The sequence below is a fragment of the Antechinus flavipes genome, chromosome 3 (genome assembly GCF_016432865.1).
Source record: "Antechinus flavipes isolate AdamAnt ecotype Samford, QLD, Australia chromosome 3, AdamAnt_v2, whole genome shotgun sequence".
Taxonomy (NCBI): Eukaryota; Metazoa; Chordata; class Mammalia; order Dasyuromorphia; family Dasyuridae; genus Antechinus; species Antechinus flavipes.
The window spans coordinates 597,058,514-597,130,602 of record NC_067400.1 but is presented as its reverse complement, the minus strand read 5'-3'; the positions used below and the strand labels follow the sequence as shown (position 1 = coordinate 597,130,602).

At 40.7% G+C, this 72,089-nt stretch overlaps 1 protein-coding gene across 1 annotated transcript; it reads right to left on the bottom strand.

Moving 5' to 3' along the window:
• Positions 1–16,107: 16,107 nt before the first annotated feature.
• GPR157 (G protein-coupled receptor 157) lies at positions 16,108–65,661 on the bottom strand. The gene is made up of 4 exons (XM_051988625.1): positions 65,254–65,661; positions 40,002–40,215; positions 22,367–22,561; positions 16,108–20,749 (listed from the first exon to the last, which is right to left on the bottom strand). The coding sequence occupies exons 1-4, from the start codon at positions 65,646–65,648 to the stop codon at positions 20,558–20,560; spliced, it is 996 nt and encodes a 331-aa protein (XP_051844585.1). The 5' UTR covers positions 65,649–65,661; the 3' UTR covers positions 16,108–20,557.
• Between the last annotated feature and the right edge of the window lie 6,428 nt (positions 65,662–72,089).

Below are 72,089 nucleotides of genomic sequence, written 5' to 3'. Positions count from 1 at the left end.
AAAATGCAATTTTCCTTCTTCAACTATTTTAACACTTTTAAGCATGCTTTTCTCCATAAAACATTCTGTTGTAAATCTCAACAGAAAAGCAGTATTATAAACAAATAATAGATAAAAAAAGACTGAAAATGTTTTGTTTTGTTTTGTTTTGTTTTTCTTTCCTTTGCTTGTATTCTTTTCTCATATTCAAAGATTAGCTTACTCCAAACTTGACACAACCAGGATATAGTTCTTCTGGATTTCTTGGGAGTGTGAGCTAAAGGACCAGAATATAAGTAGAGAAAAGTACATACATTCAACTGTGGCAATGGTAAGAAGCATAAAAGCAGCCTCACACACATTTGGCCAATGTTGCTTTTAATTGTAATCAAAGAGATTTCAGAAATGTGAGAATTGGCAAAATAGGAAGAAAAATATGTTAAGACTTTTGTGCAATTTTTGAAGGTCTGATGACTTTTACTTGTTAGCTTATTTGTTGCGATGATACAAGAGAATTGATAATAACTATATCCAAGTTTACCCATGAAAAGTGAGACTTGTTATGTGACAAAATCAATTTGGGGGAATATAATCAAATAGTCTGAGTTTTGTTTTCAGATTTTTTTTGTGTGTGTCCTTGAACTAATGTTTCATGAGTTCAAGAAAAAAGTCCAGCTTAATGGGAACGAGGCCGGTGGATCTCTGTCCACATGAAAAACATTGGAAGGGAGAACTGGAGAAGGCCAAATTAATACTCCTAACTTAGTTTTCCCCACAAGAATTTTTTCACCTGGTTATATTTGAATTTGGATGAGGGATCCTGTTATATACTTAGCTGCTTTTTCTAACCTTATTTGAAATCATTTGGATCTGAGGTGCTTTATCTAATTATACATATGCTAAATCATTTTGGGTCCTTGGACTTAGGACTGGTGGACTAATATTGATGCTGTTATAATCATGTCTGTTCTTTATATTCATACAAATATCTTTTACTAAGGTAAAGTTGATATGATATGACATACTGTAACTTGTTGATATGATATGAAATACTGTATCTTATCAATGCTATATTTTGTCACATCTACATTGCTTTAAGATAAAGAAAATGAAGATTTTCAAGCCATTCTCCAATTGATAAATGGTCAAAAGATATGAACAGACAATTTTCAGATGATGAAATTGAAACTATTACCACTCATATGAAAGAGTGTTCCAAATCACTATTGATCAGAGAAATGCAAATTAAGACAACTCTGAGATACCACTACACATCTGTCAGATTGACTAAGAAGACAGGAAAAAATAATGATGAATGTTGGAGGGGATGCGGGAAAACTGGGACACTGATGCATTGTTGGTGGAGTTGTGAACGAATCCAACCATTCTGGAGAGCAATCTGGAATTATGCCCAAAAAGTTATCAAACTGTGCATACCTTTTGATCCAGCAGTGCTACTACTGGGCTTATAGAGATCTTAAAGGAGTATAAATCCATTACTTAGTTTAAGTTGAAAACAGAAACTTTTCCAATTTGCTCATAAAGAAAATAATTTGAGGGAAATCGGTTTTCTTAGAGGAATAACTTTTTTTTTTTTTTTTTTTTTTTTTTTTAGGGTTAGAGAAATAACTTATGGAATACCTTGTTATTCAAAAGAAAAGTCAGTTTTACTTAGGTCTGTTATCTAACGTGAATTAATATCTCTTTGTAGATAATGTCCTGAAATATAAACATGTCTTACTAAAAGGCAACTCACTTGATATATACTCAAAACATTGTATACAATTTGGAATTAAATACTTAGTTTGTTTGCTCATCCCATCCCAGGATTTTTTTTTTTTCTTTTTTAAGTTATAGATGAATGAAATTTATACATATTCAGGGGGCCTCAAACTTTTAAAATAGGGGGCCAGTTCACTGTCCCTCATACTGTTGGAGGGCCTGACTATAGTAAAAACAAAAACTTTGTTTCGTGTGAACACGTGTTTCTTTAAATAAAGAAACTTCATAGCTCTGGGTGAGGGGGATAATTGTCCTCAGCTGCTGCATTTGGCCCGTGGGCCGTAGTTTGAGGACCCCTGAAGTAAATGCAATGTGTGTTAGATGTTATCTTCACACAAAAAGTTTGCTGTTTCATATAAGGCTAAGATCCTTAAAAATCTCTACTCTTCCTAAGAAAAAAATTATATCAGAATACATTGTAATTCTAAAAGGAAAAACATTGAATTGAAAAAATCTTTTTCCTCCAAGGCAGTTGGGGTTAAGTGACATGCCCAGGGTCACACAGTTAGGAAGTGTTACCATGTTTCCCCGATAATAAGACACTGTTTTATTAATTTTTTGGACAGAAAAACACCAGAAGGCTTATTTTCAAGGGAGGGCTTATTTTAATGAACATTGACAGCAATTTTAATAAACAGGTAAATGTGAACAAAAAAAAAGTACCTTTATTCAATAATGATCATGTCATAATAATAATAATAATGATCGGTGCATACAGAGAGTACCGTAATGTAGCGTATAGCACAGGGGAATCACCTTCACTATAGCAGCAATCTCAATAGGGCTTATTTTTTGGGGAGGGCTTATTTTAGAGGAATCTTATACAGTAAGGGGAGGGCTTATTTTCGGGATAGGTCTTATTATCTGGGAAACACAGTAAGTGACTGAGACCAGATTTGAACTCAGGTCTTCCTGACTTCAGGGCTGGTGCTCTATCACTGCTCCACCTAGCTGTTCTGAAAAAAAATCATTTTCAAAAATTCTGCTTTTAGCATGATTTTATCTAGCACATTTATATCAATTATAGAGTTTGAAAAAAGCAAAGGTATTTAAAAACTGAAATACTTTGAAAGTTAAAGAAAACTATAGGTTAACTTAATGATTTTCTCATAACTCTATTGTTGATAATTTTAGAACCATAAAGTCTGATCTGAGTTTAAGGGGTTATTAGGGAAGTAAAATTTAAGAGTATGTATTAAAATTGCCTTGAGATACAATTTAGAAAAGGTTATAAAAAGAACTCCTAAGAATCTGTAAAATACATGAAATTAGCCATTTCTACTGAAGAAGATTCCCATTCAGAATTACCTTGAGGATGAGAACAATTCCATAATGTCCAAGAGAACTGCTAACAGAGAACCAATCAAAAGAGTGGGACATTTGGAATTCAAGAAAAAAATCTGCTGATTAAATGTTCCCTGGGTGTGGGATACAAGAAGATAATTAATGTTGATCATCATTCTGTAATTTTGGCCTTTTAGTTCACAGTTATCTATGTTTGCGGAGTTTTCTCAGTTGCCAGAAGACATGCAAATCTCCTTTCAGAATTTATTTTATGATTTCAGATGTTATTATGGCCTGCACTGTGATTAATCAACATTGCAATTAAAAGAAAACTTTGCATTAGTTAATCTTTTCAACTAAGTTTTGCACAAAGGGAGGAATTAAAATAATCATAATTCGATGGCATTTTCCTATAGATACCGTTTAGAAGTGCAATTGTTTTTGTTCTGTAACACCATAAGTCATGATTCTTTGTCAATAAATTGTGTTTAGAATTCAGCTGGCTGGGAATGGGTCACTTTAGAAATCCATCTCATCTTCTCTCTTCTTGCCTCAGGGAATTTAATTGATCATAAGTGATGAGTGTGAACTCACCAGTTCTGATGTCTTTATACCACCAACCTTTCCTTCAAGGATTTCCTGTCGGTTTTATGTAGCTGGACTCTCAGAAGTGAAGGAGGAAGTTGTTGCCGAACACTATTACCCAACTTCCAATCAATCACAAGAAGCCTCAGCTCTGCAACCAGTCATGTTGCTATAAACTATATGAAGTCTCAGTCATGTTCTGTTCTTTCTTTTGAACTCTTCCAAACCAATAAAAGCAAAAATATCTTTTTGTTCTGAAGTTTTGGCATAATTGGAGGCAAGCCACTGACCCGTTTCACAGGCAGCATACGCCTTTTTATAATTAAAATCTTTTATTTTCAAAACACCTGCATAGATAACTTTCATCATTTACTCTTGCAAAACTTTGTGTTCCAAAATTTTCTCCTCCCTTCCCCTAACCCCTTCCCTAGATGGCAAGTAATCCAATATATGTTAAACACATGAATTTCTTCTATACATATTTCCATAATTATCATGCTGCACAAGAAAAATGAGGTCAAAAGGGAACAAAATGAAAAAGAAAACAAAATGAAAGCAGATAACAATAAAAAAGTGAAAATACTATGTTGTGATTCAAACTCAGTCCCCACAGTTCTCTCTCTGGGTACAGATGGCTCTCTTTATCACAAGATCATTGGAACTGGCCTGAATCATGTCACTGTTAAAAAGAGCCACATCCATCAGAATTGATCATCATATCATCTTGCTGTTGCCGGGTACAATGATCTGGTTCTGTTCACTTCACTCAGCATCAGTTCATGTAAGTCTCTCCAGGCCTCTCTGAAAACATCCTACTGATTGCTTCTTATAGAATAATAATATCCCATAACATTCATATACCATAACTTATTCATTCATTCTCCAACTGATGGGCATCAACTCAGTTTCCAGTTTCTTGCCACCACAAAAAGGGCTGCCACAAACATTTTTGCACATGTGATCCTTTTCCCCTCCTTTAGATCTCTTTGGGATATAAGTCCTACAGTAAAGCCACTGCTGAAACAAAGGATATGCATAGTTTGATAGTCATTTGGGTATAGTTCCAAATTGCTCTTCAGAAGGATTGAATCAGTTTACAACTCAACAAGCAATGTATTAGTCACCCAGTTTTTCTATATCCCCGCCAACATTCATCATTATCTTTTCCTGTCATGTTAACCAACCTTAGAGATGTGTAGTGCTGTACCTTAGTTTGCACTTCTCTGATCAATAGTGATTTAGAGCACTTTTTCATATAACTAGAAATGGTTTTAATTATTTCATTTGAAAATTGTCTGTTCTTATCATTTGACCATTTATCAATTGGAGAATGGCTTGAATTTTTATAAATTGGAGTCAATTTTCTATATATTTTAGAAATGAGGCCTTTATCAGAACCCTAAATTGTAAAAAAAAAAAATTTCCCAGTTTATTGCTTCCCCATTAATCTTGTCTACATTGGTTTTGTTTGTAGAAAATTTTTGACTTAATATAATCAAAATTAACCATTTTGCATTCAAGAATGTATTCCAATTCTTCTTTAGTCATAAATTCCTTCCTTCACAAATCTGAGTGTCCTTTGTTCTAATTTGCTTATAGTATCAATCTTTATGACTAAATCTTGAATGCATTTTGACCTTATCTGGTATATGGTAGTAGATGTAGATCAATGCCTAGTTTCTGCCATACTAATTTCCAATTTTCCTAGAAATCTTTGTCAAATGCTGAGTTCTTATTCCAAAAGCTAGAGTCTTTTGGTTTGTCAAGCACTAAATTACTATAGTCATTGAGTATTGTGTATTGTGAACCTTACTTATTCCACTGATGGACCACTTTATTTCTTAGCCAGAATCAAATGGTATTGATAACTGCAGCTTTATAATATAGTTTTAGTACAGCTAGGGCACCTTCATTTGCATTTTTTTCATTAATTCCCTTGAAATTCTTGACCTTTTGTTCTTCCAGATAAACTTTATTATTATTTTCCAGTTCTATAAAATAATTTCTGGCATTGAATAAGTAGATTAATTTAAGTAGTCTTGTCATTTTTATTAATTAGCTCAGCCTACCCATGAATATTTTGCCAACAGTTATTATAAATGAAATTTCTCTTTGTATTGCTTGCAGCTGAACTTTGTTGGTAATATATAAAAATGCTTATGATTTATGTGAACTTTTTTTGCATACTGCAACTTTGCTAAATTAGTATAGTATAATGTCGTACAATATACTATATATTAAAATTATATACTATACAATATTCTATATATACAGTATAATGTAGGATAGTATAATAAAATGTAGTATAACGTGGTATAACATAGTATAATATAATATAGTGTACTATGGTATAGTATAGTATAATATAGTAAATATAGTATGGTAGTATAATATAGCACAGTATAATGTAGTATAACATAATATAGTAAATATAACATAATGTAGTATAGTATAGTACTATAGTATAGTATAGTATATTAAGTAGTATAGTACAATATAATTAGAGAGTACAATATAATGTAGTATAATATAATATAGTTATATATAATATATTTTATATTATTCATATTTCATTATTATATTAATATAATTGATTAATATCATAAAAAAATAGTACAGAATGATGTAGTATAGCACTATATAATATAATGATAATATATGATATGTAGTATAGTATAGTATATAATGTAGTATAACATAGCATAATACAAATGAACTTACAAAGTTCTTAGTGAATATTTCCTCCCTTTCATCAGAAACCTCTCTTCCATTTAGTTCAATAGACACTGAATTTCCCACAAATGGTTGCTGCCCATTTTTACTGAATTTCTGACCTTGGAGGCCGCCTAGATCTCAGAAGGATTCTCTTTCCAACAGTGCCCTCTCGTGGTCGTCTTGCCTTTCCTTACTAAGCTTCCAGCCTGAGGACTTCACTTCTGCAGAGCTTCCACTGTGAGACAGCTTGGACTCCAAGCTCTCTTCTGGTTCTAGCCCTAGAACCCAGACCCCTCTGCTCCTCATGGCTAGGAAGCTTTTCAGGTCTGCATTGGCCAGTCTGTTGCTCCTACCCATTGTTCCTGGGGCCAAGTAATAGATGGCTTATTCTTCTTTCATAGGAAGGGTTTCTTTTTTGGACAAGCTATTTTTTTCCTACTAGTTAATTAAGCTTTAATTTCTTTTTTGAAGTGGGGGAAGGGACAGGGAGAAAAAGGAGAGGGTGAGGAGGAGAAGAGAGAAGAGAAAGAGGAGAGGAGGGAGATGAGACAGAGGGAGAGGAAAGGAAGAGGGAGAAAGGAGAGGGGAGAGAGGGAGAAAAGGGAGGGAGAGAGAGACAGAGAAAAAGAGAAAGACTGAGGGAAAGGGACAGACAGAGAGACAAAACCAGACAGAGACAGAGAGAGAGAGACATACAGGGCAGGGAGGAAGAAAGGAAGGAAAGAGGGGTAAGAGAAGAGAAAAATAGGGGAAAGGGAAAGGGGAAAAGGAAAAGAGGGAGAGAAAGGGAAAGGGATAGAAAGAAATGAAAGGAGAGAGGGAGGGAGGGAGGAAGGATGGATGTACAATAACAACAACAGAAAGCCAAGAATGCAGTGTCTCAGATGGTGACAAAGGACTTAAAAAATATTTATATATACTCCAAGAAGGAATGATTTTGCTGGAGTGGGTCCTCCCTGTGCAGATGTAGAGTTCAAGATTTCCCTCAGCTTCCCCATGCCCTGAGCTCAGACGGCACATCTGTTGGACATCTGCACTGCTGCCCCTCCTACTCTGTCACTGGCCACTGGCCCCAGAACAAAGGCCCTTCTGGGCCTCCTTCAACTTTGGAAAGAGCCCTGGGCCTTGAGGGTGAGTGCTTTAGACATTCCTCAGCCTTCCTATACCCAGCCAAGCTCCAGGATGCCACGTCCCCTTCCCTGACCACTGGGAAGGATCAGAGACTGGACATCATCTTTGCCAAAGCTTTTCTCACTTGCTTGGCCCTGATCACTGAAGCTACATCTTCTGCCAAGTCTGCCACTGAAGCCCTGTGGTTCCACCCAGGAAGCTGCCTAGGCCCGAGGACCCTCCTCCGAGGAACCTTCCACTTTCTGCTTCCTCAAACCCATCAGTGACAGCCCCGACCCCTTTGTGTTCTCCTCCTGCTCTTCCTGACCTCTAGAACCTCCTGTTCTGCATCCAACAACCTGCCCTTCATACTAGACCATACCCCTCAACATACATACTGTGTATAAGCTATCAAAGTTTAACACTGCACTGAGACTTTTGGGTCACCCTGTACCTTGTACTTCCCTGTACGTTTCAGGGATGAGCAATAACATCTGCAAATACACAGAGCAGGAGACTGAGGTCCAAGAAGCTGCAGCATGTACAGTGGCCAGCCATACTCTGGGAAAACTCTGCCAGTATACAGGCTAAACCAGATTGAGGGTCACTGACAGACCTCCAACCTATAGGTGAGTTAGGGGGGTGCCTTCCCTGAGCAGGTGAGGACATCCCCTGGCAGAATGGGCAAATGAGAATGGTTTGTTTGAAGGAGGCTGAAGCGGGCACCTTGGACCTTGCTCAGACATCCAAGATGTCAAGGTCACGCTCTGCATCCTGGGCCATCCTCAGTCGCCCTGATGTTTATTCTGTCCCTGAATTCTGTAATTTTAGAAGAGAGAGTGACGTGGATCACTTAAATCTAATTCATGCATGAGACAATACATCATCCTATGATATCACTGATCCTCTCCAAAAATGAAGGACGAACAACAACACTTGTTGATGTTTTGAAGGCTCCTTGGGGAGAGGAACTATTTTATTCTGTAACCTTAGTGCCTATTTAACGCGGCACATAGTAACTGATTAATCAATGCTGGTTGATTGACCAATGTGTCTGGAATAATAAATTAATAAATATGTTATTAATTAATTAATTAATATTAGTAAATGTTCAGAGAATTGAATAGGATTTATAGCTAGGATGGGGGTTTTAAACATCATTCATTTTATAGAAGAAGAAACTTGGATTCAGAGAAATAAAATGATTTTCCCAAGCTCATTAAATAATAAGTAGCAGCAGGATTTGAACTCAGATCTACCTTGCCAGATCCGGCACTCTTTTCTTTCTTTCTTTTTTTTTAATTATAGCTTTTATACATGGGTAATATATACATGGGTAATTTTCCAGCATTGACAATTGCAAAACATTTTGTTCCAACTTTTCCCCTCCTTCTCCCCACCCGGCACTCTTTTCTATGGGACTCTTTTTGTTCTGGCATCCTCAGCAGAGTATATTGGATAGAGCTGGATCTGGAGTTAGGAAGTTCTGAGTTCAAAACTTGGACAGTTCCTTAGCTAAGTGATCCTGAGCAAAATCTTTCTTGGTGGGGAAAAAGGAGGGATTGGGAAGGAGCAAGATGATGCAGTGGAGAGTAGCAGCATCCCTGAGTCAGGAGGACCCAAATTCAAATTTGACCTCAGATACTCACTAACTGTATGATTATGGACAAGTCATCTAACCCCATTGCTTTAAAAAAAGGGGGGGGATTAGACCTAGACAACTGCTGGCCCTTTTTCTTGCTTCCTTTCTCTCTTCCTTCCTTCCTTCCTTCCTTCCTTCCTTCCCTTATTTTTTCCTTCCTCCCTTCCTTATTTCCAAGGCAATTGGGCTCAAATGACTTGCCTAGGGTCACACAGCTAGTAAGTTTTAAGTGTATGAATCCAGATTTGAACTCGAGTCCTCCTGACTCCAGAGCCTGACTCCTGACTCTATCCTGCTGACCCTTTTTCAAATTTCAACTTATATATCAGTTCTAGCCAGGGAGAAAATTCTCATTAGATTTTAAAGACAAACAACTACTCAATACCCACTCATTTCCTTTAATGTTGTGATCTAGTTCAGATGGATCTGAATCGGTCCCTGTTCGGGCGCCAAAATGTGGTGAGCTTTTTCTTCTCAAAATGCAGCCAGGTGATAAAAGTTCAGATCTTTTATTATCCCAATATAGCCCGGTTAGCTTAGAGGCCTATCTCTCTGCTTGGTTCCAAGAGCTCCCTCCGAATGTCACCAAATCCAAAGGTCTGGTCCTTCAGCCTCTGCCTCTGCTGTCTTCAGCCTCCAGCCAGCTCCAGTCTTCATGTCATTCCGGTGAAATCTCGACTTGTAGCGTCTTCCTCTCTCCAGAACACTTCTGCCACCAGCCAGCCAAGTGGAAAATATTCTGCCTTGCCTCGGAGAGAGGGCTTCTGGCGTAACTCTACTGAAATCTGACCGAGAGCTTCTGTCTGTTTCTTTTATCCAAGAGGGAGGAATTGTGGGATACGAGAGAGAGGGATTATGGGTTTTCTCCCATAGTGCTCTCTGGCCCAACGAGCTTCAAGGGAGGTGTGAACTCATTGAACTTAGTTCTACTTAGTACCTTGTTTCAGGTTCTGCCCAAAACATCTTCTTGTAAGATTAGATCAACTCTAATTAGTTAGCAGTTAGTAAGGATTCCAACATCTCCCCCTTTCTTTTGTTTTAAAACATAGGGGGTTTCTGAGGGGGTACACATAAATCCATCAATATGGGCCAGAACTTTGTAACAGATATACATGGTATACATAAATCCATCAATATGGGAGGCATTATACATAATTTACAAAAGCATACAGCAATATAACACAGGCTAGTGGTAATGTAACAAATAACATGAATCAACATGAAAATTTAACTACTGCAAAAGTCTCATCAACAATCTTTCATCTCAAGAAATCCAATGATTCTTGCAATTGCTTAAAATACATAAGCACATAGTAATATAACACAGGCTAGTAGTAATGTAACAACATAAATCGACCTGAAAATTTACAAATGTCCATAAGTCCTAGAAATAGTCCATAAGGAATCCATTGTCCATTAGTTCATGCGCCAGGAATTTAATAATTCCTGTAAGCTCTGAAGTACTGCAAAAGTCTCCAACAATTTTTCATCTCAGGGAATCCAGTGATTCTTGCTGGTTTTTCAGGAACTAAAAGCTGAAGATTTTAAAGTTCTTTGACAGTCTCCTTATCAGCCATCTGATTCTTTCTCCATCTGTGGAAATATAAGCAGATCCTCTTCCCCAAGCGGTTAACCTAATTCCCTTCTATTTACCAAATTTGGGATTTCTCCTCATCATCTGGTAATTACATTGGAGTTGTTTGCATTGGATATTGTCTTGTTGTCTTAAAAGGCCTGTATTCTTCCCAACTGTAATCCTGATTGCTTTTCTGTTGGTTGATGACATCAGAGTTCTGAATTTCTAAAGTCTCTCTGGGTGTAACCTCAGCTGCTATCATGCCCCACCTGTCCTTTGATTGATACTTTGGAGCTGGGCCCTGCCTCTCATTCTTCTGGGTCAATATACATTTAGAGGCCCAGTGAAAGCCTCGGTTACATTTTGGACATGGGGTTTTAGGTTTTCTCTCACCCTGTCTTCTCACTCTATCTCCATATTTACAATGAGCTCTCAAATGTCCAACTTTTCTGCACTGAAAACATCGACGAATTTCTCTAGAATTCCTCTGCCAAGAAGGACCTTGTCTTTCCATGTTTATCATAGTCTGGGCATAATAAGCATTTGTGCCCACTGTGGCACAGCATCTTATGATTTCTTCTAAAGGAGCATTTTTGTCTAGCCCCCATATAATTCTCTTGCAAATCTCATTGGCATTTTCCTTAGCCAAATGTCTAGTCATTATTTCTGTTGCTGCATTATCTCCAATGGTTCTTATTACAGCTGTTTGTAAACGTCCCACAAAATCTGCAAAAGGTTCATTGGGACCTTGCTCTATTTTTGTGAAAACATTATTTCCATCTTTCTGTCCAGGGAGAGAATTCCAAGCTTTTATTGCAGCCTTAGAAATTTGCTCATACACTGTTATGGGATAATAAATCTGTTCTGAACTCTCTGCATACTGACCTTCTCCAGCTAGTTGGTCAAAAGCAACTTGTACAATAGCTCCTGTTTGCCTATTGCGTTGGGCTTGAATCCTACATAATTCATGAAACTCCGAAAGCCACAATAAATTTTGTCCCGGTTCTAGACAAGTTTTTGTTATGGATTTCCAGTCATTCGGGGTTAGGATTTCATAAGACAAATTATCTAGTAACATCTTCACATAAGATGATGTAGCCCCATAAAGAGTGCAACCCTTTTTCAAATCTTTAATTTTTTCCAAATTAAAAGGAGTGTATTTTCTCTCTTTTTGACCTGAGGAGTTGAGCTCTTCAATCACAGGATATGCATTTATAAAATCAGATATATCTTCTCCTTCATTTTTTGCTTTAATTAATGCTTTTTCTAATCTTGTCAAATTCTGCTTTACAGGAGAAGCTGACTGTGTTTCTGTCTCTCTCCCTCCCCCTTGTTCTACCCATGAAGGGTTAATTGCGGGGGGAGGGTCATGAGATGTGGAATCACCTAATTCCTCCTTCTGTGAAGTATCATACTCAGAATTGTAATTAACTCCATTCTCATCTGATTTGTCCTCCTCTTCACCTAGTAAAGTTGGCACTTCCTCCTGTACTTTCCTTTTCATCATTCTATCACTTAAATAACTTCTTATAGCCAATTGTATTACATTATATGTATTAATTATTGAGTTAGGCCCATTTTTATCATAGAATTGACAAAGATCCTCTCCAACCAATTTCCATTCATTTAGATCTAATTCCTTATCAAGAGAGAAACAAGGACATATGTCCTTTACAGTTTGTAAAAGTTCAGTGATTTGCTGTAAACTTATAATTAAACCTTGGCTTTCCATAATTTTGACAATGCTCTCTAAACATTTTCCTTTAACAGAAACAGACTGTTTTCTAAATATCTGTCCCATCTTAGCTGAAATTCTACTTTAACTCTTCTAACAAAATTTCTTTGTTGCACTCACCCTAATTTCTGGGTTGAAGTTTTTTCCACTGGATCAGGATCAGAGGCTTTTCCACTTGAATCAGGATCGGAGCTTTTCCACTGAAATCCACTGAGGGGTCTGTTTGTCCCACGTTCAGGGTGCCAAAATGTTGTGATCTAGTTCAGATGGATCTGAATCGGTCCCTGTTCGGGCGCCAAAATGTGGTGAGCTTTTTCTTCTCAAAATGCAGCCAGGTGATAAAAGTTCAGATCTTTTATTATCCCAATATAGCCCGGTTAGCTTAGAGGCCTATCTCTCTGCTTGGTTCCAAGAGCTCCCTCCGAATGTCACCAAATCCAAAGGTCTGGTCCTTCAGCCTCTGCCTCTGCTGTCTTCAGCCTCCAGCCAGCTCCAGTCTTCATGTCATTCCGGTGAAATCTCGACTTGTAGCGTCTTCCTCTCTCCAGAACACTTCTGCCACCAGCCAGCCAAGTGGAAAATATTCTGCCTTGCCTCGGAGAGAGGGCTTCTGGCGTAACTCTACTGAAATCTGACCGAGAGCTTCTGTCTGTTTCTTTTATCCAAGAGGGAGGAATTGTGGGATACGAGAGAGAGGGATTATGGGTTTTCTCCCATAGTGCTCTCTGGCCCAACGAGCTTCAAGGGAGGTGTGAACTCATTGAACTTAGTTCTACTTAGTACCTTGTTTCAGGTTCTGCCCAAAACATCTTCTTGTAAGATTAGATCAACTCTAATTAGTTAGCAGTTAGTAAGGATTCCAACACTTTAAGGCATAGAATGACCCCTGGGTAATAAAAACTCAGGAAACAAGAAAATTAAATCCTGAATCTGCCACCCACAAATGAATGAATCACCAGTTTTTAAAAATCATTGACTTTTTAAGTCTATGTATCTAACTTTACATGATTCCATTTGGAGGTTTCTTAGCAGAGATACTGGAGTGGTTGGCCATTTCCTTCTCCAGTATATTTTTACGGATGAGGAAACAGAGGCAAACAGGGTGAAGGGACTTGCCCAGGATCTGAGGAAGTGTCTGAGGCTGGATTTTTTTTAACTCAGCAAGATGAGTCTTGCCAGGCCCAGTGCTCTATGCATTATGGTACCCCTTAATTGCCCATAAGCCTTCTTATGGTATGGTATGGTATGAGGTACCCAAAATGGTTTTAGTAATCCAAGACAAAACTTAAGGAAGAAGCAACATGAGGTCAGGTAGTGTTATATAGTGGAGACAGAACTAGACTTGGAGTCAGGAGAGACCCAAGTGTAGTGTGAGCCCTCCCCAAAATTCTGAGGGCTCCATCTTTGTACCCATCTCCCCTGCATTGCTCACAGTATGGGGACCACAGTGGGCCACTTTATTCAGGAGAAACAAGCCAAGCTTGGTAGTATGTGTGGGTATGTTGTGCATTTGCTTGCCCTTGTGTGGATGTGAGTGGTCTGGTGGAAACCACAAGTCTGTGACCCTACTGTGGAAAGGCCCTGCCCGGCTCTGATGTTCTCTGCAGAGAAAGCTGTGCTGGTTCCACATCTGTACGACATGTGCTCTGTGCAGATACCTGGGAAGAGCTCCCACAGAGGGGCTGAGCACTTGAGCCCCATATCCCTACAAACAATGCTGCACACCCCATGGGAAGAGCTCTCCATTGTCCCATCTCATATGGTTAAGCCTTTGTTTCCCCTGCCTAGAACAGGCCACACTGAAGAATGGAAAGGTCAGACAGACTCCAGAGGACCTGGATTTAAATCTAGTCACAGAATCCCAGATCCCAATGTTCTTTCTTATAAGATAAACTGTAAATCTATGGTTCTGTGAACAGAGGCTACCAAAGAAGCTTCATTAGGGTGGGATGAGAGGGGGAAAGAACATGGCAGAGGGATGGGGTGACAAGAAGACTGAGTTTAGGTTGGATAGCCTTGTAATCCCAGAAGGAGGAACTGGCAGTGATGGATTTCTTGGGCTCAGTTCTGAGTTTCAGTAGGCTAAGTCCATCTAGAGTAGAGCACATTGACTTCTACATTAATATGATAAGCAGCTGGAGAGCAGAGGGGGGCATCAAGTCAGGAACAGAGTAGGTCTAAACACCTATGCTGACAATGATTTTACGTAATAGTAATAACAGCTACTCTTAATATATCACTTAAAGGTCTTCAAATATTTTATTTTATCCTTAAAAAATCCTGTGAGAAAGGGATTATCCCTATTTTACAAATCAGGAAACTGAGGCAAACAGGGTAAAGTGACTTGCCCGGGATCACTCAGCTAGTAAGTGTTAGAGGCTGGATTTGAACTTGGCTACTTCTGACTTCAGAACTAAGGAGCTATCCAGTTCTCCACCTAGATGCCATCATTGAGGAATCCAGCATTGAGTAGTCTTTTCATTCATTTCCAGTCTGAGCAAATTAGAACAAAGAGAAAGGAAGAAGAAAGAAAAGAACTTATATGGTGTACACATGAGGCTTGTATCAGAACCTGATGCAAATATAATTGGGAAATATTGAATAAAATAAAGCTAATAAAACAAACAACAAAATGAACAAAATAAAAAAACAAACACTAGAACACAGATAATGTTAATATGTGATTTTTCTCAAATCAATAAAGGTTCACAATAAAATGGTAGAAAAACATTTCATCATTTGAGTTCATTTTTTTTTCTTGTATTGAAAAAATGGCTCCAAATGCTTCAAGATTTTTAAAAATTCAGACTAGATGAGGATATTATTGTTTGAGAAAAAAAGAAAGGTGCTCTCCAAACAGCTCTCAATGACTTCTTAAAAAAAAAGTTGTACAGGCAACTGCCAGTGATAAAATCGATGTGCTCTGGATGAGGAAGGGGCAACAAACTGTAACTTAAGTTAACTTTACCACATATTTTATCATTAATTTTAACTTTCCTAATTTTGCTTATTATCATGGTATAGCATTTAACATGTGTGCATTTAAGCCCATCTTATGACTTACATAAAAGTATTTTTTGGATATGCCTTTGGCTTATAGGCTATAAAATGAGCTAAAGAAGGAAATGACAAATTATTCCACTATCTCTGCCAAAAAAAAAAAAAATCCCACATGGGGTCACAAAGAGTCAAGAAACAGCTCAACAAAAAATTCTGTAGGCTAAGTGAAGTGGGTGAGCAAGGGCAAATTCACATTAAGTAAAAAATCACTTTAAGTAGAGGTCCACTTTGTAAAACCCAGATGGGTTAGTATTACCTAATAGATTTTTGTTTATTTTGTTAAATATTCCCCAATTGTATTTTGATTTGATGTTTAATATCTCTAGGGGAAAGGTTTGAATCCGTTAAGTCATTTCACCTCTGGGTCCTCAGTTTCCCTTTTCTATAAAACGAATAAGTTACGTTCATTGCTTCCTTCTCCTTCCCTTCCCTTTATTCTCTCTAACTTGCACAGGCTTAAAGTGAGTTGAGAGACTACTCAGTGGTGGGTTCCTCTCTGATGGAAGCTAGATGAAGAACTAAATTCCTCCGTGAAATCTGTTTCCAAACCCCAAATTCTCTGTGTTTCCTGATCTCCCTTCCTACCTGGAATCAGTGTGGCTGTTTCACCAACAAACACAGCAAGCCAAATACATCAACTCCCACGAACACATAGCAATTTATTAAGTTACAACAAGGACTTTATAAAAATGTATTTTTTCCTGTAATGGACAAGAGGACGCTGTCCATGCTGAAATAAAAATCATTTCTTTACAAAAAACCATTCCCCACAAAGAAATAGGTATTTGGCTGGAAATTGGGTTAGAAAATGAGAAAGGATCAGACTAACATCTCAAGAAGGATCTCGAAACACCCTCCAAAATTTGTGTTCCGCATGAACACAATTAAGAGCACTTTGGAGAAAACAGTGAAATTCACTGGGGGGGAGGGGTGGCCCAAAGCTTCGTCCCATAGCACCAGGGTCATCCGGGTACTCTTCATGGCTGTTCTGACCACAGGAAAGGAAGAAGGTAACTCCAAGGTGTAAACTCCATCCAGAAGCTGGGGCCCTGGTACAAGAACACCTGGTAAAGGTGTATTATTTATTCTAGAGGTTTGTGGTTGTTTTTTTTAAACCTTGCTTAAAAGAGAATTATATTTTAAATTAAATACTATTATATTTGCCCAGAGAAAAGGGCCACAGGGCAGATTTTGAACAATTGTCTTCCCAGCTTGCCCACAGCACTGCACCAAGGGTAGGGCCAGGCCTGAGGTTTCCTGCCAGTCTGCCCTGGGCTTGGCAATTGGTGCCAGCATGCACACCTAGAGAAAAAGAATTCTAACTGTGGGTTTGGTGGGAAAAGGGATGTGGGACAGAGGACACTAAAGGGGGAGGGTGTCCAATGAGCAGATTGCTGAGGACCTCTGGGAAGGAGCTGCAAGGAGAGAAAGGACAGCTAAGGATAATCTTCCTCCCTCCTTCCCCAGGGGGTTGGCTCTTCCAGGGAGGCTCCTGAGCCACTGGCTCCATCTGCAGGATACTTTTCAAAGTGTTATCTATTGAGGAAAATGGAAGATAATAATAGTAACAATAAAAATAATAGCTTAAATTTTTATAGCATTTACTACATGTGAAACAATTTTAAAAATTATCATCTCCAAGCAGTGAGGTGGCACAGTGGATAGAGCATCCGCCCTAAAGTCAGGAGGACCTGAGTTCAAATGTGACACTTAACACCTCCTAGCTGTGTGACCCTGGGCAAGTCACTTAACCCCAATTACCTCAGCCAAAAAAAAAGAATAAAAAAAAATAAAATTATTATCTCAGTCCTTACAATAATCGGGAGAGATAGGTGCGACTATTATCTCCATTTTATAGATGAGGGAACCGAGGGAAACAGAAATGAAGTCACTTACTCAAGACCACACAGCATCTGAGGCAGGATTTAAAATCAGGACTTCCTGACTTTCCATTTCTCCAAACAAGACAAATGTTACAAGAACAAAGATTTCTACTCAGATTTCTAACAGAGTAGAGCCAGACGGTACCTTAGTAGCTATTTAATCCATTTATCTGCCCATTTTACAGAGGAGGAAACTGAGGCACAGAGAGATAAAATAACAAGCCGGGTGTCAGAGGGAAGAACTCTCCTGTCTGCATTAAGTCAGGATGTCTCTCATTTTGCAGAGATTAAGAATTCTACAGGGTGGGGGGAGGGCAGCCAGATGATGCAGTAGATAGAGCACTGGAGTCAGGAGGACGGAGTTCAAATTGGACTCCAGCCACATAACATTTCTTAGCTGTGTGACCCAATTGTCTCAAAACAAAACCTATCGGATCACACATTTAGAATTCTGAGAGTGCAGAGGTCATCTACGCCACTAGGTGGCTCCATAGCACACAGAACTAGAATCAGTAAGAGTTCAAATCCTGCCTCAGACATTTCCCAGCAGCATGAAGTTGGTTTTCTCCTCTGCCTCAGTTTCCTTATCTGTACAATGGAGGTAATAATAGTATCTACCTAGCGAGATTTTTTGGTAAAGATTAAATGAGTTAATATTTGTTTTTTTTTGCTGAGGCAAATAAGCAAAAAGTTACTTCCCTAGAGTCATACAGCATGGAAGTGTTAAGTGTCTGAGGCTGGATTTGAACTCCGGTCCGGTGCTCTAAGCACTGCAATCTTTTAGCTGCCCCTAAGCTAATATCTGTAAAGCACTTAGCACAGTATTTGGCACATAAAGAGTTATTTAATAAATGTTCTTAATGAATTTAAGATTTTGGCTTCTTTTTTTTCCTTCCCTGCCAAAGGTAAAAATTCAAATTCCAGCTCACTTTCATAAAGGGAACTGTTTCTAAAAGGAACCAAAAAAAGTATTATTTATCTCGACTCACAGGTCTCCTCCTCTCTCTGAAAAAGGTCGTTATCAGCAAAAGAGGAATCAAAATTAAGTGAGGCTATGGTTTTAATTCTGAATGTCAGGAAGGGGAGCAGTAACGTTTCAGCTTCCTTTCTGTAGTGCCCAGTCACCTGAGTGAGAAACCACAGAAAACAAGTCTTCAGGCTCACTTTTCCAGCCTGTTTCCCTGTGGGAAGTTGCCAGTCCCACAACCCCTTCTCTCCCTGCAGCATCCAGCTAGGATATCCAAGTGGTCTTAAAGCCAAGAATCCCATGTCAACTCTTTATGACCCTATGCAAGTCACTTCTCTCTAAGCCTCAGCTATCCCATCTGAAAAACAGGGGGTAATAATAGCAATTATATCACAGGAGCAAATGAGACCATGAACACAGAGTGCTTTACGAACTTTGACAAGCTATTATTAGCCACGGCCCACAGAACAGTCCGTAGCCCAACTTGGTATTTGCTGGAGTTGATCCCATTTCTCTGGGAAGGTAGTACAGACTTAGGCCCAAGCTGGCTGCTTGGTGGCCAGGATGTCAGAAAACTGGGTTTCCGTTAAGATAACTGGGAGAGAGAGAGTGAGAAAGAGGCCATAGCAGTTGGTGGAGGGGAAGGGGGAAAATAATTACTTTCCGGAATTAAAAAAAAAAAAAAAAAAAAAAAGAGGAAGTTGGGCTAAGTGGTTATATCCAGAGAAGCTTATTCCAGGTCTTTTTATCCTCTGAAACTTCAGGGGCTGGCCGTGGGGCCCTTGTCATCACTTCCTCCCCAAATGCGCCAAGCCAGCAAGTCTATATTCAACCTTCAGCTTGTCTGCCCCTCCACATCCTGCAGTGGATTTATTAGGAGATGGGGGGAGAGGACACAAAGAATTAGCAGGTTATTCATTCATCTGTTTTCTGGATGTCTTTTTCCACCAAAAAACATCAGTGTGAATTAGCAAACAAAACAAAACAAAACAAAACAAAACACATACGTGAGAAGGCTTAATGAACTAGATCTCCATTGCCCACAAAAAAATAACTTTACTCTTCAAGTATTTTCTTGTAATACCATTCTCATAAAAAGGGATGATGGGGGCCTCTAGACAAGGGCTCCTTAAGCCAGAGTCCAGTCCGTGGATAAATTTTGGCAGTGTATTGGGGAGACGTCTGTGAATTTGGAGAAGGAAAAAAACAACACATCTTTATTTGCACTTAACCTCTTAGTGAACTTTAGCATTGCCTGCAATTACTTATAAAACATTTGCTGGAAAAGAGGTCCAGAAGCTTTCCCAAGCTGCCACAGGAGTTCCTGACACGGAAAAAGTCAAACACCTCTTCTTTGTCTAGCTCTGATCAGCAAAACAGGGGTGTGAAGCAAGTACCTGTGCCAGAAGTAACCCATAGGGGGTGCTAAGTGCATCTGGAGATTCAGGGGTCTCTTGGAGACCCAGAGAAGATCCCTCCCCACTCCTCCCCAAGGGGATTAGCAGTGCAGGTTATGGTAGCAAACAACTCCTGCTATCAGTTGGAATGTTCCTTATCAGACACTCTCAGCTGGGGTTTTGCTGTAATTAGTCACCCAGAAACTTCCTAGAAATCTTCCTGCTAATTCCTAGAATGGTGACCACTTTGTGTAAACTGAGACTGAGAAAATTAGGTTTCTTCCAAGTTTCCAGGCATGGAGTGGAAGGTCGAAATCATCTGGTGGTGGTGGGGTGGGGGGCTCCATCTACCACCAACTTCTCCCCACCATGCTCTCTGTCAGAGGAAAGCATGCAGTTTCAGAAAGATGAATAAACCCTGGTCTGTGCGACCCTCTGAGAGCACTAATACAGAATATCAGACTGGTGAGACCCTGAGATTTGGCTTCCTCTTCTCCACCTACTGAGCTCTGTGTGTGCTCCAGTCTGTACTGGGCAGGCAGAAACTCTCTAACCTCCCATGGGGCAGGTCACATGGGAAAGCATTGCCCAAGAGTCCCAGGACACAGTGGAACTGGAGCATACAGCCTCCACCCCCACACCCGGGAACACAGACAGATGATCTATGAGCAGCAAAAACACACTCATGTGCAACCCAATCCTCTGCCCAAAGTCACCTCCCTCAGCGGGGATTCACCGCTCAAGGGGGAAGGGGTGTTCCTGGAAACCAGAAGCCACCCAAAGATTTAAGCTAGAAGAGGGCTGGGGCCAGAAACTCAGGTGCTTGGCAGGTCAGCTGGGGCCTATTTAGAATGCTGGGACTCTCCTGTCCTTGAGGGCAAGGGGTCCCTGTAATTGCCATCAGGATCCTCCAGAGAAGGCGACAGGCGTCGGCAGCAGCAGCAGCAGAGAGAGAAGAGCCGGACTCGGACGGCTTGGGTACAGAGAACGAACATGATGCAGTTGGCACCTCCTTGGAATGTGTTCCCGATTCCCTGCCAGGGCAGAAGAGGAAAAGCATTCACCTGAAGGTCGGAAGGTGCCCTTCCAGATGTGGAAAGACCAAGATCTGCTTGTTCCTTCCTTCCACCCACCTCCCCACCTCACAGAAAGTTGGCTGTTCCTGGGCCCTCTAACTGTAAAAATGAGCTGGTTATTGTTGTTTTGCTTTTGAATTGGGTTTTCTGGGCAGAGATACTGGAATGATTTGCCATTTTCCGGCTCATTTAACAGACGAAGAAACCAAAGAAAACAGAGTAAAGTGAGTTGTCCAGAGTTGTACAGCTAATAAATGTCTGAGGCCATATTTGAACCTTCTGCACCATCACAGCCCTGTAAAGTGAAGGGGTTGGACTAAATGGCCTCTGAGGAATCTTACGGTCCTTTCCATCTTCAACCCCCTAGTCCCAGAGTAGCCCTAAATATGTTCACAATTATCTTCCCAGGGATTTCTGAATTAGAAATATCTGGAGATTAGATTAATCCTCTCTAAAAACAAACTCTTCCTCTCACCAGCATATATCATTATCATTATCACCACCACTAATATTTCTGTACCTTTAAGGTCTGCAAAGCACTTTAGATAAGTCCTTTCATTTCATCTTTGTAGCAACCCAGTAAAGGAGGTGCTATTATTATCCCTGTTTTACAGATGAGTAAACTGAGTAATGCCCATGATCATTAGGCCTTCCTAGGCCCAGGTCCTACCTTCCTAGGCTTATTATTCATTATTTTCCCTTGAGCAACTCACTGTCCAGACAAAGTTTCCTTGTCATTGTCCTTCATACATGACATTCCACTTCTGCCCAGGCTGTCTCATTCCTGAAATGCCCTCTCTCCTGATTGCTGCCTCTTAGAATCCCTCCTCTCCTTCAAAGGCCAGCTGAAGTACAACTTTCTAGGAGAAGGTTTTCCTGATCCTCCCCCCTCCTCCAGCTACCCTCAATTATCCTGCATTTATTTTGGGTACACTTACATTACACATGTCATTTAATGATATTGGCTACCAATGATAATAATAGCATAAAAATAACATTTATATTGCTCTCTAAACTTTGGGAAGAAGTTTGCATTTTATTTCATTTGATCCCTGCAAACAACCCTGAGAAGTAGATGGCATTAATATCCCCATTTTATAGACGAAGAAATTAAGGCAAATGGAGGTTAAATGGCCTGTTTAGAGCCATACAGCTGGGAGGTATCTAGGGCAAGATTCAACCTCGGATATTCCTGACTCCTTGCTCAGTGCTCTACTATTATTCCCCAAATTTTGCTACTTTTTCTTTTGATTATCAGATACATACTGATTTATCTTCCCTTCCCCAGTAGAATGTAGCTCTGTTTGAGAGAAAGATCTGCCTCCCTCATTTTGTACTCCCGCTCTGAGTACTTCAGAACAGGTGTAGGTATAGAATTGTTGGTGTTTAATAGATGTCTGGTGATCAATTAGCAGTAGACCTGTACTCAATGTCTCAGTTGGAATCCAAGTGATTATTAGAGGGTGAGTGAGGGAGAAAAGAAAGAGGGAGGGAGGAAGACACAGAAAGAAGAAAAAAGGAGGGAAGAGAGGAACTTGTTCAGTCGACATATCAGAGGCAAAGCCCCCAACTTACATGTAAAACCACCAGCACAGGGGTCTGCACAGCAGGGGAGTTACAGAGAGTCAGGATGAATCGAACCGTGCTCCAGACCCGCAAGCAGATGAAGATAAGAGGGATGAGAATGAGCTTCTTATCGGCTACCGAGGTCCGGTGCTGACAAGCGTGGGTCTCAGCCAAGAGGGGTCGGTACTCGGAGAGTGCAGCATGCTGTGGACAACAAAGAGAAGCATGTTCCTGGTTACAAAGACCCTTCCCGCTCTCCCGTACTGCAATACCCATGTTATCACCTTCTCTCTCTTAAAATGAGATGGTACAAATTTGATATTTACTTAACCTTATACATATAAGAATGAAAACTCTTTGAAGTCAGGGTTGTTCCATTTTTGGTGCTTGTATTTTTAGTGTCCATCACCTGACCAGGGTTTGCCAAATTGAATTAAAGAGAAATAAGAAAAATTTCTAATAATACTTTCTCCTTTGTATAGTTTGGGTTTTGCCTGTATAAGGCATCTGGTGGTCTTCCCCATTGGCTCCCTAGAAAATTGGGATAGGTAGAAAAGCAGCCACATCTGTGGAATACCATTTGCCAAGCTCCAACCTTGAGGAACAAGGAGCTGGAGGACAGCCCCCAGCTACAGCTACGGAGGAAAACAATCAGGATGCATCTGTTATGACTAATATGAAAATATGTTTTAAATGATTATACACATTTGACCTGTTCCATATTGCTTGATGTCTTGGAGAAGGGAGATGAGGGAGGAAGGGAGAAAAAAATTATAACTCAAAAATATTATATATTTTTAAAAATAACTTTTTATTGACAGAACCCATGCCAGGGTAATTTTTTACAGCATTAGCCCTTGCACTGACTTCTGTTCTGATTTTTCCCCTCCCTTCCTCTACCCCCTCCCCCAGATGGCAAACAGTCCTTTACATGTTAAATAGGTTACAGTATATCCTAGATACAATATATGTGTGCAGAACCGAACAGTTTTCTTGTTGCACAGGGAGAATTGGATTCAGAAGGTATAAATAACCCGGGAAGAAAAACAAAAATGCAAGCAGTTTATATTCATTTCCCAGTGTTCTTTCTTTGGGTGTAGCTGCTTCTGTCCATCCTTGATCAACTGAAACTGAATTAGCTCTCTTTATCGAAGAGATCCACTTCCATCAGAATACATCCTCATACAATATCGTTGTTGAGGTATATAATGATCTCCTGGTTCTGCTCATTTCACTTAGCATCAGTTCATGTAAGTCTCGCCAGTCCTCTCTGTATTCATCCTGCTGGTCATTCCTTACAGAAAAATAATATTCCATAACGTTCATATACCACAATTTACTCAACCATTCTCCAATTGATGGGCATCCATTCATTTTCCAGCTTCTAGCCACTACAAACAGGGCTGCCACAAACATTTTGGCACATACAGGTCCCTTTCCCTTCTTTATTATCTCTTTGGGGTATAAGCCCAGTAGAAACACTGCTGGATCAAAGGGTAAAAATAAAAGTAATTTTGAAATATTTTAAAAGTTAAAAAAAAAAAAAGATGTATTTGTTAGCTTGGAACTTGTTAGAAGGTAGCTGGAGGGGAGGAGAGAAAACATAAGCTCTCTGAAGGTGAGGACTTTTTTATCTTTTTGTTTTGTTTTTCTATTCCCAGGATCTTACAGATAGGAAATCACTGAAGGCTTGGGTAGAGCCTGGAATGATGGTGACAGATTGCAGTTCTCCTTAGCTCTCTGGGAAAGACTGGGGCTAGATTGTTTCAGTCCAAGAGTTCTGAGCTTCTCTAAGATTAAGCCAATCAGGTGTCTAAACCAAATGTAGCACCAATACGGGGAACCCCTATGGGAAGGATAGGCTACCAGGCTGCATGAACCAATAGACGAGGAAAAATCAAAACATGTTAAAGCTTTGGAGCCAATTATCTAGCACTTCTAGCCTGGATGAGATAGGGAAATCCAGTATTTTTTCCATCTGCCCCCCTCCTCCCTAAGTTTATTAATTAGCAAAGTGGCTAGCTCATAGTAGGTACTTAATGTTTTTTGATTGAATCCTAGATTAGCTACTTGGAGGAGGCAGCTTGGTACAGCTGCTTCTGCAGTCAGAGGACCCAAGTTCAAATTTTGATTTTGAGACTTATTACCTCTGTGACTAAGGCAAATCACTTCACTTGAGAGGAAGCTGGGATCCATTCTAACTTGGACTTATTAGGATCTCGCTAAGTCTGGATTCACTTCCTCTCTTCATAATTAGAAGATCTCTGTTTGACTAGATGACTTCTTTCTGCTTCTAAATCTAGGACCCTAACTTTAACCCTAAAGGAAGCTCAATCTTTGGCTCCCTGACAGCTATCCCACCTCAGCCATTCTCAGGGGATGAAAATCATTTCCTCCTCTGCAAAGTAGCTCACCCCAAGTGGAGCTCCAATGACCCAGGCAGAACTTCTGAATGCACTAGATTCCCATGCAAAACATATTCTTGTGCCCAGGACCTTTGTTTGTAAAGCGCTTTGCCCTAGCTCAGAGTCAGGAAGACCATCATCTGCCACGTACCTGGCTGTGTGATCCCTAAACAAGCCCCTTAATACCTCAGCCCTCTTCCTCCTACCTTGTGGGGATAGGAGTTTTGTGGTCTGAAGTTCCCCAAGAGTCATAGCACTGATTCAGATGAAGAACTGCCTATGGATCGTTCTGCTGACTATTCCCATGTTTTCCAGGTGGGTATTTCCTGCAAGAGGCCAGATTAAAGCACAGCTGTTCCTCTCATCCTTGGGTAGTCCTGATCACATGACTCAAAAAGACCTACTGACGCTCCACACAACATATTGGAGCCTTTTCTTTATCGACTCTGCTAAGCAGATTATTCTTAGCAGTCCATGTTTCTTCCATCATATAGTTTCTGGATTATAAATTTTTAATGCTACTTCCTGGTCAACCAGCACAAGATCATTCACAATTCGGAGTGATGGGAAGACCTCACCATCTTGGGTATTTCCCCATTCCCTTTGAACTCGGTGCCAGATTTTCACGGTGATGATGGAGACACCTTTGGGGAGCAGATGTCTTTTTGTTTTGAGTGTCATGATATTGATAATGAATAAATTGCCGAACGAAGTTCTCCCATGTCATTAACTATGACTGAATGTTATATGATCTTAAAATATAGGAAACCCGTTGATGGAAAATAATTTGGACTTGACTCTTGAAAGCAGCAAACATTTCAGAAGTACCTACACTGTGCCAAGTCCTTGGTAAGGAGTGGGAGAAATGAAACAAATGCTGTCTCTAGGAGCTTACATTCTATACTGGACTTGACCCTACAGGGTCAAGCATTTTTCTTTTTTACTATTTATAGGTACCAGGTACTATATTAAACACTGGGCTACAATGACAAAAATTAAATAATGCTTACCCTACCATATGTTCTATCAGTGGGTGAGGGCAGAAAGAATAACATGTATGCAAATAAGCACATACAAGTATATGTCACCTATAGCAACTATGATGCAAGACAGCTAGTTTATGCAATGGATAGAGTTCTGGGCCTGGAATTAGGAAGATTCAAGTTCAAATCTGGTCTCAAACACTTCTCAGGAAAGTGACTTAATCACTTCTTATCTCAGTTTCCTCATCTGTAACATAGGGATACCTCCCAGGGTTGTTGTGAGGATCAAATGAGATGATAAATGCAAAGTACTTTGTAAATCTTTCAACATTAGCTATTATTATGGAGAACAGCTAGATAGTTCAGTAGATAAAATGCTGGGTTTGTAGTCAGGAAGATCTGGGTTCAAATATGGTCTCAGATGCTTCCTAGCTTTGTGACCCTGGATAAGTCACTTCACTCTGTTTCCCTCAATTTCCCATCTGTAAAATGAGTTGAAGGAAACAGCAAACCACCCAAATATCTTTGCCAAGAAAGCCCCAAATGGAGTTATGAAGAGTCAGACACAACTGAAATAGGTGATCTTTGTTATTATATGTTTACATTTATTATTATCATTATATATATAATAAATAATAAAAATATATTATTATATGTAGCCACAATGGCTTACATATGTTTTATAAAATTTGCAAATCACTTTTCCACATATTATTTCATTTGGTTTCCACAACAACCTTAACTTGATTCAACTGAGTCAAATGTTTCTTTTAACAATCAGTAAATAATAAATATAGGGTGATCTTGTATTCTCTGAACTTATCAGTCAATTTCAAATTACATGACTGAAGACAGTTCACAAAAAATTTACTCTGTTTTCATTACTGATTTTAAAAAATATATATATTTAAAATATTTTTTAAAAGTCAGGTTTATATTCAGTCTAACTGGGATAAAAGGGATGTTCAGCTTAGTTCAGAGAGTATCCAGAAAAGCCAGTGAGATGGTCTTAATCACAACAGATCAGCAACTGAGATTTTCAGTTCTGGTTCAGCAGCAAAGCAGACCACTGGAAAAGCCTCCAGTCCCATCACAGAAGGCAAATTGCCAACTAGGAAAACTAGGGTGTTGCTTGGAGAGAGCATGTAGGGCTACCCTTTACTGTGAGCAAGACACCAAACCCAGAGGGCCCTGTGCTCAAAGGCAAGATTCAGAGCTGCACAAGAAGCTTGGTATAGCATCCTCTGTGCCCTAGGAGCAGGGTTCTACCTTAAAAGTCACAAAATGGGGAAAGGGAAAGGGAAAAAAGAGAGAAAGAGAGAGGGAGGGAGGGAGGGAGAAACAGAACATAACCTTAATCATAGAAAGCTATTATGGTGACAGGGAAGACCAAAACACCAATTTAGAAGAGAACAAGATGTTCACATGACAAATCTCAAAGGGTGATATGAATTGGTCTCAAGTCTAAAGAGACTCCTTGGAAATGCTCATAAAGGATTTTAAAAGGAAATAAGAGAGGTAAAAGAAAAATTGATTAAAAATGAGAGGTATGCAAGAGAGTCAACAACTTATAAAAGAAAGGACAAAAATTGACTGAAGAAAGTAATCTCTTTTAAAAATACAATTGGCCAAATGCAAAAAAAAAAAAAAAAAATCCACTGAAGAAAACAACACCTTGAAAAATAGAATTAATCAAATGGAAAAAGAGCTACAAAAGCTAATTGAAGAAAATTGTATGTTATAAACTAAAACTGGACAAAAAGAAGCTAATAACTTTACGAGACATCAGGAATCAGTCAAAAAAATGAAAAAGAATAAAAAAAAAAAAACAAGGAAAAAAATGTAAAATATCTCATTGGAAAAACAACCAACATGGATAATATATCCAGGAGAGAAAATTTAAAATTTTTTGGTCTGCCTGAATGACACAACAAAAAAAGAGCCTGGATAACATTCTTCAGGAATCATCAAGGAAAACTGTCCTGATATATTAAAATCAGAGGGCAAAATAGTCATTGAAAGAATCCATTGATCATCTCTAGAAAGAGATCCCACAAAGAAAACTCCCAGAAACAATGTTGCAGAACTCCAGAATTATAATTTCAAGGAAAAAATCCTGCAAGATGCCGGGAAAAATTCAAGTATCAAGGAGCCACAACTTCTACAATAAAGGATTAGAGGTCTTTGAATACCATATTCCAAAAAGCAAAGGACCTGGGATTACAACCAGGAGTCAACTACCCAGAGACTGAACATCATCTTTCAGAGAAAGAGATGGATCTTTAATAAAAAGACTTTCATTATTTCTACTGAAAAGACCAGAACTAAACAGAAAATTTGATCTTCAAACACAGGACTCAAGAGGAGCATAGGAAGGCAAACAGGAAAAAAAATTATGTAAAATTTAACTGTTAATATCTCTAGATGGAAAAATGATACTTGCAACTCTTGAGAATTGTATCTTTTATTAGGGCAGTTAGAGGGGACAAAATAAATAGACAGAAAGTGTGGATGTAAATTGATTCTAATGTAATGATATTAAAGATATTAAAGAATAGAAAAAGGATTATACTGGGAGAAGAGGGAAGGGGAGGTAAAATGGGATAAATCATGTCACATGAAGAGACACAAAAGACCTGTTTCAATGGAGAGGAAGAAGGGAGAAGGATGAGAATTGTCTGAAGTGTAATCTCATCAGTTTTGGCTCAAAGAGGGAATAATATACACACCCAGCTGAATTTAGAAATTTACCATATCCTATATGGAAGTAGGAGGAGAAAGGGAAAGGAAAAGGAAGGACTGGATAGAAGGGTGAGCAGAAACATTAGGAGAAAGGACTAAGAGAAGAGAGGAAGGATGCTAGAATGGAGGGCAGGTTGAGGGCAGGATGGGTCAGAAACAAAACACTAATAAGGAAGGACAGGGTAGAAAGAAAAGCAAAATATATACAGGGTAGAAAATAGGATGGAGGGAAAAATACACAATAATCATAACTGTGAATGTGAATGGGATGAACTGTCCCATAAAACTGAACTGGATAGCTGAATGGATTCCAGAAGCCTACAATATGCTGTTTATTAGAAACATATAATGTAGAGGGCTGAAACTCTTGAGTCGTTGCACTGAGGTCGGTTCAAGTATTTAGGGCTAATTACTGATTGGACGATACTCTATGGGCATCTGCTTGGAAAATGGTCCTTCCCACTATCCTGTGCTGGCTCAATGATTGGTGTATACAGAGGATTGTAGGAGGGATTGAGGGGTGGAGTAAGACCAGCCAGGGTCACTTTTTGCGGTGGATGAGGAAGGAGGCCGTTGTGGAGATTCTCTTCCATCCTGTTCACTTGTACCCCTAAAGACCAAGAATAAAGACTAAGGACTTATCCTGACTCTGGCTGATTCTGAGGTATCCTGGGTGCTAGTGTGATCGTCACAACATTTGATATGAGAGATACATACAGAGTAAAGGTAAAAGGCTGGAGCAGAATTTACTATGCTTAAGCTGAAGCAAAGAAAAAATCAGGGATAGAATTCTGATCTCAGATAAAGCAAAAGCGAAAATAGATCTAACTAAAAGAGATCAGGAAGGAAACTACATCTTGTTAATACCATAGACAATGAAGACTAAATTTTTTGCACCAAATAGTACAGCATCCAAATTTTTAGAGAAGTTAAGCCAATTTTACAGGAAGAAGTTGCAGCAAAACTATACCAATGGGGGACCTCGACCTCCCTCTCTCAGAATTAGATAAATCTAACAAAAAAAAAAATACACCTTTGATACATATGTAGAACATTCTCAAAGATTTTGTAAGAATGGAAAAAGAGGCAGATAGACCTCTAATCTTTTGACACTAATAATACCATCCACAATCTAGGCAATAGATATTCTTCAGTCATGTGGATTTTCCAGTGTGAACAGACTTTTTGAGTAATTTCAGACCTCTTCTAGAAGATTCCACCAAGAGGATTCTCTAGAGGACCTTACTAATCATTGGGAAGATCTCTTCATTATAGGACTCTAAATGGTATCTTTTTGTTTGTTTGTTTGTTTGTTTTTAAATTTTTTTAAAATAATTTTTATTGACAGTCTAAATGGTATCTTTCTGGTCTATAACACCAACATACACCATAATGGAAAAAAACCTTTAAGAAGTGTTTTTCTCTACTGAATCAAAGAATTTTTCAAAATCAACCAACATCAGGCACAAAAGTTCATTTGGGTAAATTGTGAAATGGTAAAGCTGTGACCCATCAATGAACATGGTTTTCAAAGCCTGCTTTTTCCCTATTAATGATCTCCCTGAGGGTGTTTCTGTTTGAATATGAATGGCTAGCATAATGATTTTACATAGTTAGGTGAATAAAATATAGAGCTAATTATTGTTTTCCTGGTTTTCTCCCCCTTTTTTTGGCATTAACTATGTCAGAAATATCTTCCCCATGCTATTGGTATCTTTTTTCTCTTCAGTCCCTCAGTACCTTCACAATTGTATCTTCTTCCACACAGGTCTTTTCTATATACACTTTTCCTATTCTAGTTATTTCCCCCACTTTTCAGGGCCATTTTTACCAGAAAGCACATCTGCCAGTGAAGGTAGAGTCCATGTATAGTAGATCTACTCTTCTTGATAGTAAAAGTAGTTGGCAATCTCATTTTCCTTCTTGGAAAAGTTGTTGATCTCCCTTCATTTTCATCCTTAAGTGCCCTCAGGATTACTTTATTCAGCTGGAATTCTTGCCACACTCTTATTTTAGACTAACTTAGTTTCCACTGCTTCTTTTTTCTTTATTATCTGTTCAACATCATCTGTCATCTGTCTTCATAAAGCTTTAAGAGAGGTTGTCCTTGGTAGCCATTTGTCTCTGCTTGGGAAGGAAGTCAGAGGTGATATTTGAATCCAGGTCTTCACAACTTCAGGAGAAACTGTGAAAGTCCTCCTCACATTGGGCAGAACCCTTGGTGCCCTTATGGAAGGATATGAGTGCCACAACTAAAGTGTAGGATGGACAGCCATGGACAGGTTGAGAACTATATTATCGTAAGGAACTTCCAAGTCAATGAGATAATAATGAAGAGTGCACAAGGGACACATGTATGGCACTCTAATGTTTACAAAGCAATTTACATATGTTATTTCATTTAATCCTCACACTTCACTCCTGTAAGGTAGGTGCCATTAATTATTCCCATTTTACAGATGGAAAAAAAAATTCTTCAATGCTTTCAAAAGTATGTTGTCGGTTCAGAGAAGCAAGTCATCAGCCTATAATTAACACAGCTAAAAAGCACTAAAGATAGGAATTGAACTCAAATCTTGACTTCAAATATGGTATTCTAGCCACTTTATGGCAGTTGCCTCCCATATGGAAGATTGCCTGATTAAAGCAATTAGAGCTCTTGAAGCAAAGTTTGCAAATAGCTCCTTGAGCTTAGCAGAAAGCAGAGCTATGGACAAGGACACCAGATAGCCCCAAAAAGAGAAGAAGGAAACACTACATTCAAAAGTCTTGAGAAAAAAGCCTTCTTCAGTAGACAATAAATCAATGACTTTGGAATGGGCTTCTTCATTGATGGAGATCATATTCCTAAATAATAGTTTTCATGATTCCCACTTCATATATAGTTATACAAACACACACATATAGTTAGTATGTAGGACTATAGTTCTATAGTTTCACCAGTGTGGGAACTCCTTTGTACAAATGCCTTCTACTGATGATGCATTGTGGCCATTTATTTCCACCTTTGAGTTTTACAGTTTTCAGGACATCGAAATATTCCTGCAGACTCTCTCTCAGCCTGTTTTGTCTCTGTCTCTCTCTCTATTTCTCTGGCTTTGTTGCTTTCCTTCTTAGCACCTAAAACAGCACCTAGTAACTAAAGGGCAATTAAATAAATGGCTGTTAATTAAATAGTGCAGGATGGTAAGCTAGATGGAGCCATGGACAGAGTGCAAGAGTCCTGGAGTCAAAAAGACTCATCTTCATGAGTTAAAATCTGGTCACATTCACTTACTAGCTGTGTGACTCTAGGCAAGTCACTTCACCCTGTGTTCCTCAGTTTCCTCATCTGTAAAATGGACTGGAAAGGAAAATGGCAAACCACTCCAGTATCTCTGCTAAGAAAACACCAAATGGGATTTCAAAGAGTCAGATGCAACTGAAAACAATTGCATAATAAATTAACTGACTTACCGATCAGGTAGTATAACAATAACAACAATAACTCAATTTTATATAGTGCTTTAAGGTGTGCAAAGTGCTTTACAACTATTATCTCATTTACTCAACCACCCTGGGAGGTGGATGCTCTTATCTCTATTTCAAAGATGAGGAAACTGAAGCAAACAGAAGTAATTTGCCCAGGATCACACACTAATAAGTGTTTGATACTGAATTTGAAGTTAGGTCTTTGTGACTCCAGACCCAACTTTCTATTTCATACTCATCCCCACTTTATGAATGAAGAAACAGATTTAGATTAAGTGACATATCCAAGATTACATGGTTTGTATTTGTCAGGGGGAGGCCTAAATCCAGATAAATCTTGACTCCAATGCTAGTCCTCTCTAGGAGGTCATGGAGCCATGGTGCAGAAGAAAGAGATTAGTAGTAGGAAGGCCTGAGTTTGAATCCTGACTCTTCTTTCTAGCTAACCTTGGGGGAGTCAGTGCCTCTTTATGGCTCCTCAGCTTTCTCAGTTATAAAATGGGGGTGCCGGGGTCTTAAATAGCATTGAAGTTCTCTCTTATTTCATATCTATAATGCTATGTTTCTGTTGATTTTTCAGCCATGGTAACATATGAAGGATTATGGGATCACAGATTTCAAGTTCATTTGGTTAGAAAAACTTCCCACCCTCTGGGCAGCACTGATAACTCTCCAAAATCAGCCAAGCTTGTAGAGACATAACATAATCCTACTGCCAAGTTCACATTCAAGACCCTACTTTTGTTTTGAGAGCATGCACTCAGTCGGCACAGCCTTTGAGAATTCTCCTGAGAATTCCCCATCCCCCCTTTGCCACAATAGGGACCCAGGGTAGGTTGGTAAAGGAGAAGGTTAGATTTGTCCTATTCTTCGGATTTTTTTTTTTTTTTTTTGGTATAATCACTCTTAAGGATGGATAAAACTGCCCATAATAGCTACTCTTTTTTTTTTTTTTAAGATTTTTATAAAAAAAAAAACCCCAAAAAATTACTTATATATATTTCCTCCTGGAGATACTAGAAAAATAAAAATAAAGCCAAAAACTGTTCCCAAAGGACTATAAAACTGCACTTACCCTTTGATACAGCAGTATCTCTACTGAATCTTTGTCCCAAAGGGATAGTAAAAGAGGGAAAAGGACCTACATGTGCAAAAAAATGTTTAAGCCCTTTTTGTTGTGGCAAGGAATTGGAAATTGAGCAGATGCCCCTAAATTGGGGAACGGCTAAATAAGTTATGGTATATGAACATTATGTTCATTATTATATATGTTATATATAACATTATGTTATTATCATTCTATAAGAAATGATGAGCAGAAAAGCTTGGAAAAGACTTATGTAAGCTGATGTTAAGTGAAGTGAGCAGAACCAAGAGAACATTGTGCATAATAACAAGATTATGTGATGATCAGTTGTGATGGACATGGTTCTTTTCAACACTGAGGTAATTCAAGGCAATTCCAATAGACTTGGGATGGGAAGTGCTATTGCATCCAGAGAGAGAGAACTATGGGGAGTGAATGTGGATCAAAGCATAGTATTGTCACCTTTTTTTTTTTTTTAACCATTTGATCTGATTTTTTGGGGGCAGATGACAAACATGGAAATGTTTAGAAAAATTGCTCATGTTTAATCTATATTACTTGCTATCTTGGGGAGGGGAAAGAGAAGGAGAAAAATTTGGAATACAAAGTTTTGTAAGGGTGAATGCTGAAAACTACCTTTGCATGTATTTGGAAAAATAAAATGCTATTAAAAATAAAGCCAGGGGCAGCTAGGAAGTGCAATGGATAGATCACCAGCCCTAAAATCATGAGGACCCAAGTTCAAATCCGACCTCAGATACTTAATATTTCCTAGCTGTGTGACCCTGAGCAAGTCACTTAACCCTTAACCCCAATTGCCTCAGCAAAATAATAATAATAATAAAGTCAAAATTATTGTAATATATAAGAATAATTAAGCAAAACAAATCTCCCCAATTGGCCATGCCCTCAAACTCATTCTGCAAAGCTTTTTATCAGGGATTCTCTGGAATCATGGTTGATCCTAAAGTGTTGATTAAAATTCTTAAGTCTTTCTGAAAAGGCTTTATAATGTTAATGGATAACTTCCACTCTTTCCCACAGAGTGGCCTGAGTCACTGAATGACTTATCTAAGGCCACAGAACCAGTATGAGCCAGTGGTGACACTTGAACTCAGACCTTCATGATATTATCCATCTTTTTATAATCCATCATGCCATCTCTTTTTAGGAAGAAAAGATTTAGGAGAGGAAGAAAAATCGAATAAATGGCTTGTATCCCAGGTGTCCCTTGAAGCAAGCTAGTGCCTGGCCCTCAGCAGGAAAGGCCTGGTGAGATGGGCTCAACTTCCATGTACAAGCAGAATGAAGGGTCTTAATTTTCAAAGGGAGCAGGGCACAGCCCAGAACGCTTTGGTCTGAAATACTGGGCACAGATCAAACTTCCTGATAGCCACCGACAGCTGCACAGAGTCTCGGGACTCCCCATTAGACAGGACTGCTGAGCTTGGAGTATTCAGAACCACAGAACTGACAAGATCTCAGAGGTCACCTGGCCCAACTCTGACCTGAAACAAGAGTTTTGGGACAGTGTCCTTGCCTGACACATGATCGTCGAGTCCCTCCTGTAAAGTCCAACACGGCAGAGAACTGAACTACCTCTCCAGACAATCCATTCAAATCTGGGCCAGTTTTTAGGAATCCAATCATGAGGAATTGTCTCCTAGTTTGAATGGAGACTTTTCTATCTTCGGTTTTTACCTGTTGCTGCTATTTCTGCTCTCTAGGACCAAGCAAAACTCCCATATGACAGCAACTCCCATGCTTGAAGACAGTTATCATGTTCTCACCAAGCCTTCTCTTATCTAGTCTAACCATCCCCACTTCCTCCTCCTCCTTCTCCTCTTTCTCCAATTTCTTCTTTTTCAATTTTTCTTCTTCAATTCTCCTCCTCCTTCATCTTTCTCCTCTTCTTCCTCTTCCTCTTCACAACTGACATTTACATAACATTTTAAATTCTGCAAAAGGCATTTGCCTCAGTTACCTCATTTGTGAAATAAGGTGGCCTCTGAGGCTCCTTTCAGGTCTAATAAATATAACACTATAGTCCCACAATTATGTCATTTAAGCTTGACAACCACCAGACACTGAAGCTATTTTTACTCCCTCCCACACCTTTTTTCTGCCCCCCCCATTTTATTAGAAAATACATTTTCTAAATTTATTTATTTTTAATGCACCTTACTTTGTGAATCATGTTGGTTGAGAAAAATCAGAGCAAAAGGGGAAAAAACCATGGGAGAGACACAAAAACAGCAAAAAGAAGTGAACATAGCATGTTGATTCACACAGTCATCCTCCCTGGTTCTTTATCTGGATGCAGATGACATTTTCTGTCCAAAGTCTGTTGGGATTGCTTCGGACACTGAACTACTGAGAAGAACCAAGCCTTTCTTAATTACTCTTCTCACATTCTTACTGTTTCTGTGTACACTGTATTCCTGGTTCTTGTTTCGCTCGGCATCAGTTCAGGTAAATTTTTCCAGGTCTTTCTATAATCAGCTTGTTCATTTTTCAGAACAATAATACTCCATTACTTTCACGTACCACAACTTGTTCAGCCATTCCTCACTTGATGGTCATCTGCTCATTTTCCAATTCTTTGCTACCACAAAAAAAAAGCTGCTCCAAACATTTTGCCTGTATGGAACCTTTCCCCTCTTTTAAGATTTCCTTGGAATACAGACCCAGTAATGGCTCTGTTGATTTTACCTCTTTTTAAGAGATAATTGAGGGTCATAGAGGTGAGGTGATTTACCCAGGATCATGCAGCTAGTACAGATCAGGGATGGGGGCTGACTCCAGTTCTTTTTGACTTCAAGCCCAGACCTCTTGTCCCCTTCTTGTTCTCTAGTCCATAGACATCCCTCCTGGATTGTCCCAGAACTAGGTACAATGGTTTGACCAGGGTAGAGCAGTGAGACCTTTCTTACCCTCATTCTTGGGACCATGTACATAACAACCTCACTATAATTAAGGAACATGGGCTGACCTATGATTGTTTTCTTTCTTTCTTTGCAGATGAAGCTTTTTTTTTTTTTTTTTGATAATAGCTTTTTATTTTCCAAATACATGCAAAGATAGTTTTCAACATTCACCCTCGCAAAACCTTGTGTTCCAATTTTTTCTCCCTCCCTTCCTCCTGCCCCCTCTCAGGATGGCAAATAATCCAATATATGTCAAACATGTATAATTCTTCTCTATATATTCCCACATTTATCATGCTGCACAAGAAAAATCAGATAAAAAAGGAAAAAAAAATGAGAAAACAAAATACAAACAACAACAACAAAAAGAGGGAAAATGCTATTTTGTGATCCACACTCAGTCCTCACAGGTCTCTCTCTGGCTGCAGGTGGCTCTCTCCATCACAAGACCATAGGCACTGGCCTGTGATTTCAACAGTATAGGGGGAGCTGTCCAACACTCACAATGGTGCCAGCTGCAAAGCTCCGAGGGGCTCCCAAATCAGATGGAAATATAATTGGGAAATATTTGTCAAAATAAAGATACTATAGAAAACAGAGCACATTAAAAATATTGTTTAGAAGTCAATATGCAGCTGGCAGAAATCATTACATATTGTTTAGTGGTTCCCTTTTCTATGTGAGTTTGATCCCACTGGCACACAGAGAGCGAGAGTCCCTAAGGGAGACCTCCCCCCTAGAGAGCAGGGTAGTGCCTCAGATAGTGGGCCAAAGTACTGAGGTGTGGTCTGGAAACTGGGAGACCCCCTCTTCTCACCTCTGCTTTTCAGATCCTTTTTTTCTTTCAAGTTTAGTTTAAGTGCCATCATCTCAATGAAGCCTTCCAGAAGGGATTCTTGTGCTTCTCTCTTCTCTTCTCTTCTCACTCTATTTCTCTCTTCTCTGTGTGCGTGTCTCTCTCTCTATCTCTTTCCCCCTCTCCTTTCTTCTCATCTCTTTCTCTGTCTCTCTTTTTATTCCGATTCTGACTCTCTCTATCTGTCTCCCTCTTTCTCCCCTTCTCTGTCTCTCTTATGTGTCTCTCTTTTTCTCTCCTTTTCACCATCTCTGTCTCTCTCTGTGTTTGTGTCTCCTCTCCTCCTCTGTCTCTGTCTCTCTCCTTATTCTGATTCTGACTCTCTCTGTCTATCTCCCTCTTTCTCTCCGTCTCTCTCTGTATGTGTTTCTCCCTGTGTGTGTCTCTCCTCTCCTCCTCTGTCTCTGTCTCTCTCTTTATTCTGTCTCTGACTCTCTGTCTCCCTCTTTCTCTCCTTCTCACTTTCGGTGTCTCTCTGTTTTTCTCCTTTTCACTGTCTCTGTCTCTCTCTATGTATGTGTCTCTCCTCTCCTCCTCTGTCTCTGTCTCTCTCCCTTTCCTCCTTATTCTATGCTCCTTAAGAGAGAGAGAGGGCTCCTGATGGCCAAGGACTATAATATTCCTGTTGTTCGTTCTGGTGTGCTTCACATTGTTGTTGTCAAGTTCTTTCAGTCATGTCTGACTTCCATTATGGGGTTTTCCTATCAAAGATATGGGAGCGGTTTGCCATTACCTTCTCCAGCTTGTTTTACAGATGAGGAAACTGAGGCAAACAGGGTAAAGTGACTTGCTCGGGGTCACACAGCAAGTGTCTGAGGCTGGATTTGAACTCAGGAAGGTCAGTCTACCTGACTTCAAGCCTGTGTTCTGAGCACTATGGCAGCACCTAGCTGCCCTCCATATAGTAGGTGCTTATTAAATATTTAACTGAATCTGCATCGACATCTTTCCATTGATTCTTTAAAATTCTAATATAGGATTTCACATTCCTCCTCCCGATTACATTTCACATTTGAATCTTCAGCCCATTGCTCTAGCCTGGAAGACTTTCTTTGGGGTTGGGGAAATCCCAGTTCTGTTTCCAGTGAATGTACCATTGCTCCTAGTTTCTTATCCCCCGCTAATGTATTAAGCAGAACATCCACGTTTAAAATAGATGTAGGAAATCCACTGGATTTGGGGGGAGGGACAATTGGGGTTAAGTGACTTGCCCAGGATCACATAGCTCGTGAGTGTCCCGAGACCATATTTAAACTCAGATCTTCCCGACTCCGGGGCCAGTGCTCTATCCACCGTACCACCTCGCTGCCCCTCCCTTTGGATTCTGAACTCCAAACTCAAGTCACCAGGATTTGTTGGGCCTCTTACAGGAAATTACTTCATAAGCTTTCAAGTTTGGAAACCTTTGTCCAAATGCTTGTAAACTTGTGGGAACAGAGGCCAGAGTCTTAATCTCCACCTATCACAGCTTGAGCTTTACTGGATTTGAGATTCAGATAGCAGGATTGCAAGCTGAAGGGTTGGAAAAACACAATGGCTTTTAAAAAAAAAGTTCTCAGATCTTCTAGGGAACATGATTAATGACTGAATGTTTTTTTTTTTTTTTAAAACCAACCATTTATCATAAAATTTCAGAGCTGAATCCTGGGAGGTATTTCCCAGAAGATCTTACATTTCTTCCTATCTAATCTTTCCTCACTAGTCTTTCCTTCCTATAAGTCTTACTAATTAATACTCCCATCATTCTCTAGCTCAAAAATCTTCTATAGCTCCCTACTGCCTATAGGTTAACACACAGAACTCCTTAATTTGACATTTAAAGCCACACATAGTGTGGTTCTGCTCTCCCTTTCTACCTCATTTCACATAGCTTCTCTTCACACTCTCAACCAGTCAAACAAGATTCCTCATAATCGCGCTCTGATATCACCCTGCCATTTCCCGCCACCGACCTGGCGTTCGCACAGGCACTCGCCCAGGCCCTCGCCCAGGCCTAGAACACACCCATGTTTTGTCTCTGCTTGTTGAAATCTTTTTCCTTTTAGCCTCAAGACAGATGCTGCTTCCTCCATGAAGGAAGCCTGCCCCGAGCTCTCCAGTGGAAAGTATTATCTCCCTCCTGAAGAATTCTGGGATGTCTCGCTGTCTCGTGGCCCTTCACGAGCCACACTGTACCATCCTTGTCTACAGACGTGTCACAACAAGACCAATAAATCACCATTTATAGTGAGCTTTGAGGTCTGCAATGAGCTGGACATATTATTATCATATTCCCTCAGTAGACTGTAAGCCCTTTAGACAGGGGCTAGGTTGTATTTCCATCTTTATAACTCCTGCCCCTCATTGCCCTATATATACAGTAGGTGCTTAATGTATGTTGATCTGACATGAGCCTTGTCTTGTTATACTCCTCTCCATCCCCACACGCTTGTCAAATTCACTTGTATTTAATACACTCCTAGATGTATATGTTATTTCCCTTTTCAGAACAACAAAAGAAAGCTGTTCAATTTTTGTCACTCTATCTTTTGTGTCTGAGACAATCAGCAAGCATTTATTAATGAATTATTCCATAGACTAGGTACTGTACTAAGTGCCAGAGAGACAAAGAGAAAGCAAAAATAGCAGGTAACTAAGAGATACATTTATTAAGTACTTACTGTATGCCAAGCACTGTGCTGAGTGCCAGAGAGACAAAAAAAGCAAAAACAGCAAGTGACTAAGAAATGCATTTATTAAACACTCACTGCAAGCCAATCACTGTGCTGAGTGCTAGGGGAGCAAAGAAAAAGCAAAAACAGCAGATGACTGAGAAATGCATTTATTAAACACTTAATGTAAGCCACTCAGTATGCTAAATGCTGGAAACAAAGAAAAAAAAAATCACAAAAAACAGTAAGTGCTTAATAAATGTTTGTCTGTCAATTGATTTCACCTGCCTTTCCCAGACATCCCAGAGGGATTTTACTGACTTTTAACTTCAATGCAGCCTTTACCACCAGTACCTTTTGCAATCCCTTCATCCTGTAAAACCACAGCCACACATCCCACCCAAGATGGTCACCTTCTATAGTAGGTAGACTGAGCCCTAGAGAGCCCAAGCCAGTTCGCATGGTCCTAGCCAACATACGTACATCTGATCGGTGACGCTCAGTGGAGTGCTAGGGACCTACCGCCCGGCTGATGTGCTTCCTGATGAGGATGTAGAGGATGGGGAGCACCAGGTACGCCAGCAGCTCCCAGACTTTTCCCGCCAGCAGCATCCACAGCAACCGGTCTTCGACCTTGATGTTGATCCAGCACCAGCCCACGGACACGTCGGAGGCGTCATAGCCGATCTTCTTCAGAGCAACAGCAGCTGCAGTGATCGCCAGTGGGATGCCCCAGCTTTGGAAGAAAACAGAAGAAAGAATGCATGTAAGGGACTGGAGGCAAGCCAAGACAGTTGACTTAGGGTTTCAAGTCACTCAGTCAGTCAACAATTATTCATTAAGTGCTAGTCCCTGCGCTATATACTGGAGACACAAAGAAAGGCAAGACCAATGCCTGCCTTCAAGGTTACCTTCTTGGGCAGCTAGGTGGTGCAGTGGATGGGCAGAGCACCAGCCCTGAAGTCAGGAGGACCTGAGTTCAAATCTGACCTCAGACACCTAACAATTCCTAGCTGTGGGACCCTGGGTAGGTCACTTAACCCAAATTGCCTCAGGAAAAAAAAAGTCTAAGAAGGTTATATTCTAATGTTGGAGACAATATGCATAGTTATATTCTAATGTTGGAGACAATATGCATATTACTAGGTGATATTTTATATTATTCCATTAAATACATAATGAGCTCAGTTTTGGGCAAATGAATTTGAAAACAGTCATCAGAGGCTATTTAGAATAGCTCCCCCTTTTCTTCCCACCTCAGAGAGTCTGAGTGTCTGGCCCAAGGTCACACAGAAAGCAAATAGCCAGAGCAAGGACCTGATTATAGGCCCACTGATGTCAAGTCCATCAAAGGCTCGAGATGTAGATGTTATGCCACAGTTCTCTTTTATTGTCCTGACTCAGTTTTTCTAATTGTTCTGCTTCAGTTTATAATTGTCAGCTCAAAGCACAGTCTTGCAAAACCTCCCCACCCTCTTTATCAGAATATTTGATAAGGATAAAAGATGTTATGTTTTAGAATATCAGAATGCCTCTCCCCATCCCAAGCTATTAGAATATCAGATAGCGTCTTATCAAGATGCCTCTCCCCATCTCCAGGGTGCTTCCCCCATTATGTCATGCCCATCTCAGTGACTCACCCTACCCTATCAGAGTCCCATTCCCACTCTCAGCACCCTGAGTCTGCCCTGGCCTCAGTCTACCCCCTGTGTCTGAGCCACATGTATATAGGTCATTGAGAACTCACATTGTCTGCTGGATTCTTGGAGACGATAGTCTTATTCAGCCCTGGGACCAAACCACAGATCCATTTGGTCTCAGTAAATCTTTCCCTTTCAAATAAAATATTAAATACTCTCTAATCTCTATCTTGCTTCAGTTTCTCCGGCATTACATAGAGAAGAGATGGAAATTGTTGGGTCCTAGATCTAAAGTTGGAAAGTGCCCCACAGGTCGCGTCTCTAGTCCAAATCCCTAAATTTATAGATGAGGCTCAGATAGGTTGGGTGAACTAGATTTTGAACTCACTTCAGACTTCTCCAGCCCAAACTTGAATCACTGGCTCTGAATACCTGGATTTCATGTGGTAAGAGCATCTAGCTTGTCTTACCTGGTCCTGAGGTCACTATGCAACTGCCGGGCCATCTCCAAGCTAACTGCCCTCTCCTGACCTGCTTTTTTCTTGCTCCACTTTCCAATTCTTGTTCCTCTCCTTTTCCTCCTTTAAGAATATGCACATATACTTTAATCTAACAATGCCATTACTAGGCATGAATCCCCAAAGAGATTTTTTAAAATCTCTTAAAATCTTTTAAAAAATGAATAAAGATCAACATGTGCAAAAGTATTTATAGCAGCTCTCTTCTCAGAGCAAAAAATTGGAAACTGAGGAGTTGTCCGTCAAGTGGGGAATGGCTAAATAAATTGCAGTACGTGAGTATGATGGGACATTATTATTCTATGGGAAATGATGAGCAGGATGCGCTCAGAAAAAACCTGGAAAGTCCTCCATGAATCCAAGCAAAATGAAACGTACTGTGTACAAAGTAACAGCAATGTTCTGGTAAAACAAAGTAACAGCTGGGAATGACTTTGCTATTCTCTTTTATTATTATTATTAGGGTTTGTTTATTTGTTTTTTTGTAAGCCAATTGGGATTAAATAACTTGCCTAGTGTCACACAACTAGTGTTGTATCTGAAGCCAGTTTTGAACCAAGGTCCTCCTAACTTCAGGGCCGATATTCTATCCACTGTGCCATTTGGCTGTCCCGGCTTTGCTCTTTTCAACAATACAATGATCCATGACTACTCTGCAGAACTTATGAAAAATCCTATCCACACCCAGAGAAAGAACTGATTGTGTCTGAATACAGATTGAAGTTCACTCTTTTTTTTACTTTATTTTTCTTGAGGACTTTTTAAAGGGAAGGAGATCTATGTTTTCTTCTCCAACATAATTTTTAAGGAAATGTTTTTTTGCATAACTTTATGTGTGCTTTCTTAAAGGTAGCTGGAAGTGGGGATAAGGGAGAAAATCCAGAATTCAAACTTTTAAAAACAAATGTTAAAAAACTGTTTTAAATGTAACTAGGGAAAATATTTTTTAAAAAGAATATGCGTAGCTTGAATTCATAACTGGTGCTTAGTGCAGTGTGCTGGACACATATTGTTATTATTATTATTGTTATTATTACTATTATTATAGTAGGTATCTAATAAATGGTTTTTTTTCCATCCATTCATTCTGGAAGAGTATGTCATCATAACCCAAGCTTTTGCAACTCCAGTCAAACATGCCCTTCTTTCTCCTCCCATCTTTCTCCCCCTTTCCTCTGTCCCTCCTCTTCTTCCTCCTTTATCTTCATCATCTTTTTCTGCTGCTGCTTCTTCTGCTTTCTTCTTTCTTCTTCTCTGATGCTGTCTCTTGTCTTTCTCTTTTTTCTATTTCTCTCCCTTCCTCTTCTTTTTCTCTCTTTTTTCCTCTATTTTTCTCCTCTCCCATCTATTTTTCTCTCCTTTTTCTCTGTCTCTGTCTCTTCCTCTTGATTTCTCCCATCTTTTCTCTCTTTGTCTCCTTTTTCTCTCTGTCTTTTTCAATTTCTCCCATCTTTTCTCTATTTCTCTCCCTTCCCATCTACTTTCTCTCCTTTCTGTCTCTCTCTCTCTCAATTTCTCCCATCTTTTCTCTATTTCCCTTCCTCCCATCTATGTTCTCTCCTTTCCTCTCTGTCTCTCCCTCTCAATTTCTCCCCTCTTTTCTCTGTTTTCCTTCCTCCCATCTATGTTCTTTCCTTTCTCTCTGTCTCTGTCTCTTACTTCCTCCCTCCCTATCTCTTCCCTTCCCCTCAGAAGGTTTAGCATTTTAGGCATTACTCCCTACACAAGCCTTTTTCTGATTCCCCCCAGGGTCAAAGTGATCTTTCCCACTTGAAATTACTTTATAAAGTAAAATTCAGACTGTGAGTTCCTAGACAGAGGGGACTGTTTTTTTTTTGTTTTTGTTTTTGTTTTTGTTTTTTTGTTTTTTTGGTGCCATTTTTGGTATCCCGAGCTCTTAGCACAGTACCTGGTGCACAGTAGGTGCTTAATAAATGTTGGTTGATTTGAATAATAGGATCATAGGTTCAGAGCTAACTACAGAAGTCATCTGTCCTTCACTTGACAGCCTTTTTTTAAACCTTACATCTATACAATCTCATTTTACAGATGAGGAAACAGGGGAGGGGATAAAAACTGAGTCATAGACTATAGATCTAGAACTGGTTGAGCCCATGGAAGCCTCCTTACTGATGAGGAAACTGAGGCCCAGAGCAGTTAAGGCTCTGACCTAAGGGTATGTTCCAGAGCTGGGATTCAAATCCTCTGTCCCTCACTCCCCCCTTCTTGGTTCATTCCTTTGTGTACATGTTTGTACTTCTCTGTGTACAAACCTTCTTTTGCCAGGAGAAAATAAGCTCCTTAAAATCTGGAATTTCCTTTTCTTATCTTTCTATTCCCTTAAGTAAACAGTAGATGCTTAACACAAGCCACTGCAGACAACAATAACGACAACTAGCATTTATATACTGCCTACTACAAGGCAGGCAAGGGCACAAACATCTCATTTCATTTGATCTTCACAACACTCCTGGGAGACAGGTGATACTTATTATTATCCCCATTTTACAGATGAGGAAACTGAGGCAAAAGTTAAGCAAGTTGGCCAGGGTCAGGGTTAGACTGACTTCAGTCTCTTTGGATCAGACCCCACCTCTGGCAGTCTGGTAAAGCCTCTGGACCTCTTCTCATAATAATAACATTTTTAAATACATAAAATCAAACATACAGATTTATAAATGAAAGTAATCATACTGAAATAAAGATGTTATTTTTTCCCCATCCATGTTCAAGGACTCCCTAAATCTTAACTTTACATACTTATCCCACCTTTGGAGTACAGGCTGTCCTTTTTCAGATGATCTCCAATTCTCCTCCCCTCCTCCCCCACACTGTACCCATTTCTAGGATTGTAAGTCGCTATCAGAAGGACGGAAAAGGGAATCTTCTTCCTCTAGAGGGTCCTGCATACTTTGGACATCTCAGAAAACACGCCACAGCCCAGAGCTACTGAAACACACAAATGCTGCACAAAGAAGCACATTTACAAGGATGCTGTGGGAGCGGGCTGGGGAGCTGGGGGAAGGAGGAGAGGAGGGGATCCGGGAGGGGAAGGGAGGGGAAGGGAACATGCTTGGCTAATCCTAAGGCCTCCACACTGCTCTCCCTTTGCAGATTTCAGCCCTGGGAACAATGAGCCCTCATTGTTCTCTGGGAGGGAAAGAGGCACAGGATGTGGGAGAAGTGGAGGGAGTGAGCCCCTCGTGGGGGGAGGACACAGAATCGTGGCTTTAGAGCCAGAAGGACAAAGTTTTCCAAAGAGGAAACACAGTTTTTTTTTTTTTTTTTTAAATGACTTTTGTTAAACGGAATTAAGTCTAGGGGCAAAAAAATCATTCCTTTACCTTCAAATTTAACATTAATAATAATAACAGCTGGCATTTTATGGCACTTTAAGGTTTACTAAACTTTTTAATAAATATTAGCTTTTTTAATCCTCCCAACAACCCAGAGAAGCAGGTGTTATTATTAGTTTACAAAGCAAGAAACTGAGGCACACGTAAGTTAAATGAATTGTCCGGGGTCAATTGTGTCAGATGCAGAATTTGAACTCAGGCCTTTCTGATTCCTCTACCTGCTGGGCCCCTCGTTGCTTCCTCCATAAAATCTGATGATTTCAGAAATCTGATGAATTAGAGGAGCGAATTTAATAAAGAGTTTGTGAAAAAGGCAGATGGAGAAAGGATAAGGGGCAAAAGAGGGCAAGTAGAGACAGCCCAGCATGGCAGACCAATGGCAGGGCTGGGTTTGGGAGTCAGTCAACAAACACTGACTAAGCAGTAAAGATGTCCCAGAGAAAGGAAAAACAGAAATCCTGTCCACAAGGAAGGTATACTCTACTAAGGAAGATCACCCTCCCCCTCCCCCCCCAATTCTATATGCAAGATACATGCAATATTAAAGATCATCCAGGGGCAAATGTAGGCACAAATCTGGACTCCTACACTCACCAGCTGTGTGACCTGGGCCAGGTACTGAATCACTGTTTCCTCATCTGTAAAATGGGAATGAAAACAGCACCTGCTTCCCAGGGTTATTGTGGGAATCAAATGGGGTAATATTTATAAAGCATTTAGCACAGTGCCTGGTATATAGTAGGTATTTAATAAATTCCTTTTTCTTCCTTTCTTCTCTCCTTCCTTGTCTCCCTTCCTTCTTTTATTCTTCCTTTCTTTTTTCTTCCTTCCTTTTCTCTCTCTTCTTTCCTTGTTTGTTTTCTTCCTTTCTTTTTTCTTCCTTCCTTTTTCTTCCTTTTTCTTCCTTTCTTCTTTACTTTTCTTTTTCCTCTTTACTTCTTTCTTTTTTCTTTCTTTCTCTTTCTTCTTTTCTTACATTACTTCCTTCCTTTTTCCCTTTATTTCTTTTTCTTCCTTTCTTTTCTTTTTTCCTTTCTTTTCTACTTTCTTTTTTCCATCCTTCCTTTCTTCTTTCCTTTCATTTTTTCCTTCCTTCTTTCCTTTCTTTTTTTCCTTCCTTCCTTCTGTCTTTACATTTCCAACAAGAGGTCATACAATTTCATAATCAGTAATTGCCTCCTAGGTATTGGGGGTACAAAAACTAGGGTCATGGTCACCATCATCATCAACATTTATGTGGTACTTTGAGAGCAGCTAGGTGATGCAGTAGATAAAATATCATCCCTGGAATCAGGAGGACCTCACTTCAAATCTGGCCTCAGACTGTTACTAGCTGTGTGACTTAACCCTATATGCCTCAGTTTCCTCATCTGCAAAATGATATGGAAAAGAAAATGACAAACTACCCCAGTATTTTTGCCAAGAAAACCCCAAATGGGGTACCCCAAGAGTGATCATCACATAGCTATGATGACTCAACGACAACAACGAATAGATGGCACTATCTGTTGTTGTCGTTGAGTCATTATAGCTATGTGATGGTTTTTTATTCCCAGGATCTCATTTGAGCCTTACAATAGCCTTGTGCCATTATGTCCATTATAGAGAAGGGGAGAACTGAGACTTAGAAAAAAACTGGCCTGCCCTCAAGCTATTTCCATTCTACTGAGGGTGAAGATAGGGAAAACAGCATAGATCAAAAAGCATTTATTGTTGTAATTATGTGCCAGGCACGATGCTAGGTCTTATAGCACAAATAAAACCGCATAAACTGATGTATAAAAATATAGATAAGAGAAGGTACAAAGTAGCTTTCGGGGGGACACACTGATCTAGGGGATCACAAACAGCTTCTTCATTATTGTGCAGTCATTTCTGAGTCTCTGTGACCCCATTTGTGGTTTTCTTGGCAGAGATATTGGAGCACTTTGCCATTTCCTTTTCCACCTCAATTTAGAGATGAGGAAGCAAATAAAGTGAAATGACTTGGCCAGGGTCACATAGCTAGAAAGTGTTTAAAGATCACATCTGCTCTATCCATTGGACCATCTGCCCCCAAAGGCCTCTCTAACCTGGAAGGAAGCTAGATTTGTCAGAGAGTGAGGGGGGAAGGAGTGAACCCCGTGGCTGGAGGCCCACGCAGAATATCTGGCAAGAAGAGGGAAGGAGGTTAGGGTGGCTAGGACAGAGAATTGGGAGGAGGGTGTAGTTAAGTCCGGAAGGGCCAGCCGGGACAGACTGGCCAAGGGAACGCCAAACAGAGGAGTGTGTATCTCATCCCAGACACAACAGGAAGCTTTAAGGCTTCTGGACTAGAGCAGTGATCAGGTCAGTCCTGGGCTTACGATTCAGCAGTTGGAGGGGAAGGGCTGGAGAGAGCAGAGGCTGGCCAAGCCTCCCGTCCTGGAGGCCCAGGAGGGACCTGTAGTTCTCCTACAGGCCTCAGAGCCAAGAGCAGCCTGGGATTTCAGCTTGTCCTGGACAAACAATCGGCTTTTCAGAGCAGTGAGCAGCCTGGCTGCTGGAGGACATCTGACAAGTACTTGTTGGTCAAGTTAAATCTCACAGCTTGGGGCGACTGTGTCTCATCAGGGAGGGTCCTGGCCCAGTCAGGGCTGGCTTCTCAGAGGCCCCGCTGGGGCACGTCCACCTCCACGCTCCGGCTCCCAGAGAGCCGGGCATTTAAGGTCGGGGACGTTCTTCAGATCTCACTCTGCCACTTACTGACTAACCGTGCGCCTTTGAGCAAATCACCTCCAAGCTCCAGTTCCCTCAGATGTCCAAGTGCGTGGGGAGCTATGTGTGTGTGAATTACGGGGCAGCTGGGTGGTGCAGTGGATAGAACACTGGGCCTGAAGTCAGGAGGACCAGAGTTCAAATCCAGCCTCAGACCTTAATATCTCTTAGTTGAGTGACCCTGAGCAAGTCACTTAACCCCAATTGCCTCAGCAAAAAAACACAAAACAAAACAAATAAAAATAAAGCAAATTACTTTCCCTCTGCTGCTTCTTTCATTCTATAATCCTGGCATCAAAATGTGTGTGACCTTTGGCAAGATAGTTCACTCCTGAGCCTCAGTTTCCCTTTCTGTAAATTGAGGCTAATGGACTAAATGGTACTTGGTTCCCTTGGGACCCTCAAGAACTCACCACTCACTTTTTTCAAACTGTCCAAGATTCCCCTCTCCTTCCAACATGCCTCAGCAGGAATCCCCAACCTTCTGAGCAGGAAGCATTTTTTATTTTTCTTTATAAAAAAGTATTTTTTTATAAATTGCCCCGAAGGCAGAGAGACAACTTCCAGAGCCTGCCTACCTGCACACACACCTCGGTCAGACACTGAAAATGGATACCAAACTGGATCCACAACCCCCAGGGGGCAGGAGGAAGGACATCCAGCCAGCTTGCCTCTGGAAAGCGATCCATAATTCTTTAAACAACTCCCTCAGAAATAAAGGCTTCTCTCCTCACCAATATTCTCAGGTCACGGTATAGCCGGGAGTCAAGGTGCCCAAAGCTCTAAAGAACAAAGGCCATGGGATCACCCAAAGGGCGGGGGTGGGTGTGAGCAGAACGCAATACACTTACTAGCAAGGATTTATAAAGACAAGAAAGTCATCAGAGTCATTCCACTTCTGCCTGGGTGCAGCTGGACACACACTCCCCTCCCCCGGGCAGCTTTAATATTGCCTCTAAAATGAGGGGACTGGGCCTCTAAGGGCCCTGACTATACCCAGGTGGGCCTCAGTCTCCCCAGCTGTAAGGATGAAGTAAGAAAGGAAGGAAGGAAGGAAGGAAGGAAGGAAGGAAGGAAGGAAGGAAGGAAGGAAGGAAGGAAGGAAGGAGGAAGGAAGGAAGGAAGGAAGGAAGGAAGGAAGGAAGGAAGGAAGGAAGGAAGAAGGAAGGAAGGAAGGAAGGAGGAAGGAAGGAAGGAAGGAAGAAAAAAGTAAATAAGGAAAAAAGAAAGGAAGGAAGGAAGGAAGGAAGGAAGGAAGGAAGGAAGGAAGGAAGGAAGGAAGGAAAGGAGGGAGGAGGAACCATAATATCATAGCTCTTAAGAATCAATTAGATGTAGTATTTTTGTCCCCATTTTACCAATGGAGGAAACTGAGGCACATAAACAGGTCCAAGCCTTGTGGCTTCTAAAGGGCAGAGTATGGATTCAAATCCAGACCTTTGAGTTCCTAGTCTTGAATTTCTTCTACCAAAAGAGGCTGCCTCTTCAAAACAACTGCCATTGATACACTGATATCTCATTTGAGGAGCTGTTTTCAAATTCTGCCTCTGAGCAATGCAAATTAAGACCACTCTGAGGCACCACTACACACCTGTCAGATTGGCTAAGATGACAGAAAAGATAATGCGGAATGTTGGAGGGGATGTGAGAAAACTGGGACACTGATCCATTGTTGGTGGAATTGTGAACACATCCAGCCATTCTGGAGAATAATCTAGTACTATTCCCAAAGGGCTATCAAACTGTGTAAACCCTTTGAGCCAGCAGTGTTTCTACTGGGCTTATACCCCAAAGAGATACTAAAGAAGGGAAAGGGACCTGTATGTGCCAAAATGTTTGTGGCCCTTTGTAGTGGCTAGAAACTGGGAACGGAGTGGATGCCCATCAACTGGGGAATAGTTGGGTAAATTGTGGTATATGGAATATTATTTTCTGTAAGTAATGACCAGCAGGAGGAACTGATGCTAAGTGAAATGAACAGAATCAGGAGATCATCATGCATGGCAACAGTAACATAGCATTTTCACTCTTTTTGTTGTTTGTTTATATTTTCTCATTTTCCTTCCTTTTTGATCTGACTTTTCTTGTGTAGCAAGATGTAAACATGTATGCATGTACTGGATTTACTTATATTTTTACCATTTTTAATATATATTGGACTACTTGCCCTCTAGGGGAGAAGGTGGGGGAAGGGAGGGAAAATTGGAACACAAGATTTTGCAGGGCTCAGTGTTGAAAAGTTATCCTTGCATACATTTTGAAAATAAAAAGCTTCAATTAAAAATAAATAAGTTAGTAAATTAAAAACAAAACACATCCTGCCTCTGAGGCACTGGCTGAGCTACCCGTCGGTACTTTCACTGCTCTGATGGAGATTCCTCCCAGGGATGCTAATGACTCCTGTCACACACAGTAAGGGACAGAGGGACAGGAGCCTCCCAACAGCTTTCAGCTTCCCTGGGGATGGCAGAGGGCGCGTTCTCTCCTTCGTTTTCACAACTCACCCTCAGACAGGGATTTATGGGAGACAAAGGAGATTTCTCACAGTTACTCTCTCTCTTCAGAGATGGGCAGGGCAGTGGATGAGAAAATTAGAGGCCTGGCAGATGAGAGAGACAAGCGGGGCCTGACCTACCCGTTGGGGCACTTTTCTCCAAAGACCTCAGGATCCTTCTTTCACAGCCTGACACAAACTGTTCTGGATTTCATAAGCAAACAGAGGATCCCAAACCGTGAAAGCTTAGTGCAGCAGGCAGCGAGCTCAACTTGGAGCCTAGAGATTCGAGTTCCAATCTCCACTCTGCCTCTAACTAGCTGTATGACCTTAAGTGAGTCACTTGTTTAGGTCTCAATTTCCTCAGGTGTAAAAGGAGGAGAGTTGAACTGGATGACCTTTAAGGTGCTTTTCAAGTCTATCTAGTCTATGAGCTCACATTTAGTAAGAATAAGAAGCAGGATTCCAATCCAGATTTCTGGTGAACTTTATACTTTTCCCATACACTTACACTGCCGTGTCCATGACTTCTTGTCTCTGGGTCTCAGTTTCCTCATCTGTAAAATGGCCACGTTGGATCTCGAAGGCTCTATGATCTTAGCCTAACTTTTAATTTTGTCCCATCCTCACCTCAAAGAATATGGGTCTAAAAATCTGGAAAACTAAGTTTTGGGGAAAACACCCAACTGTGTTATCTGAATGTGAATGGGATATCACCGGGCAGAAGGAAATCTATACGAGGAAATCAGAGAAGCTTCCCCAAACTTCTAAGAATGGAGGAAGGACAGAGGAAGCAGAGCACAAGGGTCACCGTGGAAATGACCAGATCACTAAAATAGATCACTAATCTCTGCGTAACTGATAAAACAAAAATGGCTCCAGAGAGGCACAGCAGCATGCAGCATGCAATGAGGTCAGTGCAATGTTTATTTTTGCTTAACTCTTTTTGATAACGAAGGAGGATTCCATTTGGGGCAAGCGGTATATTTAGAAACGATAAAAGGCAGCCATGAGTTTGGGGCATTTTGGGAAAATGCTAGTTCAGTAGCCAAATTGTTCAGAATCCGAGAAGCTTAAAGTTGGCGGGAACCTCAGAAGCCCAACAGGACAGACCTGAGCAAGCTATTAACTCGATTCAATCTTGGACGCTGAAAGAAACCCGTTCCCGTTCCCAGCTGGTTCCTCGCAATACCACCAGTAAATGACAAACAGCAAAGCACGTCAGCTAAAAAGCCAGCTCACAAATGAATACACTTGAACCTTGCTCCCCATCGAACAGTTCAAACAGAGGGGCAGTTTATTTTGGGGACACCAGGAGAGTGTTTTTGTGTGTGCTAATATTTGCTTTTTTTTTTTTTTCAGTGTTAACTCATCTTTTGCTGGTGATGGGGAGCTTCCCCCACCCCCCACTACCCAACTGGGCTGTGGGAAGCTGATTTCAAGGAAAAAAGTCCTTACTCAGAGATGGAGACTTTGCTGATGTCAGCATTTCCTCCAATAGGAAATGGCCAAATAGCATCGCTATGTCCCTCGGCCATAGGCAGACAAAGACCGGGGGCTCATGGTAATAACATGTTATCCGAGAAGCAATCTGGAGCCATTTCTGGGTCAGAGATACAAAGATTAACAACAACAATCTATTATCCACACTTTCTAAAGCAAGGAGTATCTTCATGCAACCCTCAGAGAAGACTGGGCAGCTAGCTACCCCCATGAAGGATGGAGAGCCAGAGCTGGAGTCAGGACGGCTCATCTTCCCGAGTTCAAATCCAGCCTTAGACAGGCACTAGCTGAGTGACCCTGAGCAAGTCACTCACCTGCAGGGACGGAGGTGAGAATAACAAAGGAAGTGGGATGTCATCGGTGGAGGGGACTCCAGGATGGAACGCTCCACCAATGTAGGAACAACCCTGCGATCCCTGTCTGATTCTTGGTCATCTTCCTCCAGGAATTCTTCCCAGAGTAGTCACTGCGCCATGATGGAGGCCTCGGTCCCACCGGGGTAATGTTGCGGGAGCACTTGGAGGGAGCACCTGCTATTCCGGTGACCCTTACAAAAAGATACTCCCTGTCTAAAGGTAATTGGTTCCTTGAAGATAATCCGGCTTTGGGCACATAATGCATGGAATTAGTAGAGTGCTCCCTGATTCACATAAAAGCTAAATGTCTCCGCTGATCTAAAGAAAACTGGGCAGGAGGTGGCACCATAGTGGATAAAGAGCCAGGGCTGGAGGCCAGACAACTGTTTTCCTAAATTCAAATCCAGCCTCAGACACGCACTAGCTGGGTGACCCCGGGCCCTTCACCCCATTTGTCTCAGTTTCCTCTTCTGTAAAATGAGCTGGAGAAGGCAATGGCAAACCCAAATGCAGTCGGGAAAATTTGAACACGACTGAAAGGGCTGAACAACAATTACAACAGATCACACCCTTTGAGGTGATGCATTTATTAAGCACCTACTATGTTCCAAGCACTATGCTGAGAATAAGAGTAGGTGAGCTCTAATTTTAGGTTTTAGAATAAGGAGCTATTGAAAGGGAGCATTCCTAAACTATCAGATGGGGGCACAAGGGAAACAGGGAGAATCTTCCAATAAGATTGTTTCTCATCTGTGTGGGAGAGTAGTAGGATAGCAGAGTTAGAGATGGAAAGGCGATCCTAGGCCACCTGGCCAATTAATCAGTAAACATTTATGTAGCACCTACTGTTTGCCCTGCACTGTGCAAAGCATTGGGTTTATATTTAAAAAAAAAAAAAAAAAAAGAACAGTTGCCACCCTTGAGGCACTCATAAACAAAGATGGATTTAACGGTCTATACCCCTCCTCATTTCATAGATGAGGAAACTGTGGCCTAGGACAGCGGGGCCCAGAGGAGAGACTACCAAACTCAAAGTCACAGCTTCTAAATCCAATCCTGACTTATTACTTCTGCAACCTGAGAAAGTCACTACCTCTCTGGGCCTCCTTTTCAGAATCCCACTTCCCAGGATGGCTGGAACTTTCAAATGAGACCCTGTTCAGAAAACAAAGCTAAAGGCATCGTGGAAATAGCAATTATTATGTTATCACCATTACAGAGAAGACCTGGAGTGGTGGGGGTAGTTCTTAACAACCAACCAACCCATGGACTAGGAGAGAATCTATGTCAATAGGGAAGGGAACCTGTTGAGCAGGTTTTTCCTTAATTCTCTGTCCTCTTTTCCAAGACATCAAGCTGACAAAGAGGGCTAGCTTAATATACTTATAACATACATTTTCCCAGTCAAACTCAGTCTAAAGCAGAGGTCACTCGGTGTACAGGTCTACAGAGTGGGTTCTGTGTGTTCCTAATCAGACTGAACAGATAAGCTGGACAATATGCTTATCTCTCAGTCGGAAAAGGGAACCCAGTAGAGTATTCTCCCTCCCCCTCTCCTTTTTTTTTTTTTTTTTCATTCCTCTAAAAGATTCTCCCAAGCAGGAAAAATTCCTCGAGAGTCCCTGCTGAGGAAAAATATCAACAGCACTTGAAAACAGGTTTTTTTTTTTTTTAATCTGTATTTTGTTCCGATGGCAAAGTTGGCCCTACCAGAGAATTAGAAACAAATCTTTTGCGGTGGATCTCCCTGGATGCTTTAAACTCGAAATGAAAAGTGTGTATTTAATACACTGGTCCATAGCTATTCCTTCCCACCCCCTGCTACCTAGCAAGTCAGACATTTTAATGATTTCATCCCAAAGTCCATCAAAAGCAAGAAAAGCAGGAGGAGGGAAAGATAGAAGAGAAGTCACTTTTCTAGTTTTTGTACAAACAAAACTAATGCAGACAAGATTAGAAGGGAAGCAATAAACTGGGAAAATATTTTTACAGTCAAAGGTTCTGATAAAAGCCTCATTTCCAAAATATATAGAGAATTGACTCTAATTTATAAGAAATCAAGCCATTCTCCAATTGATAAATGGTCAAAGGATATGAACAGACAATTCTCAGAAGAAGAAATTGAAACTATTTCATATGAAAAGATGCTCCAAGTCATTATTAATCAGAGAAATGCAAATTAAGACAACTCTGAGATACCACTACACACCTGTCAGACTGGCTAGAATGACAGGGAAAGATAATGCGGAATGTTGGAGAGGATGTGGGACAACAGGGACACTGATACATTGTTGGTGGAATTGTGAGTACATCCAACCATTCTGGAGAGCAATTTGGAATTATGCTCAAAAAGTTATCAAACTTTTTCTTCCCGAGTTATTTTTACCTTCTGAATCCAATTCTCCCTGTGCAACAGGAGAACTGTTCGGTTCTGCAAATATGTATTGTATCTAGGATATACTGCAACATATCTAACATATATAGGACTGCTTGCCATCTTGGGGAGGGGGTGGAGGGAGGGAAGTGAAAAATCGAAACAGAAGCGAGTGCAAGGGATAATGTTGTAAAAAATTACCCTGGCATGGATTCTGTCAATATAAAGTTATTATTAAATAAAATTAAATTAAAATTTAAAAAAAAAGTTATCAAACTGTGCATACCCTTTGATCCAGCAGTGTCTCTACTGGGCTTATACCCCAAAGAGATACTAAAGAAGGGAAAGGGACCTGTATGTGCCAAAATGTTTGTGGCAGCCCTGTTTGTAGTGGCTAGAAACTGGAAAACGAATGGATGCCCATCAGTTGGAAAATGGCTGAATAAATTGTGGTATGTGAATGTTATGGAATATTATTGTTCTGTAAGAAATGACCAGCAGGATGAATACAGAGAGGACTGGCGAGACTTACATGAACTGAAATTGAGTGAAACGAGCAGGGCCAGGAGATCATTATATACTTCAATAAACAATACTATATGATGACCAATTCTGATGGAGTGGCCATCTTCAGCAATGAGATGAACCAAATCAGTTCCAATAGAGCAGTCATGAACTGAACCAGTTATGCCCAGCAAAAGAACTCTGGGAGATGACTAAGAACCATTACATTGAATCCCCAATCCCTATATTTTTGCACACCTGCATTTTAGAGTTCCTTCACAGGCTAATTGTACAATAGTTCAGAATCTGATTCTTTTTGTGCAGCAAAATAACAGTTTGGTCATGTATACTTATTGTGTATCTAATTTATATTTTAATATATTTAACATCTACTGGTCATCCTGCCATCTGGGGGAGTGGGTGGGGGGAAGGAGAGGAAAAATTGGAACAAGAGGTTGGCAATTGTCAATGCTGTAAAGTTACCCATACATATAACCTGCACATAAAAGGCTATTAAAACAAAATAAATAAATAAATAAAAAGAGAAGTTGCTTTTCTTCTTGTTGCTTGTCCTCCATTTTTGAAGAGGACCATGACATCAGGGAGGTGATGCTGTAACATGCAAGTAAATTGGATTGAAGTGGGAGAGGGCTGAGCAAGGTCACCTGCCTCACTTTCCCCTCTAGAAGTATTGGAATATAGATCAATTGGAAGTAACTATCTTCAGCAATGAGAGGATCCAAATCAGTTCCAACTGATCAGTGATGAACAGAACCAGCTACACCCAGTGAAAGAATACTGGGAAATGACTGTGGACCACAACATGACATTTCCACTCTTTCTGTTATTGTTTGCTTGCATTTTTGTTTTTTCTTCTCAGATTATTTTTACCTTCTTTCTAAATCCGATTTTTCTTGTGCAACAAGATAACTGTATAAATATGTATACCTATATTATATTTAACATATACTTTAACATGTTTAACATGTATGAGACTGCTTGCCATTTAGGGAAGGGGGTGGAGGGAAGGAGGGGAAAAGTTGGAATAGAAATTTCTGCAAGGGTCAATGTTGAAAAATTACCCATGCATATCTGTCAATAAAAAGCTAAAATAAAAAAAGGGCTATAGATCAGAATAACTCAGTAGAATATAACCTCCTTGAGGGCAGGGATTGGATATCTGTACCTCAAGCTCCCAAAACAACTCCAGAAAAAACCTAGCGGTGACTCCAATACACTTGTACTGAATCACTCAAGTAAAATTAAACTCTTTGAAGTCTGAGACCAGGTCACAGCCTCTCTCCCTATCTAGTGCCTAGCACACCATCCTAGACACAGTCAGTGCATAATAATATTTGTGACTAATGACAATGATGAGAAGCAGCATGGTGTGGTGAGTAAAGAGCCCCTGGAGTCAAAGGCCCCTGTTACTTACTCCTTGTTATAGAAGCGATCACATTTCGGGTGATTTTAAAACAAGTCATTTAACCAACCTGAGGAACAGGCTCAGTCTTCCTCCTCTCTAATGGGTTGTAGTAGAAAACTCCTAAGAGTCCTTCTAGTTCTAAATCTGTGACAAAATTGTCCTAAGGTGACTTGGAGTCAGAAAAACCTAAGGTTAAAGTTACTTTACTAGCTATGTGATTCTGGGCAAGTCATATGATCCCTCTGTGAGGCTCCCATAAAATAGGAATGATGATATCAGTCCTAACTCATAAGGTGTTCACAAGTTAAATGAAATGTATTTAAAGAGTTTTGCAAATCTTAAAATGCTATATTATTATTATATCTTCCCTTTTTCGATAACCTATAGCTCAAAACAATCCTGTTAGTATAATTATTACCATCCAAGAAACCCCCCAACCTTACTTTTCTGGAAGTTCAAAGAATTGAAAAGTTTAGTATTTGAATTAAAACTGGGTGGAAAGGAGGCTAAAGGGAATGATTAAGGTACACAGGTTCTATTTTCAAAGGTGGGGCCCTATTCCCACACCTACTTTTTTGGTGCATGTGTCAGTTGTGATGCATACAATAGTCAGATCAGAGAAATAAGAGTTTCTGAACCCAACCCAATCTGGGCATGAGGGAAACAAATGTAGAAAAATAAGTTACATATACTTTAATATGTTTAATATGTATGAGACTGTCTGCCATCTAGGGGAGGGGGTGGGGAGAAGGAAGGGAAAAGTTGGAACAGAAGTTTTTTGCAAGGGTCAATGCTGAAAAATTTCCCAAGCATATGTTTTGTCAATAAAAAGCTGTAATTAAAAAAAGAAAAAAGAAAAATAAGTTACCTCTCTGGCAATAGCACACTTTAAATATTAAATGACATTGAGAATTATCATTGATTTTCAAGGGATTGAAACTGAAGCTTGAGCCATTGAGATCTCTTTGATCAAATGAGATAATATCTGTAAAGTAAGTTGCAAAGTGCCTGGCACATATATGATATATAAATACTTATTCTCTCCCCCTTCTCTTCCCCTTGGGACCAAACTGCCTTATCTCTGGAAGCATGGGGGAGGTAGGGAAAGGGTAGAGGTTAAGTGGGAAATCAGATGAGGTCAGGTCCTAAGGTTTAGGAGCTTAGATTTAAAGCTGAAAAGAATCTGAGATCATTCAGCCCAGTCAGCCAGTCAACAAGCATTTCTTAAGTGTCACAAACGGCTAAGCACTGGAGACTAAAAGAAAGGTAAAAGACAGTTAGTTGTCTTTCTGTTGAGATCCTGAATGGTGTTTTGGACCAAGAGGGACCACCCTCTGTAAAGGTCTGGAGCTGTCTCACCTTGCCGGGCCCTGTCAAAAATCCCAGTCATGTCCCTGAGGTTAAATTTTCCCTATAAAATCTCCTTGTGGGCCATTCCATGGCCATGGCACTCTGCCTCATGGGGCCTTTCTCCTTTCTCTTCTCCCCCATGCCTAACTCCACTCTGCTTCCCAACCCCAATTCTCCTCCTTAGAGTTAACTAACCCTTTTAGGGTGCTAAGAACCTTTCAGGATTTAGCCTGTCACTTAAGGGCACGGCCCAGCCTCATGGGGTGCTGCCTTTCCACTGGGTAATCGTGAGTTCCCCTGAGGAACTTGTCTTTCATGCTCTCCCACTCTATTTCATAGTTACCATCCCCAGTGTCTATTCTATTCCTTCATTTTGACTGTAACCTCTTCCCTAAATAAACCTACCTTTTGCCAAAGAGAATGGCCACTGTTTACTCTTCACAGAACCGAACCCCAACTTTTAGTGCCTGCCACCATTTGGGGCCAGATCCTACATCATAGATCACATGATCTCCACAAGGAGCTCAGAGCTTAATGAGGGAGATGAAATGCAAACAAGTATGTACTAACAAACCCATATATAGGAAAAAATTAAAGATACTAAAGGGGGATGGCCCTAGGATTAAAGGGGATCAGGAGAGTTTTCCTGTACAAGGTGGGATGTTAACTGGGACTTGAAAGAAGACAGGGGGTGGAGATGAGGAGGGAGGGTGGGATGAGGAGGGAGGGTATCCTAGGCTTGAGGAATAGGCAGAGAAAAAGAGTGAGAGACTAAGAAAGCCAGTATGGGTGAATCACAGTGAATGTGGCAGGGAGTAGTACAGTGGAAGAACAGAAAGGTAAGGAGCCTCCAGGTTAGGGAGGGCATTAAGACCCTGCTTCTAACTCTATTGTAGGTATTCTTTCACTGGAACTTTGTTATTCTTCTTGTATAGATTTTAAAAACCCCAAAGTCAGATCTATCCTTCCCAGGGCTTCTTCCTGTGTTGCTTGGGAAGCTTAAAAGTACAAGAAAACTAACATAAGCTATTGTCATCTTGTCTTTAGCCTCAGGCAGCTGTTGGGCTGGAAGGACCCTTGGGAGCTATGTCTTAATCAAGTCTTATTTCCTCTTTTGGAGAGTCTCAAGTTTGGAACAGAAAGGGGCTAATCATTAGGAGCAAAAAAGCTGCTTGGAGCACTTAACTGTGGTGATGAGGAAAGAAGAAAATACCAGTCATACAAAGCTTCACCTTCAAGCTCCAAGTTCAGCTCAGCAAGGGCTAAGATCTGATCTAAGAGTAAGTCTGGGATCCTAACCAGGGGCAAATGTGACAGGCTTTAGTGAGCATTGCAGCCTCTGAAAGGGTGGAAACACAGTTCCAGTCTCTTCTGTCAAGACAAAAACATTTAGTCTTCCTTTCAGCTTCCTATTAACTTCACTTCTTAGAAGCTTATGGATAGAGGAAAGAAAAAATAAGAACAACTTTGAGGTCCCTTTGGATCATAGAGAGAGCTTAACTTAAATCCAAGCATAGAGTTTTAAAAAATCATAATTATAAATGTGATGCTGACAACAGCATTTCTGAGAACTATCAGTGGCCTCCTAATAGGTCTCTACTTCTGGAGCCCCATCCATCATCCTCTGAACAGCTGTCAAATGGATTCTGACATACAAGTCTGATCAAGTCTCTCTACATAACCTTCAGGGGCCCCCTATTGTGCTAAGGATAAAATATTAACTTCCTCTGCTTAGGGTGTAAAAATCTTCACAATCTAGCTCCAGTCTACTTTGCTTACTGTTTTGTTTTTTTAATTTCTTTTTTTTTACTATAAGCTTAACAACAATACCTAATATGAATATTTTAGTAAAGCAAGAAGAAATAAAAAGAGTATTGTTCACAAAATCATAAACTTCTGGATTTTTTTCCCCCTAAACAAAAGGTATATGTCAAATTTAACATAGTAGTAATTACCATTTGCGTCTCCTGATCTTTTTTTTCCTTCTATATATTTAATTTTTTGTTGATTTTATTTTTGGTAAAAGAAAAAATTCTCTATCACTATCCACTAAATTCCTCCAAGCCCTAAGTACAATCCATTTATGTGATAACAAATAAGTCTGGTCAAATAAAACAAATGAACATATTGGTTAAGTCAGAAAATGTACTTATTCCATACTTCTGTTGTGCCAAAGTTCCCTTTTAATGTTGTGACCCAGTTTCTCCAATTGTCCTATTTAGTTATTCTGCCTCAGGTTATAACCTTTCCCTTTTAATGTTTGAGATAAAGGTTTTATATCTTTAGGTTATATTCATTCCTTCTTAATGTTTGCAAGATAAAGGGTTATCCATTTTAGATGCCATTAGAATATCAGTAATCTCCCTCCATTGTGTCATCCTAGGGGCCTCCCCCACCATTAGGTTATCCCCACCTAGGTACCTCCATTATGCCATTGTTCTTGTTATTCTATAAAAAAGTTTGCTGTCCCAATACTTGGGCCTAGACTCTTTGAGACGAGTCTCGTCTAGCCCTGGGATCAAACATGGATCCATTGGTCCCTGTATTTCTCTCCATTTAATAAACTATTGAATTGGATTCTAATCTCTTGTCTTTCTCAGTTTCTCCCGCATTACACTTCTGGTCCATTGGCTGAAAAACAATGGGAACATATTTGGCCATCAGTCCTTTGAAGTACTGATAGTTCACTTTGTTCATCAGAGTTCTGAAGTCTCTCAATGAGGATTATAGTTACAACCTCCCTGCACAGCCTTTCTTCCCCCCTTACATCACTCCCTTTCTCTTCACACACTCATCTTCTCAAAGATTTCATTTTCTACCTGGCTGCATTCATTTAGGACTTCTCTACCATGCTCCCAGGAAGGAACCTCTTCATTGGAAAATCTCATCTTGCAAGATCCAATTAGCCTTGTTCCTCTTCAGGATCTCCCAAGCCTCGACCTGGGGGGTAGAACCTTAAACTTTCATTTAAGGAAGGGGCACAGGAGAGACATCTCTCTCATGTTGGACTTCTTTTTTCCACCATGCTTTCACAGGTATATTCCTCACCTTCTCTCACGGCCTCCCTACCCCTTCAGCTTTCTTTTGTACATTGCCTTTACCCATTAAATTATAAAAGTTTTTTCCACCCTACATCTGTATCCCCAACTATTACCAAAATGTCTGGCACATAGCAGGCACTTAATAAGTATTTCTTTTCTTCTCTTTTCTTTCCTTTCTTCCTTTCTTTTTTTCTGCTGAAATAATTGAGGTTAAGTGATTTGCTCAGGGTCACACAGTCAGGAAATATTAAGTGTCTGGGGTCACATTTGAACTCAGGTCCTCCTGATTTCAGGGCTGGTGTTCTATCCACTACACCAACTAGCTTCCCCCTTAATAAGTATTTCTTGACTATTGACATTTCCCCAGTAACCAAACTAGTTTACTTCCTTCTCTCGGAATCCCATTTCATGACTCCATGCTCTTGCATGCAGTATACAGATCCTCTTCACCTCTGTCTTTTAGAATCCTGTACTCCTTAATAGAAAGGTACTCTCAAATCAGAACCCAAGGGGAAGTTTTTCCCTACTACCCTTAGAACTTTTTAGTATATACTACCTCTCTTCAAACAGTTTCTTATCTACTTTAAAATATAAACTCTTTACATAGGTATTATTTCATTTATTGTATATGCCTGGCACATAGTAGGTGCTCAAAAATGCTAGTACATTTTCTATTATATGTTGTCTGTCCCATTAGAATGTAAATTCCTTGAGGACAGGGACTGATACATTTTTGTCTTTGGATCCTTAATATCTAGCACTCTGCCAGATATGTAAATATTTTCAACAAATATTTGTTGAATGAAGAATATTGTAAGAACATATCTATTGTGATTGGAATAAAGAAAAAAATAAAGGAACAGAAGTGTCCAGGGAACATATTTCCTGCTCCCAGCACTGTGATTTGCCTCCAACTGACCACAGGATATTTTTTCCAGACTGGAAATAGTAATAATAATAGACAGTATTTCTATAGCAAAGTTTACAAAGCACTTTGTACAAGCGTCTTATTTTATCCTAATAATCCTAGGAGGTAAACGTTATTATTGTCCTCATTTTATAAATAAGTGATTTGAGATGAACTGGTTAAGTGACTTGCCCAAAGTCACACAGATGGTAAGTATCTGAGATAGGGTTTGAATTCAAGACTTCCTGGAGCTCTATCAGGCCACAGCTTCATAGGATTATAGATTTAGGACTAGAAAAAACCTTGGGGATTATCCATGTTCAAATCTCATTTTGTGATGAAGAAACTATATAAAAAAGTCAGTCATACCACCTGCCTGCCTTATGCATCTTGTGTTTCTTTTTCATGTTCTTCCATGGGTCCTTCATAGCAGTATCTCCCACCTTAATGAAGGACTTTCTGCTATTCCTCCTTTGATCAGTGCTATCCTTAACACATACCCTCCTTAAAGTTAAATGGCTGTATAAAAACAAAACATTTTTATGAAACAAGTTTACATAAGACCTGGGGAGTTGCTGCAGAGTCAAAGGTTAAGTGAGTTACCAAAGTCCCAAGGTTAACAGGTCCAATCTTGGATTCAGGGGTGTGAGGGCAAATGTTTAACAATCAGCTTTCCAAAAGTAAAAAAAAAGTAGGTATTTTACATCTAATCTGCATTATTAACATTTTCTCCATCACTTTCTTAAATCTAGGCCATAAACAAAATAATAAACTAAGATCTGATTTATAGAATTTGCTGCTTTCCAAGGTATAGAGGCTCACATTGAAATCAGCCTGGTTTGAACCGGCTCCAGCCCATTCCTGGATGGATTCCAATCTAGATTTTCCTAATTCTAAGCTCAGACCCTTGATTCCTGACAATCCATTGTCCTTCACAACATTTCTCAAACATTTGTGTTGTTTCCCATCAGAAAAAATAAGCTCTATGACGGAAGAGACTGCATCATTTTTGTATTTTTTTTTTGTCTTCATCTCCCCAAAATTTAGTAATAAATGCTAATGGATTGGACAACCTGATTGACACTCAATTCTCACATTTCATATTTCAATAGAGATTTAAAGTGACAACAGTATTTTTCTCTATAACAGCCCAGTGATGTACAGAGATTATTCTCCCATTTTATGGATGAAGAAAGTCTCCGAGCTGGTAAGCAACGAGAGAACTGGGATACCCCACTATGTAGCCCAGGGACATTGGCCTTGAAAACAACTGTTTTTGCCCAGATTAGCAACGTTCCTTTCCTTTCACAGGTGGTTGATGGATTCCTTAGATTGACTGAGATGAATAGCACAGGATAGTAATGGAAAAGTCAGACATCAAAGAAATTAAGTGTGTTTCCCAGCTCTGTTACCAGGACCCTTCAGTCAAACCCTTCCTCCTCCATCCATAAATCCTTCCTTGAAGGAGACTACTATGCTAAGGGGGAAGGAACTAGCACGTGTTAAGTACTTTTGAACCAGTCACTGTGCTGAACCCTCTACAAAATCATCTCAGTTGAGTCACTAGTGAGAAGTCAACCACTTTTCAGTAGGGAGTGTGAGGGCAGAGACAGAGAGAGAGAAGGAAAAGAAGAAGAAAGGAAGAGGAGGAGAACAAGAAGAAGGGAGAAAGAAAAAAGAGGGAGAGAAAAGAGAGGGAAGAGAGGGAAAGAGAGGAAGAGAGGATGGAGAAGAAGAAAGGGAGGGAAGAAGGGGGAAAAGAGAAAGAGACAGAGACAGAGACAGAGGGGAGGAAGGGAGAGAAACAGAGAAAGAAACAGAGAGAGGCGGGGAGGAGGAAGGAGAGAGAAAGGAGGGAGGGAAGGAGGAGGAAGAGAGGAGAAAAACAGGAGGAAATCAAGAAAGCACTTTATTTTGAAATGAGACTTGGGTTTAAATCCCAGCTTTTCCACTTTTAATAAGTATAATCTTGGGGAAGTCATAATTTCACAAATCTAGAGTTATAAGGGAACTCAGAAGCTATCTATTTTACCAGCTCATTTTCTAGTAGAAGACACTGAAGTCCAGAAAAATTAATGATTTGATCATATAGTCAGAGGTAGTAGAAGCATCAGGGGTACAGGGTCCCCTCTATGCTCCTTGGTTTCCACATCTGTAAAAAGCAGGGAGTGGATTTGATGATTGTAAGGTCTCTTCTAGCACTAACCCTATCATACTTTTCTTTCAGGATCTTAAGAGAGGAGCACATCTACAAAGTCAAGCTGGACAGATTGTTAAGAAGGCAACCCCTCAACTTTCAAAAGCTAAAATCTCACCCTTGTTTCCTCTTCCCACCTAAAATGGAAAAAGAAGTCAGGGCAGGCTATGCTACTAATCTTTCAGATGACCTGACCTTGGTTATGCTCATTAGGTGATCTGATTTTGTAGGTGAAAGACTGAGACAATCACAAGATCTAAGAGATGGAAGGCACCTCAGAGCTCTGAGGCCTTTTTTGGAAAATGAGGGGCTGGACCCTATTGGCCACTCAGGTCCTTTGTAGCTCAAAATCTATTTATCCTTTGGAAAAGGAATCCCCTCTAGCATCCATCCTATAAGTGTGCATATAGCCTTTGCTTGAACCTTATTTTAAACCAATTAACTCCCTTAGCTGCTCACTCTGCTTGACAAAGTACTTGGTACAACAAATGATCTTAATAAATATTCTCTATATATCATCTATCAATCAATCTATCATGTATCCATTTCTCTCTCACAGGTCTCTGTCGCTATCCAATTATCTATATCTATCCATTTCCCTATCTATCTGTCCACTTATCTATTCTTATTATGTTTGTCTCTACTCACTTATCTATCCACCTATCTATCATCTATGATTGTCCATTTATCTATTTATTCATCCATCTATTCATCTATTCACCTATCAATTTGTCTATTTATAATCTATCATCTGTCTCTATGTATTTATCTATCTATCCATCCATCTGTCAATCTATCCATCTATTTATATCTATCATCTATTTGTCTCTCTGCATTTATCTATCTATCCACCCATCTATCATTTGCGTCTGTCTCTATTCACTTATCTATCTATTCACCTATCTATTCATCTATCCTTCAGGCTTATCCACCTATCTATATCTATCATCTGTCTGTATCAATGCATCTATATCTATGTATCCATTTATCTGTCTATCCATCTATCCACCCTAGGGTGGGAGAGGATCTGTTTAGGTTTATTTCCGCTAAGCCTCCTTCTGTTTCAACTTGTCCTTTCAAGCCAAGGAGAACACGCCTACTCTTTCCTCCCTAATACAGCCTGGAAACACTTCGAGGGCAACCAGTAACGCTAGGTGAAGGATGTGTCTCCTCCCCGTCTCCCCCCAGTTAATCCTGAAGCTTTAACGAGCAAGAATTGTGTTCTAACAAGAGGGAAGTTGTGACTATCCACAAGGAGCTTACACTGGAGGGACAACTTTGTAAAAAACAAACCCCTCAAAGCCCCCGCAGGGAGAGCAGATGAGGACAGAAGGGTGCTCTCTGGGCAAACAGTCCCGGGAGCGTGACCCACCTGATGATGTGGAAGCAGTAAAGGAGCCGCGTCCCAGCCCAGGGGCCCTGGCCGCTGCGGACGATGGTGAGGTACAAATAAATCGCGATGGCAACCGTCCAGAAGAAGGAGCTGGTGTTGGCGAAGGTGGAGAGGGCTCCCTGCACCACGCAGTCCCAGGTGGTGTCCTGGAAGTCCTGGAGGACCCCGTAGAAGTAGGAGGCTGAGGACAACAGGTCGGCCAGGGACAAAAAAAGGAGCAGCTGCCGGGCTCGGCTCCTCAGGTCCGGCCACAGGGCATGGGTGCCTATGAGAAGGCTGGAGCCCAGGAAGGACAGGACGCAGGACAGCAGGACCACGATCTTCTCCGAAGGGTAGACCTGGGTGGAGGGCGCAGGCTTCGGGGGGTGCAGCATGGCCAAGAGAGGGAGGCGCGAAGGGAACCTGGGCCAAGGGGTTTCCAGGAGCCGACAGCCAGGGAAGGGAAGGAGAGGAGATCGTGGAAGTCGCAGAGGGAGGAGAGATAGGGGCCCAGGAAAGATGCTGTCGGAGGGCCAGGCGAAGAAGGGAAAGACGTAAGAATGGGAAGTGAAGCGGCTGCAGGGGAAGAGCTAGGACGTCTTGGGGAGAGAGGGAAAAGTGGAAAGGGCTGGAGAAGAGGGGGAGACGCAAGGGAGAAGGGGTGCTGAACAAAGAGGAGGACAGAAGCTGGGAGCCCAGAGAGGGAGAAATCTGGGGGAGGCAGGACGGAAGCAGCGGAAAAGGGACCCAGCAACTTCAGCCCGAGAAAGTTCCCACTTGCTGTGGTGGTGGTGTAGCCGTGCTGCCGGAGCCGCCGGGCTGCTTGGGGGGTCCCGAGGGACTGCTGCTCTAGCTGCTCTGGTCCCAGAGCCTTGCACCCGGACCCGCCAGTCCGCCCCCTCTCGCCGCGGGGCAGCGGCGTCATGTGAGCTGTAGCAGCGGCCGGGGCTTTGCCCCAGACTCGCCGGAGCTCGGCTCGACCCCGCCCCAATCCTGGTGCGGCCCCGCCCCCGGTCCGGCCCCGCCCCTGACCCGGCCCGGGCCGCTCAGCTGGCTCCAGCCGCTGCTGCTGCTGCTGCGTCTCGAGGACCACCTTCTCCGGGGCTACCCCCCCCTACCCCCCATGAAAAGACCCCCGCCACCTTTCTGAAAAGGCTTGACATTTCGGACACGTATTCTTTCGCTTTCTTTTCCTTTTTTTCCCTCCGCAGGGAAGCCTTGGCTGTGATCCCCCTGTCCTTTGTCGGTCAAAGAAACAAGAAGCAGGTGCTTTCTGTTCAAGTCACTTAGAATGGGTTGGAATTCCCCTAAGGACCCTCCCTCCTGAGCCCGAGACAGCCCCGCACCCATCGCCGGCTGGAGCTTCCCCCTCTCGCCCCGGGTGGAAGCCAGTGCAACTATGACCATCATCCATCACCTCATTTTACAGGAATCTTCCCTGACAACCAGGCCTGAGCTCTGATGTGACAGAGACCACTTCTATAAGGGGGAAGGGGAACAAGCTTATTAGGCGCCGTCTCTACTAGGCCAGGCACAGCGAGCGATTTACAAGCTGAGCTCATTTGATTTTTGTTTTGGTGCTTTTTCCTCCCCCTCTTAAATTACTGTCGCTTCCTGCCAGAAAATATTTTCCCCGCTTATTAAACGAGAGATGGATTGAAGAGAGGTCACCTCCTACTCGGGAAGATCTGAGTTCAAGAACTGCTTCCGACATTAGCCAACCATGGACAAGTAGGTCAAGGACCTCTCCGGGGCCTCAGGCAGCTCTCTAGGTCATTACTTAAAAGATTCCAGATCTTTATCCAGGGAGGGTTCGCCCACAATGCGAGTTCCCCATACAGAGAGAATAGTAAAATCCTAGATTTAGAACACCTTTAAAGACTACCTCAGTGGATCTCAAACTTTTGTTTTTATCCTATTAAAAGTTATTGAGGATCTCTCCAAAGAGATTTTGTTTATCTGGATTATATTTATAGACATTTACCATATTGGAAATATTTTTGAATTTGTAGACTCTCTAAAAGGGTTTCAGAGATCCCCAGGATTCTCTAGACCATACTTTGAGAACCACTGGACTACCTGGTTGATTCATTTTAGGAGGAAGAAACAGAGACCCAGAGAGGTGGAGAGTTTGCTTGAGTCCACACGGTTTCTAAGGTGAGATTTGAACTCTAGGCTGCCTGACTCTGGTGGATTATATCCAATAATATGGTCTGAGTTCCTCCCTCCTCCAATTTTTTTGAAAAGGACTGGAAATCACTTTGACATGCCCAGTTAAGAAGATGAACTCTATTGGCCTAGGGGCCTGTAGGACACTTCTTAAAAATAGGAAGAAACACATAAGCTTTATCTTTACCTTCTCTCACTCTAAAAGCCTTCAAAGAAATTTAACAAACTAATAATTAACTATTGTTTTAATATGCAAAAATATTCAACATTCAGTTTTCCATTGTTAGGGCACCATGACGTTAGGGCCAGCAACATATTGTTGGGGATAGTTAGGAATTAAATGATTTCAGATCAGCCATGGGTTTCCTTTAACCATGATGGATAGACTACGCCTAGCAAAGCATCTTGGGCAAACGACCAGGATTTCCACACACAGAATCCAGGCCTCAGATCCCATTCATATTTCCTCTGGCGAAAAGGCCACCCTCTGGAGTGGTCCCAACAAACACTCCACACACAGAAATTCAATTCAGAAAATATTTATTCTCATCCACTGTGGTCCAGGAAAGAGGAAAACAGACAGGCAACTGGGGATAAAAATGAACCAGTCCTTGTCCCCAAGAAATTTACAGTGTGTGTGTATGGGGAGGGGAAAGGGGCAACACAACAGGTACATAAAGATATGAATAACAGAGGAAGAAGGCCTGGATCTTTGATGTCATTGATTTAGGGAATCTGTGCTATCATCTTAGAGAAAACTTCTCAGGGTCACACAGTCTGTATGTATGTCAGAAGTGAGATGAACCACAAATCTTGGGCTTTGGGCTATTTATCCCCTAAGCTACAGATCCTCTCAAGCAAAGTATAGACAGTCATTTCAAGGGGGGGGGGGGGGGACTCATTAATAACTGCAATCAAAAGAAACATATAGAAGCACCTGAAAAGAGCTTTGGAGGAAGCTGGGGATTCTTAGGTAAAGGTGGGTGTGGTGAAATACAGTCAGGATCATGGGTTTAAAGCCAAACATGGACCTCAGAAGCCACCTCTAACACCCTCATTTTCCAGAGGAGGAAACTGAAGCTAGAGTGCAGTAATGAATCACCCAGGTGAGTTACATGGAGCTTGGATCACAAACCAGATTCCAACTGCCTCATTTTCCTGACGCACCTATGACCTCTCAGGTAAAGACCCCAGGAGGGGGAGTGCATTGTCCTGTTTGGGGAACTGCTAGCCACAAGACCCGTTTGATCCGAATGGAGTTGAATATGGAAAAGATCTCTGGGACACCAGAAACTTCCAGCCATTCCGGGAGTTCCAGCTTCCTTTGAAGTCGGATTCCATCTACATAGCTACATTCTTTCTAGCTCTTCTTTCACAGTCTTAGCACTCCATCATTCTAAGGGGAATTCCCAGGAAGCCAGATGGATTTTTCTGGGGCCCGACAGACTCCACTCTTGCTTTTGCTGTCTTATGTCAAAAGCAGCTGGTGAGAAAAAGGCACCCCACCTTTCAGCTGTCCTTCCATTTCCGACCGGACAGTCAAGGGCATAAGCTGTTAATATCACCACCTTGGTGGCAAATGGAACATGCATCCATCCCATTTGGATATTGTCATACACACATATATATATACACACAAACACAATCACACACGCCCAGTACCAGTCTTCACAAAGAGCTCTGTTCTCAACAGCGTTGGGAACACAATTGGGATGGTATCCAATCAGGGACAGTGTCCTGTCTTCTACAAGTTTCCCTAGAGACTTCTCCAGTTTTTGAGTTTACCTTGGAATCTCATACTGTTCTTACAGGATCACTCCAGTATTTTCTTAAATATGAACCATGAAGACTTCCCCTGAGGCTGGGGAAAATGGTGGAATGAGAAGTTGGTTTGTCCAATTTTCCTCTTTGGGTGTTTTGCCTTGATTCATTAGTACTACTACAAAGAGATTCCCCACAGTGTGATGGTGTGGGTAGAGAACTGATTTCTGAGTTAGGAGAACCGGTGTTCAATCCAGGCTTCTGACACTTCCTAGTGTGATGGCCTTGGGCAAGTCATGTATTCTCTCACTGTTCCTAGGCAACAGGAAAAGTATATGCAAAGTATATTTCTCAACCCTCCTTCCCCTCTCCCTCCCCCAACAACCCTGTGATGATAATAATTATTATTCTCATTTGATAGTTGGGAAAGCTAAGAGGAAACAGAAGTGAAGTGAGAGCTCAGAGTCACACAGATTACATTTTTAATAGATGTGGAAACTGAGGTCCTGAGCTTTTGTTTTACATGTAACCATTAAATATCTGAGGTGGGAAAACCCAAGTTTTCCTGACTCCAGGCTCAGCACTTTATCTACTTGACCACAATGTCCATCATTTCCTCAACTCACACGCTATCTATCACTAACACAAGATCCTGCTGGGATTCCCTCGGTCTTCTCAAAATGACTTTGCATTATTATATGTGTGTGTTCCTGTGACGTTCCAACACTACCCTCCATTTTTCCCTTTCCAACCCTAAGTAAAAATTAAATTTTCTCTAGTGTCTAACTCAATACTTGGTGCAAGGTTGCAAGTTCTCTGTAGTCGAATTGGGACAACTGCTCAACTGGAACAAATTTTCTAAAAGAACTTGTTCGTGTTTTGTTGTGAAATAAACAGACGTCTTCTCCGGAGGAGGAGAGAGAAAACTCTCTCAAGGACCTCAGCAAGTATTGGGGCTGGCTGGAGCAACAGCTGGATTGTTATCTGTGATGGGAGGGGTAAGAAAGAATCCGATTTCTTCAGTTCTGGAACTTGCTTCCTTCTTTCATTAGCCCAGGAATGGATCATGTGTTTCTTCATCCAGAAGTAGAATTATGCTTAGCATAATTCAGAGATGATAACAGCAAGAATGAATTTTTAGAAGTCATCTGGGCCAGAGAGGGTTTTGTTTTTTTTATCATGGATCCCTTTCTATGGACCCCTTCTTGGAATCGTGTTTCTAAATATCTAAAATAAAAGCTATGGATTACAACGGAAACAAATTAAATTAAAACAATTATCAAAATATTTCCTAAAATTCGTGGACCTCATCTTAAGAACCTCCACCTCCCTGACTTGACAGATAAAAAAACAAGCCCTGAGAGGTATAGATTCATAGATTTAGATCTGGAAGGCACTTTCTTTTTTTATTATATCTTTTTAGTTACAAAACATATATATGGATAATTTTTCAATATTGACTCTTATAAAACCTTCTGTTCCAACTTTCCCTCTCCTTCCCCTCACCCCCTCCCCTAGATGGCAGGTAGTTTAATACATGTTAAATACTTTAGTTAAAGTATATGTTAAATCCAACACACACACACACACACACACACAGAGTTATCTTGCTGCACAAGATAAATCATATCTAGAAAGAAAGAAAAACATCTAAGAAGTAAAACAAAAATGCAAGCAAATAGTAACAAAGAATGGAAATGCTATGTTGTGGTCCACACTCATTTTCCATAGTTCTCTCTCTGGGTATAGTTGACTCTCTTCATTACTGAATTGGCACTAGTTTGAATCATCTCATTGTTGAAGAGAGCCACACCCATCAAAATTGATCTTCGTATAATTTTGTTGTTGCCATATATAATGATCTCCTGGTTCTGCTCATTTCACTCAGCATCAGTTCATGTAAGTCTTTCCAGGCTTCTCTAAAATCATCCTGCAGATCATTTCTTATAGAACATTAAAATTCCATAATATTCATATAATATAACTTGTTCAGCCATTCTCCAGTTGATGGGCATCCCTTCAATTTCCAGTTCCTTGCCACTACAAAAAGGGCTGCCACAAACATTTTTATACATGTGCCTTTCCCGTCTTTAAGTCGATCTGGAAGGGACTTTTAAATTTTACTAGTCTAAGCCCAACATTTTACAAATGAGGAGACTAAGACCAAGGGGACTTTTCCTAGATCACACAGCTAATACACAGGCCTTCTGATTTCAGATTTTCCAAGTTCCAGCCCTGACAAGAAAACCTTTGAAAAGAGTCTTTCTTTTTAGCCTTCCCCTTCAGAGAAACTAGAGATATTATGCTTTCTAGTCAGTTCTCGAATACTCTCTTAATCATCTTCAAAGAAAACCAGGTTTTGCAGATCTATCTTGATGGCTAGTTAAGATTTGGCAATCTATAATCATTTCAGAGAAATGTCTGCCAGGGATGGAGTTTTTGCTATTGACTTCCTCCTCAAAGGATCACACAGAGATGTTGTATTATGCTTTAGCTGACATTTAACAAGAGAGAGGAGGGCAGGGACCAGTCTGGGTGTTTGTTGGAATGTGTTTGCTGTGTCAAAAATAATATTTAAGTATGTGAAGCAGCTGTGAATTTGGAGCTGTGGGAACTCCCTCCACCGACTCAGACAACAACTGTTTGTAACATAATCATGTCGTCACCTGTGGCTTACATTTATTTAGTGATTTGCCCGCAGTCATAGAAAGAGGGCTCTAGCTTTGGCCTTCCTTACTTCAAACCAGCACTATTAGAGACAAAAAAAAAATTGTTAATACAAAATAGACACTATCCCTTCATTACTCTAGCAATGTTAAGAATTCCAGTAGTGTCCTTACACTCCTAAATTTAAGATAAAATCTACTGGTAGAGCTGAACTACACCCGAGTCCCACCTTGAGATTC

Excerpts from the sequence above, each read along its gene's own strand:
- GPR157 (XM_051988625.1), bottom strand. The coding sequence starts at position 65,648 with ATGCTGCACCCCCCGAAGCCTGCGCCCTCCACCCAGGTCTACCCTTCG. Across the intron at positions 40,216-65,253 it reads TACTGCTTCCACATCATCAG|CTGGGGCATCCCACTGGCGA; the intron begins GTGGGTCACGCT and ends TTTCTTCCAAAG. Across the intron at positions 22,562-40,001 it reads GGAAGCACATCAGCCGGGCG|CATGCTGCACTCTCCGAGTA; the intron begins GTAGGTCCCTAG and ends TGTTGTCCACAG.